The sequence below is a fragment of the Helianthus annuus genome, chromosome 17, assembly GCF_002127325.2.
Source record: "Helianthus annuus cultivar XRQ/B chromosome 17, HanXRQr2.0-SUNRISE, whole genome shotgun sequence".
NCBI lineage: Eukaryota > Viridiplantae > Streptophyta > Magnoliopsida > Asterales > Asteraceae > Helianthus > Helianthus annuus.
Window position 1 is genome coordinate 78373027 of NC_035449.2, and position 72089 is coordinate 78445115.

Below are 72089 nucleotides of genomic sequence, written 5' to 3' on the forward strand. Positions count from 1 at the left end.
GAAATGTCTATCTGACGAATCCTTGGTAGTACCTCTTCAAGACATAAAGGTAAATGAAAAGCTAAAATTTGTTGAGAAACCACTCCAAATAGAAGACAGAAAGGTCAAGTTTCTCAAGCACAAAAGACTAGTATTGGTCAAGGTTAAGTGGGATTCAAAAAGAGGACCTGAGAATACCTGGGAACTGGAATCAGAAATGAAGCGAAAGTATCCTCACTTATTTCAGTAAATCTCGAGGACGAGATTTTAAATAAGGTGGGGAGGATGTAAGGACCTGCAAAAATGTCCCAAAACCACTCGTAAGTAAAAACCAGGACCCCTGAAACCCTAATGTACATGAAAAACCAAGAAAACAAGATTTCTGGGTTTCACGCGGGCCGCGTAAGAGTAAGCTTAGGCTTACGCGGGCCGCGTCAACTTAAAGTTGACCGGATAAGTGTTCCGGGCTACGTGTCGCATACGTGGCGGACCTACCGATGACACGCTAGCCCTACACGTAGACTAGGGGGCCCTCGCGGGCCGCGTAAGCTCTTGTTAAGGTTTACGCGGGCCGCGTAAAACCTAAAATCTGGCTATAAATGAGTTGGACATGAGCAGTTCATCTGTGCTCGAAAAACTTTTTAAAAGACGAAGTATACTGCTCAAAATCATAATTCTAAGTAGGGAAACGTTGCCGCGGATACAGGGTATTAACTCGATCACTGCTACGATACAATGTCCGATCGATTGAAACCAATCCGATGGATGATTAAGTGCTGCCCGAATTAGGGCTATACTTTGTCATTCGTCGTGAGGGTTTTAATCTCGTGAGCTTATCGTAAATGTTCTATTAAGTTACTTACCTAGTTTCGTGTGCATTGTTGTTTAAATTAGGTTATCAGGCTTATCAGTAGGCTAAACTCTGCCTAACTAAATTTGCAGTGTGAGTCATTCTCTTTTTACCAAATTATTTCTAAAACCCTATTTATGTTTAAAGTTATAATTACAGTGATTAAGTCTTTGTAATCTTCAATTACTGCCGGTATGTGGGGTTTTGTATACATTACTTGATAACCGTCACCATTGGACAACGGGTTAGCCAATGGGTGATCTGACCATAGTCACATATACTGTCAAGTGACAAATACCGATTTGGGGTAATTGGTTGATAAAAACATTGTAATCTCCCTTAATATTGTATATTATAACAATGTGTCGTTTTGTGCAATTTGAATGACTCGCCAGTATTTCCCCGCTGATAAAATCTTTTTAAAACATGTTTCAGGTAACTTACTGTGAATCAAGAAAAAGTGCTACGGAGCACTAACAAGCTTGAAGTAGCGGCTCAGTAAAATAAATAAACATGTTTTGTAAAACAGGGGTTTCCCAGTGAAATTACCCTTATTGTAAATTACGGGGTTTATCCCGAAATAGGGAAATAAAATAATTGGGCATTTTCAGTTTAAAAAGATCCTGTTAAAATTTCCGCTGCCAAAATAAATAATACCACGGGTTTCTGTCCCGCGGCTCCTGAAACAGGTAAAACCGGGTCGGGGGTTGTGACAACCCGTCACCCCGTTCAACACGTTTTGATAGATAAGTTAAGTTGTTGTATTGGAGGTACATTATTTTTAATGTGTGTGGATTAGGTTTGGAGTTAGTTTGATTTAATACGGTAAAAATGACATATTTTTAGGCTTTTTTTTTTCAAGGAAAAAAAAATTGTTCCACGGTCCTATATTTCTACGTTTTTTTCTATTCTTGGAAAATAAATATTTTTTTTTTGTCAAAAATAGAGAGCAAAATCGAGTTTAACTCTATTTATATATTTAATTGCTTTTCTATTTTTTTTTTCTATTCAAAATAACCAACGAAAAGAAAATTATTATATTAAGTAAATGGTATCTAAATAGCAATCATAAATTAAATTTCTCTTCAGACTAAAAATAGGAGTTTTTTCCCATAGTGGTGTTGGTGGGAAAAGTATTTACCAAAATAGTGTTGATACAAAAATATTTACCAAAATAGTGTTTTTAAGGTTTGTTTCTTTTTCACTCCTAACCTTATTGGATAAATCCAATTCTTTAAATAATTATTGATTTAATCATGGTATTGGATCTCTCACTAACTTATTTATTATCAAGTATCTTACCAAAAAAAAATTAATTTTTTTAAATATTTTTTATAAAACCTTCATTTAAAAAAAAAAACTTATTCTAAAAATCTTTATTTAATACTTTAGAAATCTAAAAGTCTATATTTAATACAATAACCGTAATCCTAAGAACTATACACTAAAATTGTGTATTTGATTAAAAGAACTGAAAATCGCTCAAATCTATATACGTATATTGTTGAAACTTCTTTCGATTATGTTATTTTTATACATAACACAGTGTAGTAACTTACTTTTTTTATACCTTAGTTTATATTTTTTAATAATCCATTCTGTTGTATGCATATTTTTTTAAATATAGTTCTCAAATAAACAAATGAATTGGAAGGTTCAGATTTAATCCTTACCTCATTCGTTAATACATGTGATAAAGAAAACAATGCTTTTTTTCATAAAAAAATTTAATAGGGTATAACTGAGATTTTTTAAAACAAACAGTAAATACAAATTTTTAAAACAAATTCTATTTTTTCCAAGTAGGTTTTAGTAAAAAAAAAGGTTTTTTTTAAGTGGGTTATTCGAACCTACTAACTCTTAGGTGTGTTGTGACACGAAATACATATATTTAACTAATGCATTTAGTTTGAGAGAAAAATATATATATATATCCAAGTATCATTTTATTTATATAAAGAGAATATAAGCTAGGGGAACTATAAAAATGGTCCGTTATTTTAAGTTTTTAGATTTAGTATATTTTCGGTTTTTTAATAAATATTTAATTATCGGGGTATAACTAAAGTTAGTCGAACCATACGAAGGCTTTTTATCAACTACATAAATTTAGAATTTTAAAACAAGTGTTTTTAAGTAGATTTTATTAAAAAAATAGTTTTCTTTAAGATTCTTAAAAAAAAAAAACTTATGAGAGAGATCAAATACTAGGGTAAATCAATAATTGTTTTAATGAATTGGATTAATCCAATGAGATTAGGAGTGAGAAACAAATAAATCTTTGAAAACACCATTTTGGTAAATATTTTTCTAACAACACTATTTTGGTAAATACTTTTTCCACCAACACTAATATGGGAAAAAAACTCCTAAAAATAGTCGTATCAAGTTTGTATATAGGTATCTGAGTTCTTGTAATAGTTAAAAACAGTATTGCAAAATTGTGCCTAGGCGGCGATTATTCACTCATTGTAGCTTTGCCGCCTGGATTTAGCCACATTTGTCAAGTTTGGACAAAATGAAAAATCGGTCACAAATTCTCCAAAATCAAACAATATCAGAATGGGCCTGGACTAAACTGGTCAAGTGGAACGAGTTCTTACCTTAATTCGAGCCAAAATTGGGGTTTATGTGTTGTTTCCTGGTTTTGTCTGATAACGAAGGGGAGGGGCGGATGAAGCGTCGAAAGATGAATTGTGGTGGGTAGTAGGTTTAACTAAGTTTAGGTTTTTTAACATATAACTCCTCCCATTTTCACTAGTTTTTATTTGGTCTATAAACTTATAAATTTATACTTTTAAAATAAACATTATATGTGTGTGTGTGTAAAATTATACATAATTTTTTTGTTTGTTATTGTTTATTACTATTGTTGTTTGTAAATTTACTAGGGTTTAGTGTTTAGATAAGTTAAATTTTACAAAAAGTTATAGTTTTCTAGTTTTCTTGTTAAAGTAGGTACTTTAATTCTTTGAAGTTGAAGGTTGATTCCTTTAGGTGAAGATCAAATCACAATCTAAAAAACAATCTCACATGTGCACGAAATATTTGAACGATGATATGGTTTGTGTAGTCGAAAAAAAAAAAACTTTTAATAAAGTAAAAGAGGACGATGTGATGGAACGATATTAAAGCTATGAAAACAATTAGAGGACGCATATATTAGGTATTTATTTTACTTTATTTATTATCGTTTTTTTATTAGTATTATATGATTGCACAATAAAAAAAATTGGGATACCCCTAAGTTAACGGGCTAGATCCGCCACCAAAATAATGGCCATGTGTGATGCTAAAACAAGTAGGATCTATTTTAAGTTAACCCATTCATTAATTGTCATAAACCGTAATATAAATTAACCTAAAAAAATTAATCCATAAGTGATTTTTTTACCCAAATCACCTCATTACTTAAAAAAATAAAAACGGTCCATAAGAATGATTGGGTCCAAAATCATTTTCGATATTCTCGCCCTTTAATATAAAGAACAAAAGCATCTCCTATATAGTAAGCAACGTTAATTCTTGTATGAAATCAGCAACAACAACAATCACATTATATTAATTTCCTTCTATTTTTCGCCGGCCAAGCACACAACAATGGACACCTGTGCAATCCCACGTATATATATATTATTATATATAACTAATTAAACGCTGATTCACCCCTGTTTTCTTTCCATATCACTTTACTCTGCCAATATCATCACGATGAATGATCTGCTCAGTGTAAGTTCAATTTTACACCTTAATTTTATTAAGTTTTTGCTTTCTTTTACGTCTTCATGATGTGGGTTTTCTTTGATTGCTTGATCAGTAGTCAGTAATTATAAATTTGAAGTGATTGTTCGTAACGGTTTTGTTTAATTGTTTTGATTATTAACATAAATCCTGTTGTTGATCAAAACTGAAGTGGGGTTTTACTATTTTCCACTTTTGTGTCGGAATATAACTTTTTAAGATTCTTTTCTTCTGGTGTTCATGTTCTTCGGTCATTGATTCATGTTCATGTTCATGTTCTTTACTCTGATTGATTACATATTCTTGGTTTGTTAGTGATTGAGATAGAATTAAAATTAAAAATTGTTTTAATTTTGTTTTTATATATGTTTTATATCTTATGAACTTGTGTTCTAATCTCTTGGGTATGATTGCTTCCTGTTTGCGAAACTCGTGTAAATGCATGCATGGTTGTAAAAATCCTGACTAGCCATCGATTAGTGGTTGATAAATCACGAGTCAGAGGTTCATAGGTTAATTTTTATCTAATTGGCCAATTAATTAGTTGGCTGTCAACAATAGTCAAATTCAGTTCAAATTGGCCAAAAATCGGTGGTACTCTAGCGATTCGGGCAGGGCCGTCTCCGAAAATGTTTGAAAATTTTTAGGCCCTGTGCGAACAGAAAATACGGGCCCTTAAATATTTTTTTTGAAGGATGACTTTCTATGTACAGGACCTAGTGGTCACTGAGTTCATTTGCATTTAATAAATAGATAAGAAAAACAAAATGAAAAACAAAACTGAGGACGCCGAGAGTAGAACCCGTGTCTTCTTATTATTAAAGTGACAAGGGTCGTCTCCGAGAATCCAACAGCCTTCTAGGGGCCTGTGCAAGTAGAGAAGAAGAGGGCCTATTTATAAACTTATAAAACATAAATAATATGACGATATATAGGGCCCAAAATAAACCAAAACTAAACATGTTTAAGATCTTAGTGCATTATAATACGCTTTTTAGACAAAAAGTTACTAAATTAATATTGTATATATAAAACTTAAAAGTATATTACATATCTAGTTATATAAAACATCTAAAAGAGAACAATTATGTGTTTAACTAAAAATAGTGGGTGACATTTACTGAAAGAAAATTAAAAATAAGTGGCATATAGAAAATAAAAAATAAAAGAAAGCTATTGGGATAACTAAAAACAATGGGTGACATTTACTAAAGGGAATAAAAACAAGAGCCATAAAGAAAAAAAATAAAAGAAAGCGGGTGGAAATAGAAAAGAGATTAAAACCTAAAGAATAGGTTGATGAAAACAAAAAAAAAAAGGGTAAAGAACAAGTTTCGAACTTCAGCCTCTTCTGTGCAATAATTGGGGAAAACCACCAGACCATTAATCCATTGATGTTTAAGATTCTGCTAAAAACTATATATACACAAAATCTATATATAATCAAAATTATGGGCCCCTTGAGAGTTTGGGCCCTGTTCGGTGGCCCACTCTGCACTTGGCCCAAGCCGGCCCTGGATTCGGGCAAGATTCTTGACCAAAACTTGTAAATTTCAGCAATTAATCTTATATACTTGAAAATATGGGTTGAAGAAAGTGTTGAAACATGTCTATTTAAAAGAATACATAAAAATGTGTGTGTATACATATAAAACTAAAAATTACCTATAAAATCTCATTCCGATTAATCCCGATTAATTGCTAGTCAGTACCCCACCGGCCGACTAACACCTAGCGATTCTTACAACACTAAATGCATGATAAGTGGGTTTTTTATGAATATTTCCGGCTTAATATATTTTGGGGCTCTTGCAAAATTTTAATTTCGGACCTTTTTTTCATAAAAAGAACTAGATGAAATCAAAAAAATTTACATGAGAGGACTTGGTTCAAACCTTGATATCTAAGACAAATATATTTTCTTCTGATTATATGGTATTCATTTATCAAATTTTATTACAATCCTAAAACATTCATCGTATAGGAATCCTTTGCGAGTGATGCCCGAGAGCATCCTCCAAGAGATCATGATGTTCAAATGACTTCAAGACTTCCAAGAAGTAGTTCCGACATGGGAATGGAATCGTTTAACAAACAGGTTTACTTTCGTTACTATCCACACGTTAGAGGACACTTTATGGTATAATTTGTCTTTGTTCTTCGAATGTAGATACAAGATATCGAGAAACAAGTGGATAAGCTTGCGAGTTTATTGAAAAAACTTAAGGTATGAAAAAAATACATTTATCGACTTGCATACGACATTTGAGTAGATGAAATGGAGTTCATGAAATCTTGATGACGATCGGTTTCTCAGGATTCTAACGAGGAATCAAAATCCGTGACAAAAGCATCTTCCATGAAAGGTTGGTTTTTGTCCTTTTGATTTTTGTGAATGATTTTGAGTTTGTGATCTTTAGCCATTTGATTATTTATTTGTGAATACTACTTGGATTTCAGCTATTAGGAAACGAATGGATAAAGATGTTGATGAAGTAGGGAAGATTGCACGTACCGTAAAAGGGAAAATACAAGCAATCAATAAAGAGGTATTACTCTTTTCTAAAGTGTAGCCGAGCTAAGCTACTGAAGATTGGCTTGTTATAAACTCGAATCAAGTCAATCTTAAACGAGTAAAGAGTCGGACCTCAAGCTTAAGTTGGAGCTCATTAATTAATGATCTCGAAGAAAAGCTTCACATACCGAGTTTGAATAGACTGGGAAGCTATACGACTATCTTAGTTATATAATATAATAATTTTTATATTTTATAATAAATATATTATATTTGATTATAGTAAAAGTAATTAAATGATATATTTTGGTTATTTATATAAAACAATCAATCATAGTTACATACAAAAAAAAAAAAAAACTTACATATGTGTATAATAAAATAAATTAATATTTTTAAATAGTTAAAGTGTTTCGTACTATCACAAAAATCTAACAGATGCGTTAAATGGGTAGTTGATGTTCATTATATCATTAGGATAATAATTTAAGTTTCTGATCATAGTGTTATAGGTCATTGTATATAGAAATAACCTTTGGTCGATGTTTGAACAATTTGACATGTTTTCTTTACACATTATCTTTATATTTGACATAAGACATAGTTATTTATACGCATTCATCAGTAAATGGATTGAAATTGTCACATGTCTTTTTGTTTCGTTTACTTATTTTCTAACTCACTGCCCGCAGAACTTAGCCAACCGACAAAAACCGGGTTGTGGGCCCGGGACTGGCGTTGACCGCTCTAGGTCAAATATGACAAAGTAAGTTTTAGTTATCATTGCTATCATTATTTGTTTCATAAGTAAATAAATAAAAAATTACATCGAGATAGAAGGTAAACGGGCAACAAGCTACGCATCTACCCATTTTTAAATAGCCAAACTAAGTCATTTTAAAAACTAAATCAATAGATCTCGGGGTCATAACATTAGATGGCATGACTCAACCATAAGTTGATCATCAACTTTGTTTAGTCGGTAAACTTGAATCCGACTGTAAAATCGTTATTAAACTTTTTATTAACTATTTTACATTCTAAATTTGCAGCGCTTTGACCAAGAGGTTCCGGGACATAATGATCGAATTTCAGGTATAAAATAAATGTACTATTTTTAGTTAAGTATTCACCGATTTTATGAAAATTGTATACTTCATCATTTTCAGACCTTAAGACGAAAGATCGATGACGAATACCGTGAGGTTGTTGAAAGAAGAGTCATTACAGGTTTGATTTTACACTATAGTCAACATTTTATATTTTAGAGTCAAACATTTGACTTTTTAGTCTCAAACTAGGAGTGTAAGCTTTTGATATGACATGAACCTAACACGAAATTCATGGTTTTCTATAAGTTAAAATTCTGGCTCTTTTTGAGTTTGACCGATCAACCCGTGAACATATATATGGGTTTTCTACGACTTTAGTCTAATTAAATTTGAATAATTTTGCAGTTACTGGAACCCGGCCCGATGAAGAGGTAAGCCCGAATTCGGAACCAAAATTTATGATATATAATGCATTTTTCTTTTTTAACTTTATGGTTCATTTTTTGCGGTGCAGACTATCAACAACCTTATAGAAACCGGAAACAGTGAGCAAATCTTCCAGAATGCAATGAAAGAAATGGGTCGAGGACAGGTAAGCCCAACCCAACCCAAACTGGCCCGTTAACTTTAAATTCACCCATTTGACTTCAATAGCCTCCCATTACCAAGTAAATGGGTAGAAATTGCCACTCTAGATGAGTGGATTAAGTAGTTTTCAGTTAAATTTTTATTAAACTCGATTTTCAATAAAGGTTCTAAACACGCTGGAAGAAATTCAAGAAAGACATGATGCTGTTAGGGAAATCGAAAAAAAACTTCTCGACCTACATCAGGTATGTAACTTATTCAACTTAGGCCGATAGTTGACAGCCTTGGCTCGGGGCTTATTTTGGTGATAAAACTTGTTGACGTTGCCAGATATACCTCGATATGGCGGTTCTTGTAGAGGCTCAAGGAGACCTATTGGATAACATCGAAAGCCAGGTACGTTTTCGCTCTAAAAAACATTTTTTGAGCAATAAATTGCAAATCCGAGTCAACCACGCTTCGTTGACTTGTACATTGTGCAACGGCATTTGTACACTGCTTCGGATTTGTCGGATTAAGTTCCAATAAAAAAAGGTCTAAACATCATTTTTATTAGCAATAATGTAACATAAAACTTGACCCTCTACTTAGTCATTTGTACCTTGTGCAACAAAACTTGTACCTCATTGTCGGGCCATTTATGCCCCGCGAACGTTGATTCAGGTAACGAACACAGTCGATCATGTCCAATCGGGGACAAGTGCGTTACAAACAGCAAAGAAACTACAGATCAAAAGTCGAAAATGCATGTGTATCGCAATTGTTTTGCTGTTGGTTATAATAGCAATAGTTGTGGTTGGTGTTATTCAGCCATGGAAGAGTGGCAAGGGAGCTTGACACTTTTTTAACACATTTTCAGACCAGTTTGCAATTTTTTTGTTTTGTTTTCATTTACTTTTATAAATGATGATGTATCAGTATAATTACAAAAACCACAACACTATATTAATACTGGTCATATAATGTTAGGGTTTTGGTAATCAGGCTATATATTTAAGAGTGGGATAGCTTATAATTAATTATTAATAAATATTACGGTATTAGGTGGTATGCGCCAGGTGGTCATTCATTTTGGATTTAGATATTTTGACACTTGTGTGTAAACGAGTCAGGTCGAGTTGTCTAAGCTTGAGCTCCTGGTCATTTAACAAAGGTTAAGTTGGGCTTGTTTTGTGTTATTGTATCTAGAGCTCAAGCTTTGCCTGCTAGTATATTTCAAGCTTTAGTTTGGCTCGTTTAGTAGAGCTCAAGCTCAGCTTGTGAGTCATTTTATGTGTTATTTATTAGTTATTTTATTTCTATACATTTACGATAATTTACAGGGTACGATTTAAGAGAGAAACACACGTTTACGAGAAACCCGAGATAAATACCATCAATTAATCAAACTTTATTATTTAATTAGTATTATGAATAGAAAAAGTGTTAAAAAAATATGTAGCCCGTGAGTACATATATGTAGCCAACAATGGTACATATACGTAGCTTATGAGGTACATATAATAAATAGCTCATATGATGTACGCTAACATTTTAATTAGAAAAAATGATTGTTTATTAGTAGTTCTCTCATGTTATCAAATATCTTTATAATTATAGATTCTTTTATATATGTTCATAAGTGTGCGTGTATGTATATTTGTGTGTAACAAGATTTATTAAATTAAATAAAAGTTATTACATATACTATATTTAATATAGGTTCGTTTAGGCTTGTGATCACAGTCAAGCTCTGTATGTAAAGTTTAGGTTTGATCTCACTTATCTAACGAAGTTTAATTTATGTTTGAAGTTCCGGTCTCAAATAATTTACAAATGATTTTCAATTTTGTTTTGATTGTGTTGTTTAGAAAATGCTTGGTATGGGTATATCTTATTTGGTATAGACATGTCTCTTAGTGAGGAAGTTCTAGATTCAAATCTATGCAAAGATATAATTTAAAATTATTGGTGTAGAGTAGTAGTAATATTTTTCGTTAAAAAAAAACAATTTTAGGGGATATGTAAGTTACCTTTAATAGATCTGTGTGGTTATTTTAAAATGATGTTTTATAAAAACAAACCATAAAATTACTTGCATAAGAGCATTCATAATCTTTCCCTTATATATTTGTGAGTGTGTCACGTATACTATAAGGCATGTTTATCAATGAGAGCGGATGATAGAGAAAATGAAACTGTTCATTTGTAAATATAGAGAAACACTCTTCACCATTATTATTTTTTTAATATTTTTTAAAAGTGGTTGTGAGTGGAAGAAGGAAAAAGGTAATAATAAATATATAAAAAATATTATTTAATTGAAAAGTAGAAACTAAAGAAAAAATAGTTATTTTTAATGTAAATTTAGATAAAAAACAAGAGAAAGATAAGAGATTGAATGTGAATGCTCTAAATACTGTGAGATATGATGGTTAACTATGGCCTTAGCCATTGTGACTAGTATTCTTTGTAAATTGTACATTTTCGATTGTTTATTAGTTTTTCTATTTATACCTTTGACATCTTTTTATATACAAATAGCAAGTGGGGCTGTAATTAACAATCATATTTTTTATAACTTTTATTGGACTATATTTTAGTTTAGGTTTAGTTGATTGTTAACTATGGTCACATGATTGAAGTTTGATTCAGTGTGTTAATAGTTAGACCATCCGTAGTCATAAAGCTCCTTTGTGGGCGTTATGCGACACGTGTCGTGCCATGTCACACATGGGCTTTATGGGGCGTTATGTCACTGGAGCCCGTAGTCATAAAGCCTCTACCCATCATTACCTAATTATTAATTTTCAATTTTATTAATTAATTATAAAAACCTTAACTAATATTGATTGGTCCATTTTTGAAAAGAAACCTCCATACCGGCGCCATATCCATAGCGCTGCACCTTTTTTCTGCCCCATAACGCCGCCCGTCGTGATGTTCGGGGCGTTATGGGGCGCTATGGGAGAAAAAAACCCAATCATCACGCCCCACTACAGATACTCTTAGGGGGTGTTTGGGATTTATTCTCAAAACCAACTTATTAACTTATATAAGTTATTAGTTACAAATACTAACTTATCATTTTTAACTTTTCATCATATAAAAAACAACTTAAATAAGCTAACCCAAACACTATAAAAACAACTTATTAACTTTTATAAGTCAATAAGTTATAAGTTCTTCTAAAATAAGCTAACCCAAACACCCTCTTAACATGGTCTTTATTTTTCCTTTTTATGTTTTTATTTATATGGGCTAGGTATTCATTCAAGTTTTTAGTTATCTTTGCAAATAGAAAGAGTAAATTAGGGCCCTACTATACATAATTACATACATCAAATATACTCGTATATATGTACATATACAAATTGTATATGCTTTGTTGGGTGAGGTGCCTATATACGACTAGTATATTTGTATACAAGTCATATAATTTATGTAAAAAAGATTTACAACTCGTATAGTTTATATAAAAAAAGATATAAGAGTCGTATATCTGGCAGGGTGCTAAAGATCCAATAGGGGGCATTATCTGGATCCTTAAATTAACCTAAGAGCATAGCATCCATTCAGAGCCTTTATTCACAACCACTTTTATAAAAAAATTAAAAATTATAAAGGGTGAACATCGCTTACCAAATTTCCTAGTAAACAATTACTTTTTATTTACAATCACAACCACTACATAAAATATATAGAACACACTCACATAAATTTGGAGGATCGACGTTCAATTTTTTTCAAATCAATGGATAAAATAAAAGTGTAAGGAAAAAAGAGAGCGTAAAGGTACTTTAAAAACAACTACACATGTTAGACTATTTTTCAAATTCCCCCGCCCCTTATTCTTTAAATGTATAATTTTTATATGACATTTTAAAAGAAAATTAATCATTAAAAAATCAAGCATATTTTTATTTTTAATTGACCACCATATTGCTATATAAAAATAATATCTAAAAACCCAAAAACTGTGTTTTATTTCTATGTTTATAAAATTTTTGTGCTTAATTTTTTGTACTAAATTTTTGTGTTGGATAATTTGTGCTGTTTTTTTTGTATTGGATGTTTTGTGCTAGATTTTTTATACTAGATTGTTGTGTTGTATTTTAAGAAAACAAAAGACGATTATATAGTATTTAAATGTATAATAAGATGTTAATAATACTAATTAAATACAACTTATAAACTCTTTTATAATTTAAACAAATCCATTTACGGTTTTATTTTAACCAAACACATTTCTAATCAAATGTAACGTACTAGAATGCTAGTATATATTCATTTGAAAGAGTAATTACAAAAAAAAAAAATAATAATAAATTACAATTTTGGCTCACGTGGTTTAACCAGTTTAATATATTCAGTCTAAAAATGAATCTTTTAACATATAAGACCCTATGATTGCCTTTTATATTGGTTTTGGTCCCTCACACTAACTCTCTTACTTTTTTCCAGTTAATTGTTAATTGTAAGGGTGTTATGATCTTTTTACACCTTAGGGGCTGTTTATGTCAGTTATAAATTTCTTTTAATATTTTTATTTGTCTTATTTCACGATTATTATTTAACAAAATAAGTTTTAAATATACAAGTATATACATATTTTCTTTAACAATTTGTTTTTTTTACCTTTTTAAATCCGTTATCATTTTTAAAATCGTTTCTTTTTAGGCCATTTGTTTTTAAAACCGATCTTTTCAAAGTCGTTTGTTTTTTTTAAATTTCAACAATTCAATTTTTACCATTATTTTTAAAATCATATGTTTTTAAACTTTTTTAAACATTTCATTTTTTTAAGTCGTTCATTTTTAAAACCTTTTATTTCTAAAGGATTCATTTTAGAACAGTTTTTGTAAACCGTTATTTGAATTGCTTATCTTTTTTAAAAACTTTCAATTTTTGGACTGTTTTTTTTTCAAAATTCGTTCATTTTTAACTATTTTGTTTATTAAAATCATTCACTTTTTAAAAGCTTATAATTTTAACATAATTTTTAAATACCTTTAGTTGTTTTATATATACCTTTTTTAATAATCTTCGAAAAACCGTTCATTTGTTTAAAGTTCATTTATAAATTCATTTGATTTTTAAAATCGTTCATTTTTTTTTAAGTTTATTTTTGCTAACGGCTATAAGTAAATTATAGAACACAAAGTTTAAAAAACCAAACTATTTTAAAAAAGATTATTTTAAAATACACAATTTAAAAAAAAACGAATTGTTTAAAAGAAGCTTAATAAACAAACGATTTTAAAAAGAAAGCTAAAAAATGAACTGTTAAAAAACACTTTAAGAATAGTTTAAAAATACACGATTTAAAAAAAGCGAGTTGCTTTGAAAAAGTTTTAATAAACGAATGATTTTAAAAAGAACAATAAAAGTGAATTGTAAAAATACGAACGGTTTTAAAAGAGTGATTTTTAAAAAATAAACAATTTAAAATTGAACGATCTTAAAAAAGATGGACGGTTTAAAAAAATGATTTTAAAAACAACGTTTATAAAAAACAAATCTGTATATTTAAAACGTATTCTATTAAATAATAATCTTAAAAATTAATAAAAAAACTTAAGTAATTACACAAATAGTCTCTTAATTATTAAAAGAACTTTATAACTTACATACACAGCCCCTAAGGTGAAAAAGGAACATAATACCCTACACTTAACTAGAAAAAAAAGTAACTAAGTTAGTATTAAGGGCCAAAACCATTACAATATGCAATTTGATATGTCAAAATATTCCTTTTCGAACTGAATACGTTAAACTGGTTAAACCACAACATGCATATATGGTTCAACATTTGTACGTGTGTGGTTCAACATTTGGTTTTTGTGATTATTTACTTAAATTAATAATGTGCGTGTGTGATTCAACATTTTTACATTTCGTTCTAAATTTTGCGAGTTAACACGACACAACATGCATATATGGTTCAACATTTGTACGTCTGTCCCCCTCTATCTCAGTTCCCTCCCTCCTCTCTCTCAAAAACCAACCCCCATCTCCCATCACCACCACCGCCACTATTGTGACAGCAGCCACCCCCACTAGATCCACCACAACACACCACCGCCTCCATCAAGATCCACCACACTATCACAAAGCCTCCATCCAGATCTGCCACACCACACCACCACCTCCGTCCATCCAAATCACCACAGCGCAAAGTATGAATCCGTTTGAACGACGACGACAAAGTCTCTAAATCCGTTTCGCCAGATTAGGGCCACCTCCATCCATTCAAACCGCCACCCCTGAACAACACCAACTTCATCATCCGACCAATAACACCACCAACAACAACCAATCCCTCCAAATTTTAATGATTATAGCAGCTCTTGTGATGTTCGTAAGGTAGAGAGTAGAGACGATAGAAAGAGTGGAGAAGAAGTGAGCGGCGGCAGTGGATTTTGAATGTTAAGGTTTTCCTACTTTTTCTTTTATTGTCAAAGGACTTTAACATGGGCCAAAATAAGACTTTTTTAAAAAAAAATCAAGATCTGGATTTCATTGATCTAAGATTTGAAAAGTAAAATGCAATTTTTAATTGTTTTGAAGTATAAAATGTCATGGGGATTATAAGATGATTGTGGTATACTTTGGGAAGTGGAATCTTTAAACGAAAATAGGTTGTAGGGTTTCTACGGTGGGAGATGGTGCACTTAGGTTAGTTGGTGGTGGTAGATGAGAGAAAGAGAAATAGATATATTAAAATGTTATTTTTTTTCTTATTTATTAAGAAACATTTTAATTAAAAGCGTGTAATGTCCAGAATACCCTTAAGTGAATAAACTTAACTGAAAATTTTAATCTTGTTAGTGTTAAAGGACTAATGATGTAATAAGTTTTACAAAAAAAGACTGTAACTATAATTATTAAGTTAAAGGTCATCCATTACAATTACAATCTGACTGAAACATAAAGGATGAAAAGTGTAATTTACCCTTAATTATTTTTCCTAGATTTTTACAATATAATAACAACAAGCACATCATGTACATCATGTTAGACACCCTTAAGTCCTTAACCAACACCAAACACATGAAATCATGGCTCCACTTTCATCCCAAATCACCCATGTCTTTTGGGTAGCCATACAATTCCGCGAAAGTGAAGAAGTCTGCATTTCCCTTAACTCCCCTATGCTTTCTAATGTCCTTAATGCATTAACTTCTTCTCCTAACTCAAAACTTATTCACGTGACCTTGCAAACAGGCTCAAAACAGTATGTAGGTCCTTTTCTTGATCCTGTTTGCAAGGTCACGTGAATAACTCAAAACTTATTCACGTAACATCTTCTCATACCCTTAAAACCAAGAACTAAACAAACCGAAAAAGTAAAATCAAAACCGCAAACCAAAAACCTCAAAAGGTTTAATCCAAACATGCAAAAGCAAATGTAAACCAAAACCCCAAATAAACAAAAACACGCAATGGTTGATAATCAAACCACGACTAACATAAAAAGGACAAGCACAAACAAATCCTTCACAGGAATAGAAAACCCCAACATAAAACGCTAAACAGAAAGACTGTCGCGTAGGCCGCCATCTTTAAGGACGATAAAATTATTTAAAAAAAATCAAGGTCAAGATGACAACAGCAAGAGTCTATCTCGAAACAAAGAAGAAGCAAAGAATCGAAGCATTTCAGGCGGTCACACACAGAGGAAGCAAGACCACAGACGGTGGCGGTAGGTAGGTGGTAGAGAGAGAAGTTGAAAGCTTAAAATGAAGCATAACCCCAACAAAAAAACCCTTAAATACCTACAAACAAAACAACTTCCAAAGCCAAAAGTACAAACAAGCGATGCACAACAAAAGAAGCAAGACCACAAGTGGTGGCGGTAGGTAGGTGGTAGAGAGAGAAGCTGAAAGCTTAAAATGAAGCATAACCCCACAAAAAAAACCCTCAAATACCTACAAACAAAACAACTTCCAAAGCCAAAAGTACAAACAAACGATACACAATAAAACAATAAAGCAGAGAGTACAAGACAACATAGCTGTGCTATGTTACAAATTGATAATATATAAATATATAAATGATTTTTATTGAGCTTTAGAAAACGACTCAAATCTATAATGAAAAATTCAATAAAACCTCATAAAATAAAATAAGTTCTAAACTATAACTGTTGTTTATAAAATTTTATTTTAAAACCATGATAATCTTTTATTTGAAAAACTACAGTGAGAAAAATTTGTTATGAGATTTGTTGTTTATGTAGGTTGCAAATGCAGTGGATCACGTACACATGGGTACAGATGCCCTAACTACAGCTAAAAGCTTACAAAGAAGATCAAGAAAGTGTATGATGATCGCCATCACTTTGCTCCTCGTCATAGCCATTGTCATCATTCTCTCGATACTTAAACCATGGAAGAAGAACTAATTTATGATCATCAACTTGGTTTAAGTTTATATTTTAAAGGGATTAGTTAGTAACTCAAATTCATTTTCCACTATTTAAATAAGTTTTTCAACTTAGTTATTTTTAAAACTTCTGTAGAGTTATTTGCTTAATTATACTCTATATATTTGTATTTTCAATAAATGAAATAATGAAATTTGCAATTTACATTCTTGAATCTTGTTTGTATTATTCAATAGACGGAAGAGTATTGAATTTTACAAATTCTTGAATTTCACAAGTTTGTTATGTTACACAATGTTGTGGTGGAACCAACCAAAACTTTGTATGGCCATAAGATAAGACTAGTATTTTGCCCGTCGCGCGTTGTGGCGATGCGCGGTGGGAGGAAACGTGTAGTGAGACAACACACAATTCGTAAAATGCGATGTGTAAAAGACAATTACAAAAAACGTGTAAAACATAATGCGTAAAAGATAATTACAAAAAAAAAGTGTAAAACACAAAGGTAAACATGAAGTGTAAAACCCAATGCCTAAGACAATTTGTAAAACACAATGCATTAGCATTTGTAAAAGTAGGAGTAGCAGTCTAGGGGTTATAATTGCAACTTTCTAAAATTGAGTGAGTGTAAAAATGGAGTAATAGTGCAAGGGGTAAAAGTGCAAAGTCTAAAACTTGAGGTAAAGTAAAAGTAGTATGGTAAAGACGAAAAGTATGAAAGTAGAGGGATGGTGGCGGAAATGTGTAAAAGTTGAGGGGGTGGTGGCGAAAATGCGTAAAAGATGAGGGGGTGGTGATGGAAATGTAAAATTAGAGGGGTGGTGGTGTAAGTGTGTAAAAGCTGAGGGAGTAATGGTAGAAAAGCAAAATAGAGGGATGGTTATAGTAAAGTTTGAAAGATGAAGATATGGTTGTGGAAATTCAAAGTAGAGGGGGTGGTTATGATAAAGTTAGAAAGTTGGAGTGTCGGAGGTGTAAATACCAAACAATATTCATATTTTTAGAGTAAACTGCAATTTTACCCCCTGTGATTTGGGGTGATTGGCACCCTTACTCCCCCTAACGAAATAATTGCAATTTTACCCCCAACGTTTGCTGTTATGTCGCAACCTTACCCCCGGCCTCAATCAACAGTAGTTTGACCCTTATAGGTAAGGGTATTTTGGTAATCTTACCCTATATTTATTATTATTATTATTTTTATTATTATTATTATTATTTATAAAATCAAATTATCATCATCATCTTCAAATAACAGATCTGATCCTCCATCATCATCATCATCTTCAAATTATCATCATCATCTTCAAGTAACAGATCTGAACCTCCATCTGCGTTTTACCGCTCCTCCACCACTAGCCGCCGCTCCTCCCCACCGCAACCACCCACCCCTTTCTTCCTTCAACCCACAAGAACAGATCTGAACCTCCATCGGCGTTACTTAACCAAATCGCTAGCCGGAGAAATATTAACACTTCGATTGGTCTCCGGAGAAGTTAACCATCGGCGTCGGATAATCGTAGTCACGTTAACCATCGGCGTCTTTCAGTGCCTTGTGTTTGTCAATATCATGTTTTTAAGGAAAATGAATTGATTAAAGAAAAACAATTTGCTGCTGAAAATCAAATCTAAACTAAGGCTACACGGTATGGGGGTCGGCCCCGGCCCGTCGCGGGTCGGCGACGGTCCAAACACCGTGCCGCCCCCATCCGTCCCCGTCCTCTCCGTCCCATTCTAGCCGTTTGCGACGAAGCGTTTATGGTGGGCCCCCCACCTTTTTGACCGTTATAAATAAATTTTTTTTTCAAACGGCTATATTTTAAAAACCACCCCATTTCACTTCCATTTTTATAAATACTCACATCTTTAACCCCTTTTTTCACAACTTTTCACCCACTACCACCCCATCTCTCTCACATTTTATAAACCACTCTTCCCTTTTTATAAAAAATCATCATATTTTGTACCATTTTTTACCCGCTACCACCCCATCTCTCGCTAAAAAATTATCATCGCTTCACCCGTTTCTTCCATTTCTTCAATTTCTTCTATGTCTTCATCGTCTTCGTCCGAGTGGTATTCATCATCTTCGGAAGAGGATGCTATTATGCACAACATGATTATGAACGCGGCTCAGGTGTTCATGGCGGCCGATGAAGGGTCGTCCCAACGGCTAACTAGACGAGCAAAATATAACCGAGACCAAGAAGGTATTTTATTTTTTTTCCTTATGTTTTATATAGTTTTTAAAATGTATTTTATAATTAATTTCATTTATGTTTTGTTCTAAATTTATAGCCGGCCACGATAAACTAATAGCCGATTATTTTGCCGACGAACCCGTGTACCCAGCCGAGATTTTTCGACGTCGTTTCCGCATGAGTCGTCCACTGTTCTTACGTATTGCAGGCGACATGGCGCTGTCTGATCCGTTTTTTACATTGCGAAACGATGCTAGGGGGCAAAGGGGTTTCAGTAATTTACAAAAATGTACGTCGGCCATTCGCCAACTTGCATACGGTTTCGCACCCGATGCATTAGACGAGTACATTCGGATGTCTGAAAGAACCGCACGTCGATGCTTGCACAAGTTTTGCCAATGGGTTGTCAAATTGTATAGTAAGCGATACCTGCGGAAACCGAACGCAAACGACGTTCAAAAATTATATCAAGCACACGAACAGAGACATGGTTTCCCAGGAATGCTCGGGAGCATTGATTGCATGCACTGGCAGTGGCAGAACTGCCCAGTTGCATGGCAAGGTCAGTATACGAGGGGAGATCAGGGACATCCGACTATCATTCTAGAGGCTGTTGCGTCACAGGATCTCTGGATATGGCATGCTTTTTTTGGTCTACCTGGTTCGCTCAATGACCTCAACATCATATACCAGTCACAGATTTTTGATGATGTAGTGGCGGGTACAGGTCCAGACACAAGCTTTACGGTTTCAGGGGTGGAGTACAGGCGAGGTTACTACCTAGCCGATGGGATATACCCAACGTACTCGACAATCGTTAAAACTATCCCGCACCCGACCGACGACAAAAGAAAAAAGTTTGCAAAGTTTCAAGAGGGCGCAAGAAAAGATATTGAACGGGCTTTTGGTGTTCTACAAAAAAAATGGCACATCATTTCTATTCCAGCACGTTCGCAAACACCAAGGAGGTTACGACACATTATGTACGCTTGTATCATCCTTCATAACATGATCATTGAAGACGAAGGGAGAGCGATATGCGACTACGATGAAAACGCGTCTACTGGAAATTCTGTTCCAGTTAGTGAGGAACAACAAGATTTGAACGCCTTCGCTCTACGTAACGAGTACACACATCACAACCTACAAGCGGACTTGGTGGAGTACATTTGGAACAACGCTCAAAACGAACCCGCCCACCACATGGAAGACGAAGACTAGTAGCTTATTTTAATATGTTAGGATATTTTTAAGTTTTTTTTTTTAACTTTAGGCTTTTAAGTTTATGTTTTTTTTAATATTAGGATATTTTAATATTTATTTTTTTTAAGTTTTCGTAATGTTTTTTAATATTAATGAAAATATTTTGTTACTTTATTTGTTAAATGTTTAAAAAAACTTGAAGATTAAAAAAAATAAAAAAAAAATATAAAAGTGGTGGAGGATGATGACTAGGACCATCCTCCCATGCCCCCTAGTTTTGGAGGATGATCCATCCTTGGGAGGACTATGACGTGTCGCCTACGTGGCGGATCATCCTCCCTTGGAGGACCATCACCATACCTTGTAGTCTAAAGCAACGAAGTTGGAAGTCACGTCCATCTTGGAAACCTTGTAACAATCTTCAGAATTCTCAAGCAGGTTTGCACTTCTTGATCCACAATAAAGTCCACCACTTTGATTCTAATCCAGTACCTACTGTGTTCATCTCCAGAACAGTCAAAATCAAATGGTTTCCTCATAATTGAAGCGAATGGCGGGCTGAACCAACAACGATTACCAGTACTTGTTCTAGGAAACGCCTAAAATTTATACACTCATCTTGAGTTATGGACCTTATTTAGTTAGTATTACAGATATGTGATGCAGTTGCAGTTGCAGGCTTACTGAATGCCACGCTCGTGAATCATGATTCCAATATTTCATTTGAACAGTGTGTGGCGTGATTCAAGGTAGGTCTTTTTCTTTGTGAATGCAATCTATAATCTTTCTTTTTTTTCCTTTTCCTATCCACTCTAATTTGATGGTAAACATTATGCGCTGTTTAAATCTTCTTTCAAGTGACTTCAATCGTATTTAGAAAGGCATTAACAAATATATAATCCACATATTTGATGAAAATTGGAGTAAAATGAATGCATAAGGGGACTGGGGGTGGTTGAGGGTGGTGGCTGGAGGTGGCAGTGGTGGTTGTGGTGGTGAATGGCGGTGACAGTGGTGGCAGGGGGTAATATTACAGAGTAGAACAAAACATAGGGGGTAATATGAAAGGGCATTATAGTAATTTACCCGTGGGGGGTAATTATGCAACATAACAGGAATGTTGGGGGGTAAAATAAAAGGGTAAAATAGTCATTTCACCACCAAGTCAACAGATCAGTCAACAAATTTGAGGCCGGGGGGTAAGGTTGCGACATAACAGCAAACGTTGGGGGGTAAAATTGCAATTATTTCGTTAGGAGGGAGCGGGGGGGTAAAGGTGCCAATCACCCCAAACCACAACGGTTAAAATTGCAGTTTACTCTTTCTTATCTCATCTATTCATCAGCTCTCTCTACTCCATGGTAGTGTCCTATCAGATTTTTCCATTCCAAAATAGGAGGTAACCAACTTTTTCATCCCATGACTAATTTTTATTTATCAACCTAAATAACATTTTTTATATAAACTAGATTTTTCCCCGCCGCGAGTTGCGTTGGCGGCGAGACATAGCATGCATCAAATTCGGTTTTCCCCTACACGTTGCGGTGGGAGACCCATTACTTCAGGTCAATATATAACTCTTTACTAGTGCTCTGCGACTACGTCCAACTTCTTTTACTGTACCAAAATCCTTTAGTTTCAACTCCCCCTACAATAAGAGTCATCAGAAAATGTTACATTGCATTCATTTCTAGAATTGATTGAATAAAAAATAACCAGCTTTGACTCGATTTCTAGTTAGGCGACCACCTCTTCATTAGCCAGAAAAAACCTTTACTCTCTTCATTAGCAAGAAAAAACCTTTACTCCTACAGTTTAAAATAAATTCTTTAGGTAACCAACTTCAAACCAAACCAACCAGACTCGGTGATTCATACAACGATGAAAACAAACTATTAAGAAGCTACATTTCAAACATGCAAGTCATATAGCCTAATAAAAAATATATTCACATGTATCTTATACAAAGCATAAGAGGAAGCCTTGAGAGCAAGGACTATAGCGAGCAAGATTAACAACAAAGAGAAAGAAATGGAACCAAAGCTGCACCATAGACAAAATTAGTAATGCACGTTTCTGTTAAAAAAAGCATATAATTAATGGCAGCCTTTGAAAAAAAAAACCTCTGAATATAAGCATAATTATGAATAGGATTGAGTCTATAATTCATTGCTAAAACAAACTCTAATAATTATCTAAATTCTCAAATAATAGACGACTTGTAGTTCTACAAGAAATAACAAACAACCAAATCAATAATCAAGCATCATATATAAAAAAAGGCAAACACCATCAACGACCTAGACACAATAACTAAGAATTCAACAACCACATCGGTAATACTAGACAAATGGACACAACAACACATTAAACATATAGTCTACAGACGCCCCAAAAAAAGCATATAACCTTTCTATGATATGGGTGTGGTTCTAAGTAAACATCTAACAAAAAGACATAGCAAATGAGACATACATACTTTGTATGGCAAGCAAGCTTCCATAACTCATATTAACGAAACGTGGACTTTGTAAGATAAACTTGGTGGACCATACTCACCAGAACTAAGACATAGCCGAAACAGCAGAATACCCATTTCGAACAGTAATAAATCGTACCCAGAAACGCTAGAACATGAGAAAATGAAGTTTAAACAAAACACAACAAAGTAAACATCAACCAGTTAATAAGTTGAGCAACAAATCTGAGTTGTTGTTTCCCCCACTGTTAGTTGAAATCATCATGCCAGAAGAACATAAGTTCTCTTCAATTAAAGAGTCAAGTGGTCCTTCACATGTTGCACACCAACAGTAGCATAGTTATATAGGCTCAGACCTGCTGAAGAAACAAAAATTGCGCGTGTTGGTTGCACTAAGAGGTTAAAGACCTCATATGCCACGCCAATAAACACTAAAATCTCAGTTTCTTCAAACTAAAACAGATCATCAAAGACCAGAAGTAGATACAATAATGACATCACATGCCCACTTCCAAAAAAGGGTTACCGAGATGTGAATGTGTTTGTGCATTGAAACTTTGAAAGCTCAAATATGTATTCGAGGGTTGGACACATATAAGAACGGGTTACGCCATGGCTGCAAACACACAGTTGCAATGTAAGCACTATGCCATCTGGATGTTGCCTCGCCAACATGCTACCCAAATGCTCGATGTACCCTAAAAGTACAATGATCATCACAACTCTAAAACAAATCATAAAGTCTAAAATTGTCGGCTAAAAAGATACAACTGTAAAAACCCAAACCGATGGTTAAGTAAAAGGGTGGAAGAAAAGGTATGCTCTACTTCACACGCCCAAGGGACACGCGTTAAAACCTAGCCAAGACTTTCCATATACAAAACTTTAAGCAGTGGGTACAACCACTAAAGCAACCCAATGTTGCTAATTGATAATGTTAAAATACATACCTAAAACACAATCCTTTGTTTATCAAAACAACCTTAAAAAGCTCAGATATGTAATCGAGGGATGAACACATATAAGACCCTGGTAACAACATGGCTGCAAATACACAGTTGCACAATGAAAACTATGCCATCTGGATCTTGCCCCGCCAAGATGCTACCTGGATCTTTGATATACCCTCAAAATACAATGATCATCACAGCTTTAAAGCATTCCATCAAGCACCTCATATACAGAGTTTCTATGCTAACTACAGAGGCTCAAGCAACCATCATAGCCTTTCATCTCAGCTTACGCATCATAACTCCAACATTTTCAAATCAAATTGGCTAGAGAAAACAAAGCCTGGTGTGTACACATTCGGTACAAATCACATTTTCATATGGATCAAGATAACCCCTGGTTCTTCCTTTGATGGTTCATAAATGAACAATACCTAAGTTCATCATCATAAAATAATATCTGCATATGACATAAAATCATCAAATCAAACATCTACCAGCATCAAATCAAACAAAGCATCTCAGATCGAAATGAAACGTGAAATCAGATAAAACTATATAAGAAAGTTAAGGTTTATACCTTTAACCCTAAAGGTAAGAGCACAAACAACGGAAACACCATTTGAACAAATGAAAAACCATGAGAGCTTTGTCAAAAACAATTCAAATTCATTTTTTACATTTATCATTTTATTCGAATACAATGTTAGAAATTTAGTTTACATGTTTAACTTTACATGAATTCTTTACACATGTGTAAATTTGTTTTATGTACACATATGAAAAATATCTAATAAGAGTGATTTTGAGAGGAGAAATGAATTATCTGATATTGTAAATTCTTTTTTTTTTGTTTTTGATATTGTACTTTAATTACAATGAGATTTGTATTGGTTTTGTTTGGTTTTTTCATTCGTTTTCACGGTTCTCGCAATATTTAGGTAGCATTTGGTGTGAGCTAATGAAGGAAGGAATGGAATAACCCATTCGAGGGCAATGGAAATAGGATTGTTTGGTTGCTTAATGGAATGGAATAAAGCATTACATAGGTTATTCCATCCCCTCTAAACTAACCCAAATGCATTCATTGCTCCCCTCTATTTTTTTAATTCCCTGGTCACTGATAATGCTGGTTTTCTTTTTTTTACTCTCTCTCGTCCTATTTTCCCGCTTCTTCTGTTTGATCGCTGATATCGTATCCCACAAACAAAGAAGAGATCATAATCAATATTGGTTACATGCTCCCTCTTCAATAGCAGAAAGTCATTGACTCCTCTAAAAAGCCTATTCGTCATTCAAGGATTTTTTTTTCCATCAAACACAAAATTGGGTAAGTAGTTGATTCATAATATACCGATTGTTTTCAGTTAATTACAATTTCAATTATTTACAGTAGAATGTTCATCTTTTGAAACACCAACTTGCTATTTCATTTGTTTTCTGTCAACATCCTTCGTTGATTTTGTATGTTTGGCATCGAATGAGTGATGAACTTGAACTCTGTACATAATTTACTAAAGTTTATGTATAACTTTGATTAGCTCTATAAATATATGCGTTTTGATTATATATAGATTTACAACATTAAAGTACTTGTGTGTGGTGCTCAGAAGTATAGGGTTAGGTTATGGTTCTTGAAATGTTTGGAATTTGGTTAGCGGTTCCGGGTTGGTTCGACCCAGTTTCGGGTTGGTTTGACACAGTTTTTCGGGTAGGTAACAAGTCTAGTTTAGATGAATATAAGGGTGTTATATGTATATTTTGTTGGGTTTCCATGGTGATCAGTTAAAAACTTTTGTTTATCAAAACTCGGTTTAATAAATAATACTCAATTAATTAAGCGAGTTAATCAATAACACGTAGCAGAAAATAAACGAGTGATTAACAATAAACGAAACCCGACAGGATATGGTTACATGCAAATACGAGCACAGTGATAAGGATATCTAACTACCGATGAGAAAGATATACCTCGGTTAATAACTAACCGGTCGAGACACCGAGGTTCAGCGAACACGTGCTAGTGACACGAATTGACGGAACGCAGGTATAACCCCGGGTAGCAGCGTCGGCGGAGCGGCGGGGCGGTGGCCGACGGCGGCGGAGCGGGTGTGAGTGTTAGGGAGTTCTTGTGCAAAAACTCTAACTCCATTCTTGAACACCATGCTTGTTTATATAGAATATGAAGGTCCATGCATGTTTGCCAAGTGGCGGACATGCACATGCATGTGCGGCAAGTGGCGAAGAGGCTATGCATGCGCGGCAAGTGGCGATGCAAGTGTGCATGCACGACAAGTGACGAAGAGGCTATGCATACGCGACAAGTGGCGATGCGTGGGTGCATGTGCAACAAGTGGTGACATGAGTATACCCGTCTCACCTGGTTGTAGGATCGGTTTTGACTCCGTAACAATTGCGAACCGACTCGTGTAACGTGCGGAATCCATACACGGACGTGACCGAACACACAAGACGTAATATAATCGGTGATTCAATAAAAGATCTGAAAAGTACAAAGTCACGTGAATGACCTAGAACACTTTCTCTCTCTACTTTCTCTTTCTAAGCACCAAGCTCTCCAATCTCCAAAATGAGCAAAAAGTCTCCAAAGCTAACCCTAAGGGTTTTATTTATAGGCCAAGGGGCTTAATGAGATTTCTCATTAATTACAGAATTACCACCTTGCCTTTTCCTACATATTACAATGTAAAGCATAGAATTAAACTGTTTCTGCTACGATTTGTCTTGACGGAGGCGATAGACATAAATGCACCAACACCGGTCCATGTACTCGTCTCTCAAATAATACCCGTAACAAGTTTTTTAATTAAGATAAGCAATTATATTATTAATAATATAAACCCGCTCATGATCGTATATTTAATTATGATTCATTTTGCATATCCTTCATTACCAGTTAAACCAGTTAAGTGGATTTTAGTTTGTCGCCCACGGTGTAACTCTTACGGGTCATAACTCGGTCGGCTGCGTTAATTAATCAGACTAGTCTATTTTTCCATCAGTTTCCCATTTGGACGGTTTTTCAATTAAGTTCTTTAACGCTGACAGCTAGAGGTGCTCTAGCTACACATGGCTGTCCCCAACAAGTAATGACGCTTTAAAGTCATTAATCAAAACATCTTGGGACATCCTATTGCAAGACAACGAGCTTATGGTAATCGTTGTCATCTATCCTTTCCGTATAAGACATCAATTAAACAATGAAACATGGATCAGATTCAATCTCACATGGCGTTCAATCATTATCGTTCTCGTTCAAGAATCAAAGTGGTCCAATCAAACACACAGTAAGTTTGGGTAAGGCCTTACACTTCACCAGTTTGAATCAACGTGTAACACCTCGTAAAATTGTCTCCAATTATGTGAAGACATGTGTCCTAAACCCTAAACGTGTAATTAATTGACTTTGAAGGACTAAAGTTGACAAACAATGAAAAGATGTATGCGGAGGGACTAAGAGTGTCAACATGCTAAAACTATGCCTCTGAATGACCTTACATGATGTTCGTATTCTTAAACGAATAAATTATTGGGTGTGAGAAGCCATTTGTGAAAAAACAAGTGAAAGTTACAAGATGAAAAGGTTAAACGTGTCAACATGAAGGTCTTGCTGGATGCGGGCTTCTATAATCCTTAGCTGCATGCCCTAGTTTGTTGCACCGTTAACAATGGTTCTTATCATACTGTGCATTGTGATGCCGATTGCATTTGTTGCACTTGGGTCGGTTCCTTGGTAACCGCCCTGGTTTTGGTTGGTTAGAGCTTGCTGGTGGGGACCTTTGTTACCCTCGAACTTCCTCTGCTGAGCTTGAGCTTGTGTGGGGCTAGGATCATTGCCATGGTTACCATCCCATTTGCGCTTGTTATCACTAGAGGTATCAGTAACAGCACTGATTCGCTTGGGAAACTTGCCCTGTTCCATTGCTTGATCGATAAGACGGTGTGCCAAATGGACGACTTGCTGAATTGTTGGGAGGTTAGTTGAAGTCACCAAGCTTTAGATTTCGGGAACTAAGCCCTTGAGATAAAGCTCAATTCTTTTGTAAGAAGGTTGTGACAAGTTAGGACATAAATCAAACAGTGGTGATAAACTAACTTGGAATCTGAGATGCAATAGTGTGTGCAATAAAAGAAAGGGGATGAAGCTCCAAGAGAATGAGTGTAGGTTGCTGTTGAAATGATTGAAGAGGTGTTGTCGCCGTCAATTTTAAATAGAGAGGAGAATGTTCTAGGGTTTCCAAACAGGGGAGAATGTTTTCTAAAAGAAGTGAATGTTTTTGGAAAGTTGTTGTCGTCAAATATTCTTGGGGAAAGGTACTAGGGTTTGCAGCATATGGGTATTTATACTAATCAAAAGATACCGCACACACCTGTGCGGTTCAGGTGTGCGCCCTCAATGGGTGTGCGGTCCACTAAAGTCCAAATGGATGAAGTGTGCGGCCACTTGTGGGCCAATCACCAAAATAAAGTGTGTAGCCATAGGAGTGTGTGAGGTGATGGTGGTGTGCGGCTAAGCATTTATTAATAAATGATAAGTTCTTATATTAACTATAACTCGCACATTCACACACAAGCATACAAATATATATATATATATATATATATATATATATATATATATATATATATATATATATATAGGCGAAGTGTAGGATACAAATCCCCTAATCATACATTACATACGCGAATTTATTGGCCGTACACGTGTCCTGATTCGTTTTTCTCTGATAAGGTTAAATCAGACAATTCATCCAATCATCCGAGGGCAAATTCGTCTCTTCATTCAATCAACGAGAAGTTCGTTATACTAATATCCCAGTAATTATTATTCGAATCAGTTTCAAATTTTTCATAATTCTCAAATTGCAGTTTTCGTTCTTCTGCGTTAGGGTTTGATTCAATTGTTTTTTTCGATGGATCCACAGAGCATCACCGGACGAAACACAGATGTTGATTTTGAAGAAGCTCGATCGATCAGTGATAATGTTCAATTATCTGCGTGTCAGAGAGTTTCGAGTGAGGATGTTTTAAATCTCGAACCTGCAAATCGAAATCCAAATCGAAATGCAAGTACAAGTGGTGTAAATGAGTGTTCTAATGGTAATTATGTTAATTCGGATCTTTAAATTGTTCGTAGACTTGTTTTGTTTAATCGTAGCAATGATTTTGCATTGTTGTAACTGTTTTGAAGTTTGAATGTTGAGTATAATTGATATAAAAGCAACATGTATAAGTTCGCATGTTATGAGTCTTGCAATTCGCATGTGATGTTTATTCTAAATACTGATTTCGCATGTTATAATATAATAAATCGCATGTGTAAAACATATTTATCAAAATCATCATTTTCGCATGTTATGGTTCATACAATTCGCACGTGTTGTTGTTCTTATGATGAAATTATGGAGTTATTAATATATCGCATGTTAGGAGTCCCATAATTCGCATGTGTTTTTCTTTTTATTTTATTTGATTTATGTAGATGAAAGGGTTTACACTCCGGAGGTTGAAGCATTAGCTACACCAGTGGTTGGAATGCAATTTACCTCTATTGAACAAGCATATGTGTTTTTACCAATCATATGCTAAGTTAGCTGGTTTTTCTACTCGAAAAGGTGGTGAAGTACACAGTGGTGGTATAATCAAAACTAAGTATTTTGTTTGTACTAAAGAGGGACATAAGCCATTGTGTATTGACGATGCTTATTCGAAGTCAAAAAAGCCATTCAAATCAAGGAGCGAGGGGACCATTAGAACTGGGTGCAAAGCTCAACTTATGATTTGCACGGTGGATGGTAGATTATATACAGTAAAGAGATTTGTTGATGGCCATAATCATAAGTTTGTTTGTCCACACGATATTTATATGCTGCCAGCGTACAGACAATTGTCAGATGTCCAGGAGGAGATGATATGGGAACTAGGCACTTTAAACCTTGGCCCTGTCAAAGCTTTCCATATAATGAGAAAATGTTACGGTGGTTTCGAGAACGTCGGCGCCACGGTTGATGATTGCAAAAATTTTAGGAATCGAATTAACAACTATAGAGGAGAATATGACGCTGACATGGTGATTAATAGGTTGACCGACAAAAAACAGTATTTAGTTGATTATTCGTTTGAATATTCTGTTGATGATGACAAACGATTAACTGGTTTGCTCTGGGCCGATGGGTTATGCAAGCGTAACTTTATGGAGTTCGGGGATGTGATATCGTTCTATGCAACTTTCAAGACAAACAGGTAAGTGTTACATAAAATGGTTTTTATTTATTTTCTCATGTTATATGATTTCCTAAACTTGCAATATCGCATGTTAATATATATTGAAGAGTAGGTGTTTAATATATCACATGTTATACTGTATATTTTCGCATGTGATATTTTGTCTATTTCGCATGTTACAATGTGTATTTCGCATGTGTTTGTTCAAGTACAAGATGGTGTTTGTTCCGTTCACTAGGATTGACAACCACTGTCGAAATGTAACCCTTGGAGCTGGGTTGTTGGCATCGGAGAGCATTGAATCCTATAAATGGCTTCTGAATTCATTCGTAAAGTCATTTGGTCGGCAGCCACAGGTTATAGTGATGGACCAAGACCCTGCTATGAAACAGGCTATTGAGGAGGTTTTTTCTACCAGCAGACATAGATTGTGCATGTGGCACACAATGAAAAAAGTGACAGATAAGGTATAGCATGCTATATTGTCTTTCGTTAGCGTTTTTTTATAATATAGATTTTGTTATAGGCTGATATAAAAATCACTTTTTATAGGTTGGACACGAGTTGTGTAATAATGATTAGTTTAAAAGGAGGATGTGCGATATTGTATGGACTGATTCCATTGATCCTCAAGAATTTGAGAGATAGTGGAAGTTGGTAATGATTGAGTACGGTCTTACACAAAATAAATGGATTGATGATATGTTTGCGATGAGATCCATGTGGATTCCAGCTTTTTACCGGCACGAGCCAATGTCTAGACTTAAGAGAACAATATCGAGATCAGAGAGTGAGAACCATTTTTTTTGCCAGGTGGCTAATTCACAACTCACTCTTGTAGAGTTTATGAATCATTTTGATGGTGTAATGGATGTCCAAAGGTTCAATTATAGAAAGAATGATCACATTTCAAGATATACTGAGCCTAATGATTGGAGCCAAACTACTTTGGAAAAAGATGTTGCTAAGATATACACCAGGTCTATATTCTTTGATCAGCAAATAGAGATATATGGAACTATTACCAAATGTCTGCCGATGGACACCAAAATCGAGGGTCCACAGATAAGGATATCGTTGAAAGACTTTAAAGCTCATGGAGATGGGTTATTAGAGGTATTATAGCATATATATTTAAAACATGCGATTTTGAAAACCTACATGCGAATTTCATACAGAACATGATTTTGCAATATGCGACTTTGATGTACGCATGCGATTTTAAATTAATACAATTACATGATTTTATAGACATGCAAAATTGTTCATTTACACCTGAGATTTTAATTTTTAATATATTTTTTTTGGTTTTCTCAGGTGTGTTTCAAGAATCTTGAAAATGATATAACTGCACAGTGTAGCTGTTTGCGTTTTGAACAGTATGAGCTGCTATGTAAACACATCTATTTTCTTTTCAAGATGTTTGGTGTTAAAGAAATACCAAAGAAATACGTTATGAAGAGATGGACAAAGGATGTGGTTCCGAATGAATTAAATGCCACGTTAGATGTAAAGGTGAATGATAAGGATGAGCAACAGAAGGCTAAACAGATTGCTCGTGAAATCATCTACACAGGGGAGTATTTGGTTAGCAATTTGATTTCCAACCTTGATCAACTTGTTTTAGTGAGGGATCAAATGAAGCAGATTAAAGAGAAAGTTGATCAGAGTCGTATAACCAAGCAACTTGATCCAAAGTTTGACCGGTTTTCAAAGTTGATTGGTTACCAACAACTAGTAACTAATGCACTTCCTACTATCTGTGTGCCGGCTGGTATAAGAAACAAAGGACGTGGCTCGCATAAAAGGATTAAATCAAAGAAGGAACAAATGATTAGCCGCAAAGGAAAAAGGTCAAGGACATGTAGTGTATGCAACGAAAAAGGTTATGATATTCGGACTTGCGAGATACTGAAAGGCAAACAACAAAAGAAGATGAAGGGAGTCCAGATTGAAAAAGATCCCAGACACAAAGCCAACGAGGTCGAAGACGATGAAGAGGAAGATGAGTTTAAAGATTACAGTGGAAGTGGTGATGATGGCACTGTAGTAGAAGTTCAGTGAAAGGAGGTTTCAGATGAGGAAGATTAATTTTTTTTAATGTACATGCGATTTTACAAGACAAACAAGCGATTTCATACATATGAGTTTATATCATACAATCATGCGATTTAGTATGTAAACATGCGATTTCATATGCATCAGTATATAAGTAGGTTACATGCAATTTCACTTTGTTTTCATTTTAGTACATGCGATTTTGAGTTATCTTGTTTTTTTTTTTTTTTTTTTTTTTGTGACAAAGATGTCTAAATCATTCATGCGATTTATATTATAATGAAGCAAAAGTTGTCTTCAAAACTTGTACCAAAAACATAAATATAAAGTAGTTGTTATTGTCTAACATAAATAAAACCATAAAACCATTAAACAGAAATCTAGTTACTTGAAGCAAATATTTTGTCACATTCAATCGAGCTGAACTTCATCTTCTCTTTCACAGTGTTTAGAGCGTCTTTCAGGAAAGAGAATGCTAAGTCATCAGCTCGAGAATGTTCCTTCATGTGATTCAAAGCTGCGTCCTTGAAGCTTGATGGTTGTTCATTAAGTAGTCTCTCCCACATCTCTTGATTTCACCACAGGAATTATGCAACATAACAGGAATGTTGGGGAGTAAAATAAAAGGGTAAAATAGTCATTTCACCACCAAGTCAACAGATCAGTCAACAAATTTGACGCCGACGGGTAAGGTTGCGACATAACAGCAAACGTTGGGGGTAAAATTGCAATTATTTCGTTAGGGGGGGGGGGGGTAAGGGTGCCAATCACCCCAAACCACAACGGTTAAAATTGCAGTTTACTCTTTTTTATCTCATCTATTCATCAGCTCTCTCTACTCCATGGTAGTGTCCTATCAGATTTTCCATTCCAAAATAGGCGGTAACCAACTTTTTCATCCCATGACTAATTTTTATTTATCAACCTAAATAACATTTTTTATATAAACTAGATTTTCCCCGCCGCGCGTTGCGTTGGCGGCGAGACATAGCATGCATCAAATTCGGTTTTCCCCTACACGTTGCGGTGGGAGACCCATTACTTCAGGTCAATATATAACTCTTTACCAGTGCTCTGCGACCACGTCCAACTTCTTTTAATGTACCAAAATCCTTTAGTTTCAACTCCCCCTACAATAAGAGTCATCAGAAGATGTTACATTGCATTCATTTCTAGAATTGATTGAATAAAAAATAACCAGCTTTGACTCGATTTCTAGTTAGGCGACCACCTCTTCATTAGCCAGAAAAAACCTTTACTCTCTTCATTAGCAAGAAAAAACCTTTACTCCTACAGTTTAAAATAAATTCTTTAGATAACCAACTTCAAACCAAACCAACCAGACTCGGTGATTCATACAACGATGAAAACAAACTATTAAGAAGCTACATTTCAAACATGCAAGTCATATAGCCTAATAAAAAATATATTCACATGTATCTTATACAAAGCATAAGAGCAAGCCTTGAGAGCAAGGACTATAGCGAGCAAGATTAACAACAAAGAGAAAGAAATGGAACCAAAGCTGCACCATAGACAAAATTAGTAATGCACGTTTCTGTTAAAAAAGCATATAATTAATGGCAGCCTTTGAAAAAAAAACCTCTGAATATAAGCATAATTATGAATAGGATTGAGTCTATAATTCATTGCTAAAACAAACTCTAATAATTATCTAAATTCTCAAATAATAGACGACTTGTAGTTCTACAAGAAATAACAAACAACCAAATCAACAATCAAGCATCATATATAAAAAAAAGGCAAACACCATCAACGACCTAGACACAATAACTAAGAATTCAACAACCACATCTGTAATACTAGACAAATGGACACAACAACACATTAAACATACAGTCTACAGACGCCCCAAAAAAAAGCATATAACCTTTCTATGATATGGGTGTGGTTCTAAGTAAACATCTAACAAAAAGACATAGCAAATGAGACATACATACTTTGTATGCCAAGCAAGCTTCCATAACTCATATTAACTAAACGTGGACTTTGTAAGATAAACTTGGTGGACCATACTCACCAGAACTAAGACATAGCCGAAACAGCAGAATACCCATTTCGAACAGTAATAAATCGTACCCAGAAACGCTAGAACATGAGAAAATGAAGTTTAAACAAAACACAACAAAGTAAACATCAACCAGTTAATAAGTTGAGCAAAAAATCTGAGTTGTTGTTTCCCCCACTGTTAGTTGAAATCATCATGCCAGAAGAACATAAGTTCTCTTCAATTAAAGAGTCAAGTGGTCCTTCACATGTTGCACACTAGCAGTAGCATAGTTATATAGGCTCAGACCTGCTGAAGAAACAGAAATTGCGCGTGTTGGTTGCACTAAGAGGTTAAAGACCTCATATGCCACGCCAATAAACACTAAAATCTCAGTTTCTTCAAACTAAAACACATCATCAAAGACCAGAAGTAGATACAATAATGACATCACATGCCCACTTCCAAAAAAGGGTAACCGAGATGTGAATGTGTTTGTGCATTGAAACTTTGAAAGCTTAAATATGTATTTGAGGGTTGGACACATATAAGAACGGGTTACGCCATGGCTACAAACACACAGTTGTAATGTAAGCAATATGCCATCTGGATGTTGCCTCGCCAACATGCTACCCGGATGCTCGATGTACCCTAAAAGTACAATGATCATCACAACTCTAAAACAAATCATAAAGTCTAAAATTGTCGGCTAAAAAGATACAACTGTAAAAACCCAAACCGATGGTTAAGTAAAAGGGTGGAAGAAAAGGTATGCTCTACTTCACACGCCCAAGGGACACGCGTTAAAACCTAGCCAAGACTTTCCATATACAAAACTTTAAGTAGTAGGTACAACCACTAAAGCAGCCCAATGTTGCTAATTGATAATGTTAAAATACATACCTAAAACACAATCCTTTGTTTATCAAAACAACCTTAAAAAGCTCAGATATGTAATCGAGGGATGAACACATATAATACCCTGGTAACAACATGGCTGCAAATACACAGTTACACAATGAAAACTATGCCATTTGGATCTTGCCCCGCCAAGATGCTACCTGGATCTTTGATAGACCCTCAAAATACAATGATCATCACAGCTTTAAAGCATTCCATCAAGCACCTCATATACAGAGTTTCTATGCTAACTACAGAGGCTCAAGCAACCATCATAGCCTTTCATCTCAGCTTACGCATCATAACTCCAACATTTTCAAATCAAATTGGCTAGAGAAAACAAAGCCTGGTGTGTACACATTCGGTACAAATCACATTTTCATATGGATCAAGATAACCCCTGGTTCTTCCTTTGATGGTTCATAAATGAACAATACCTAAGTTCATCATCATAAAATAATATCTGCATATGACATAAAATCATCAAATCAAACATCTACCAGCATCAAATCAAACAAAGCATCTCATATCGAAATGAAACGTGAATTCAGATAAAACTATATAAGAAAGTTAAGGTTTATACCTTTAACCCTAAACGTAAGAGCACAAACAACGGAAACACCATTTGAACAGATGAAAAACCATGAGAGCATTGTCAAAAACAATTCAAATTCATTTTTTACATTTATCATTTTATTCGAATACAATGTTTGAAATTTAGTTTACATGTTTAACTTTATGTGAATTCTTTACACATGTGTAAATTTGTTTTATGTACACATATGAAAAATATCTAATAAGAGTGATTTTGAGAGGAGAAATGAATTATTTGATATTGTAAATTCTTTTTTTTTTGTTTTTGATATTGTACTTTAATTACAATGAGATTTGTATTGGTTTTGTTTGGTTTTTTCATTCGTTCTCACGGTTCTCGCAATATTTAGGTAGCTTTTGGTGTGAGGTAATGAAAGAAGGAATGGAATAACCCATTCGAGGGCAATGAAAATAGGATTGTTTGGTTGCTTAATGGAATGGAATAAAGCATTACATAGGTTATTCCATCCCCTCTAAACTAACCCAAATGCATTCATTGTTCCCCTCTATTATTTTCATTCCGTTGTCACTGATAATGCTGGTTTTCTTTTTTTACCCTCTCTCGTCCTATTTTCCCACTTCTTCTGTTTGATCGATGATATCGTATCCCACAAACAAAGAAGAGCTTATGATCAATATTGGTTACATGCTCCCTCTTCAATAGCAGAACGTCATTGACTCCTCTAAAAAGCCTATTCGTTATTCAAGGATTTTTTTTTCCATCAAACACAAAGTTGGGTAAGTAGTTGATTCATAATATGCCGATTGTTTTCATTTAATTACAATTTCAATTATTTACAGTAGAATGTTCATCTTTTGTGTAACACCTCGAAATTTTTGTATCCAATATATAAACGACACATGTCACTTACGACAAAAGTAAAGTAAACCCGGATTTAATTAAAGATGTATGGTAGGATTTTTGAACACATCGACATGTTAACTTACACCTCTGAGCGACTCCATTACAAATCCCGAGACCCTAACATGATTAATAAACATCTAATATACCTTAATCCGGTGATTACTAATAATGATGGATGCCGACTTTGCAAGAAATGGATCCTATGAAAATATTGCACATTAAATCTCCATTCATGAATCCTATCATTGTTCAATTCAACTACATTGCATAATGGGGTAGACAACTGTTCAAGCATGGGTTAAAGGCATGGTGCTGATAATTCATGGCCAGAAATAATTCATATCAAGTTGTCTGTTCAAATGCATGAAAGGTTATTTTTTTGCTTCTGACAAGGGCTTACGGACCGCAAGGGTCCTGCCTTACGGACCGTAAGGTGTGAAAGGTTAAAACGTTTTCTCTGTCAAAGGCTTACGGACCGCAAGAGCCCTGCCTTACGGTCCGTAAGGGGTGCCCAGCGACAGTAAGTTGGCTGTTGGCTGTTATAACGGTTAAACCGACTTACCAAGATATTTTTGGGGACATGGGCGACTCCTAACACTTCCTAGGCACTAGGATACACTTGTAAATGATCTGGATCACCCCATAGACTTAGTTGTCACCATCTTGGAGGATGTTGAACACTATAAAAGGCCATTCATGTTGTAACAATTGTTCACACCTTCTTTCAATACTTCTGCTCATTTCTGGAACTCAAGCTTTCTCTCTAGGCTTCACAAGTCGTGCATAGGACTCTTGTAAGTATGTTTAACCCTTTGTGGTTTAGTTTTTGCTTAAGTATAGCTTAAAAGTTAATCCGTCGTAATTAACGATTGACTTAGCGGTTAATCACAAATGGTCCAGTGATTAATCGAAACAAAGGTAGTCATATGTTGGTAATCACGTGGGCTTTAAACCCTCAAAAGGGCACCCTCTGATTCCCACTCTAACTAGTCCGAATGTCAAGTCAAACTTGCTTAGAAAAAGTCAACAGAATGCTAATTTGCGATATTATGCATAATCAGTAATGTAGATAGTGTGTAACCTGTTTTAACACTCACATAACATGATAATAGGTATACTAACTAGTCTAAGCTTGTTTGATCCGACCGTTTGCTATTTTGACCCGGTTCGGAACCGAAAGTCGCAAAACTTTGACTTTTGCTTTGACTTCAGTTCTGACCCGTTATGGTATGTTTTAGATATGCCTTAGGACTCTCTTAGGACCAGGTTACATGATGGTATAACCCTCTGTGACCGGTTCGTTGTTTGTCCGAGTCTTTTACACATTTCTGTTAAACGCCTAAAAGTTGACCATAACGCCCTTTTTACTTTAAAATGAGAATTTTGGACATGTGAAAGGACAATGACCTTAGTTACTGATTTCTAAGCATGTCCCTAAAATTTCACATCAATCCAAGGTCTAGAATGGGAGTTATGCTAAATAGCGCAATTACGGAAACTTTAGTAATTAAATAGCGCAATTAGCATAAAGCCTATCTAAACCCAAATTTCGACACCAAACCTTTTACACACTGATGTAAATTAATATTTTAGGATTTTTAAAGATTTTTAATCATTTTTAGCCTGCTCATAACCTACGGTTATGGCATCGGTTCGGTAAATACCGAATATACCCTTTTTGGACATAACTTGAGTTCTACAAGGTATTTTGACCCGATTCTAGTTGCTACTGATTTTAAATAATAAATAGAGTATTTTAGACTTTACAAACTATTCGGAAAACTCAGATTTCCTGTAGAACTCAGAAACCTCTTTTATAATCTTTAAAATGCCCGAAATACCCTTACGGGGCATATAATGGATTTAAACTCGTTACGGGCATTATGAAAGGTATCCCACTGATACCACAACCTCTTTAAAGCATATTGACTTAAGAAACCTGTGTAGGACTCTTACGGTTACCCGTTACCCCTTTTGCGCGCACGGTTCGGTTTATGTAACTAGTTTACATAAACTAGCCGAAACGGGTCAAACCTCATCGTTTATACCTCAAAATCCAGAGTGTGGTTATATTACCCATATAAAACAAGTCTTCATACTTGTTGGGTCAAAACCACATTCCATTCCCGGTTTTCGCCTTTCACGCGATTAAACCGTAATTATCCTTTGAAACTGACCGGTCTAAGCTAAGGCTAAATTAAAGACCCATTAGGATTCTAATAGGTTGTTTAAACCTTCGTTCCAGAATAGGAGACCAGTAAAAGAAACTTGCATTGTTTATTAAGGATATTACTTGCTCAGGTAAATACTTTTAACTTATTTTCCGTTATACGGGCTTGGGTTACGGTATTTAAAATACCGCTTGGTCGGGCAATTGACCCCAACTCATTAGTAGTTGGGTATTATCAATATGACCCATTTAAAAATTGTTTTGTTGGCTTTACGCCTTTGGGAGCTTAATGACCATGTCCCGGATATCCTTGGCAGCATTTTACGAAATGGCCACGACCTAGACACGCGGGTGTAGGCGTACACCCGTCAATGTGTCCATAACTATAAAGGTATAACCGTTGGTTTTCCCGCCACGACTTTATGCTTTGTGGCGTGTCTATTAACCTTAAACCCGGCACGACCCGGGCGACCGAACGCATAGTGAACATGTAATTCTTTTACAAGATTTAAATTGATAAATTATCCCAAGTTATAAAGAGTTTATGCGTTGTGCATTCAAATCAATTTTATTAAAACATTTTACAAAAGTTTCGGTTGAATGTATTTACCAGTGTAAACTGACGTATTTTCCCCAACAAGATTAATGCAGGTTCTACACGTAATAGGCTGGCCACTCCTTAGCATCGTTAGAGTCTCGCAAGCTTGGGATGCCAATATCTGTTGAACAATTATTTTTCTATCTTATTTTGATCCCCCGTGGATTATATTTTTACGATTGGTGATACTTGGATATTACATTCGATTGTTGAAATATATTTATCTTTATGCTTCCGCTGTGCATTTATATATTGTGTGGTTTGACTATATTGTTGCCAACTACGTCACGGTAATCCCCCACCGAGCCCACCGGTGATACACGTGGAAATCGGGGTGTGACATTTTGAAACACCAACTTGCTATTTCATTTGTTTTCTGTCAACATCCTTCGTTGATTTTGTATGTTTGGCATCGAATGAGTGATGAACTTGAACTCTGTACATAATTTACTAAAGTTTATGTATAACTTTGATTAGCTCTATAAATATCTGCGTTTTGATTATATATAGATTTACAACATTAAAGTACTTGTGTGTAGTGCTCTGATGTATAGGGTTAGGTTATGGTTCTTGAAATGTTTGGAATTTGGTTAGCGGTTTCGGGTTGGTTCGACCTAGTTTCAGGTTGGTTTGACACAGTTTTCCGGGTAGGTAACAAGTCTAGTTTAGATGAATATAAGGGTGTTATATGTATATTTTGTTGGGTTTCCATGGTGACCAGTTAAAAACTTTTGTTTATCAAAACTTGGTTCAATAAATAATACTCAATTAATTAAGCGAGTTAATCAATAACACGTAGCAGAAAATAAACGAGTGATTAACAATAAACGAAACCCGACAGGATACGATTACATGCAAATACGAGCACAGTGATAAGGATATCTAACTACCGATGAGAAAGATATACCTCGGTTAATAACTAACCGGTCGAGACACCGAGGTTCAGCAAACACGTGCTAGTGACACGAATTGACGGAACACGGGTATAACCCTAGGTAGTGGCGTCGGCGGAGCAGCGGGATGGTGGCCGACGGCGGCGGAGTGGGTGTGAGTGTTAGGGAGTTCTTGTGCAAAAACTCTAACTCCATTCTTGAACACCATGCTTGTTTATATAGAATATGAAGGTCCATGCATGTTTGCCAAGTGGCAGACATGCACATGCATATGCGGTAAGTGGCGAAGAGGCTATGCATGTGCAGCAAGTGGCGATGCAAGTGTGCATGCGCGACAAGTGACGAAGAGGCTATGCATGCGTGACAAGTGGCGATGCGTGGGTGCATGTGCAACAAGTGGTGACATGAGTATACCCGTCTCACCTGGTTGTAGGATCGGTTTTGACTCCGTAACGATTGCGAACCGACTCGTGTAACGTGCGGAATCCGTACACGAACGTGACCGAACACACAAGATGTAGTATAATCGGTGATTCGATAAAATATCTGAAAAGTACAAAGTCACGTGAATCACCTAGAACACTTTCTCTCTCTAAGCACCAAGCTCTCCAATCTCCAAAATGAGCAAAAAGTCTCCAAAGCTAACCCTAAGGGTTTTATTTATAGGCCAAGGGGCTTAATGAGATTTCTCATTAATTACAGAATTACCACCTTGCCTTTTCCTACATATTACAATGTAAATCCTAGAATTAATCTATTTCTGCTACGATTTGTCTTGACAGAGGCGATAGACATAAATGCACCAACACCGGTCCATGTACTCGTCTCTCAAATAATACCCGTAACAAGTTTTTTAATTAAGATAAGCAATTATATTATTAATAATATAAACCCGCTCATGTTCATATATTTAATTATAATTCGTTTTGCATATCCTTCATTACCAGTTAAAGCAGTTAAGTGGATTTTAGTTTGTTGCCCACGGTGTAACTCTTACTGGTCATAACTCGGTCGGCTGCGTTAATTAATCGGACTGGTCTATTTTTCCATCAGTTTCCCATTTGGATGGTTTTTCGATTAAGTTCTTTAACACTGACAGCTAGAGGTGCTTTAGCTATACATGGCTGTCCCCAACAAGTTATGACGCTTTAAAGTCATTAACTAAAACATCTTGGAACATCCTATTGCAAGACAACGAGCTTATGGTAATCGTTGTCATCTATCCTTTCTGTATAAGACATCAATTAAACAATGAAACATGGATCAGATTCAATCTCACATGGCGTTCAATCATTATCGTTCTCGTTCAAGAATCAAAGTGGTCCAATCAAACACACAGTAAGTTTGGGTAAGGCCTTACACTTCACCAGTTTGAATCAACGTGTAACACCTCGTAAAATTGTCTTCAATTATGTGAAGACATGTGTCCTAAACCCTAAACGTGTAATTAATTGACTTTGAAGGACTAATGTTGACAAACAGTGAAAAGATGTACGCGGAGGGACTAAAAGTGTCAACATGCTAAAACTATGCCTCTGAATGACCTTACATGATGTTCGTATTCTTAAACGAATAAATTATTGGGCGTGAGAAGCCATTTGTGAAAAACAAGTGAAAGTTACAAGATGAAAGGGTTAAACGTGTCAACATGAAGGTCTTGCTGGATGTGGGCTTCTACAATCCTTAGCTGCATGCCCTAGTTTGTTGCACCGTTAACAACGGTTCTTATCACACTGTGCGTTGTGATTCCGATTGCATTTGTTGCACTTGGGTCGGTTTCCTTGGTAACCGCCCTGGTTTTGGTTGGTTAGAGCTTGCTGGTGGGGACCCTTGTTACCCTCGAACTTCCTCTGCTGAGCTTGAGCTTGTGTGGGGCTAGGATCATTGCCATGGTAACCATCCCATTTGCGCTTGTTATCACTAGAGGTATCAGTAACAACACTGATTCGCTTGGGAAACTTGCCTTATTCCACTGCTTGATCGGTAAGACGGTGTGCCAAATGGACGACTTGCTGAATTGTTGGGAGGTTAGTTGAAGTCACCAAGCTTTAGATTTTGGGAACTAAGCCCTTGAGATAAAGCTCAATTCTTTTGTAAGCAGGTTGTGACAAGTTGGGACATAAATCAAATAGTGGTGATATACTAACCTGGAATCTGAGATGCAATTGTGTGTGCAATAAAAGAAAGGGGATGAAGCTCCAAGAGAATGAGTGTAGGCTGCTGTTGAAATGATTGAGGAGGTGTTGTCGCCGTCAATTTTAAATAGAGAGGAGAATGTTCTAGGGTTTCCAAACAGGGGAGAATGTTTTCTAAAAGAAGAGAATGTTTTTGGAAAGTTGTTGTCGTCAAATATTCTTGGGGAAAGTTACTAGGGTTTGCAGCATATGGGTATTTATACTAATCAAAAGATACTGCACACACATGTGCGGTTCAGGTGTGCGCCCTCAATGGGTGTGCGGTCCACTAAAGACTAAATGGATGAACTGTGCAGCCACTTGTGGGCCAATCACCAAAATAAAGTGTGTAGCCATAGGAGTGTGTGAGGTGATGGTGGTGTGCGGCTAAGCATTTATTAATAAATGATAAGTTCTTATACTAACTATAACTTGCACATTCACACACACATACAAATATATATATATATATATATATATATATATATATATATATATATATATATATATATATATATATATATATATATATATAGGCAAAGTGTAGGATACAAATCCCCTAATCGTACATTACATACGCGAATTTATTGGCCGTACACGTGTCCTGATTAGTTTTTCTCTGATAAGGTTAAATCAGACAATTCATTCAATCATATGAGGGCAAATTCGTCTCTTCATTCAATCAGCGAGAAGTTCGTTACACTAATATCCCGGTAATTATTATTCGAATCAGTTTCAAATTTTTCATAATTCTCAAATTGCAGTTTTCGTTCTTCTACTTTAGGGTTTGATTCAATTGTTTTTTTCGATGGATCTATAGAGCAGCACCGGACGAAACACAGATGTTGATTTTGAAGAAGCTCGATCGATCGGTGATCATGTTCAATTATCTGCGTATCAGAGAGTTTCGATTGAGGATGTTTTAAATCCCGAACCTGCAAATCGAAATCCAAATCGAAATGCAAGTACAAGTGGTGTAAATGAGTGTTCTAATGGTAATTATGTTAATTCAGATCTTTAAATTGTTCGTAGACTTGTTTTGTTTAATCGTAGCAATGATTTTGCATTGTTGTAACTGTTTTGAAGTTTGAATGTTGAGTATAATTGATATGAAAGCAACATGTATAAGTTCGCATGTTATGAGTCTTGCAATTCGCATGTGATGTTTATTCTAAATATTGATTTCGCATGTTATGATATAATAAATCGCATGTGTAAAACATATTTATCAAAATCATCATTTTCACATGTTATGGTTCATACAATTCGCACATGTTGTTCTTATGATGAAATTATGGAGTTATTAATATATCGCATGTTAGGAGTCCGATAATTCGCATGTGTTTTTCTTTTTTTTTATTTGATTTATGTAGATGAAAGGGTTTACACTCCGGAGGTTGAAGCATCAGCTACACCTGTGGTTGGAATGCAATTTACCTCTATTGAACAAGCATATGTGTTTTACCAATCATATGCTAAGTTAGCTGGTTTTTCTACTCGAAAAGGTGGTGAAGTACACAGTGGTGGTATAATCAAAACTTAGTATTTTGTTTGTTCTAAAGAGGGACATAAGCCATTGTGTATTGACGATGTTTATTCGAAGTCAAAAAAGCCATTCAAATCAAGGAGCAAGGGGACCATTAGAACTGGGTGCAAAGCTCAACTTATGATTTGCACGGTGGATGGTAGATTATATACAGTAAAGAGATTTGTTGATGGCCATAATCATAAGTTTGTATGTCCACACGATATTTATATGCTGCTAGCGTACAGACAATTGTCAGATGTCCAAGAAGAGATGATACGGGAACTAGGCACTTTAAACCTTGGCCCTGTCAAAGCTTTCCATATAATGAGAAAACGTTACGGTTGTTTCGAGAACGTTGGTGCCACGGTTGATGATTGCAAAAATTTTAGGAATCGAATTAACAGCTATATAGGAGAATATGACGCTGACATGGTGATTAATATGTTGACCGACAAAAAACAGTATTTAGTTGATTATTCGTTTGAATATTCTGTTGATGATGACAAACGTTTAACTAGTTTGTTCTGGGCCGATGGGTTATGCAAGTGTAACTTTATGGAGTTCGGGGATGTGATATCGTTCTATGCAACTTTCAAGACAAACAGGTAAGTGTTACATAAAATGGTTTTTATTTATTTTCTCATGTTATATGATTTCCTAAACTTGCAATATCGCATGTTAATATACATTGAAGAGTAGGTGTTTAATATATCACATGTTATACTGTATATTTTCGCATGTGATATTTTGTCTATTTCGCATGTTACAATGTGTATTTCGCATGTGTTTGTTCAAGTACAAGATGGTGTTTGTTCCGTTCACTGGGATTGACAACCACTGTCGAAATGTAACCCTTGGAGCTGGGTTGTTGGCATCGGATAGCATTGAATCCTATAAATGGCTTCTGAATTCATTCATAAAGTCATTTGGTCGGCAGCCAAAGGTTGTAGTGACGGACCAAGACCCTGCTATGAAACAGGATATTGAGGAGGTTTTTTCTACCAGCAGACATAGATTGTGCATGTGGCACATAATGAAAAAAGTGACAGATAAGGTATAGCATGCTATATTGTCTTTCGTTAGCGTTTTTTTTATAATATAGATTTTGTTATAGGCTGATATAAAAATCATTTTTTTTGTATAGGATGGACACGAGTTGTGTAATAATGATGAGTTTAAAAGGAGGATGTGCGATATTGTATAGACTGATTCCATTGATCCTAAAGAATTTGAGAGACAGTGGAAGTTGTTAATTATTGAGTACGGTCTTACACAAAATAAATGGATTGATGATATGTTTGCGATGAGATCCATGTGGATTCCAACTTTTTACTGGCACGAGCCAATGTCTAGACTTATGAGAACAATATCGAGATCAGAGAGTGAGAACCATTTTTTTTGCCAGGTGGCTAATTCATAACTCACTCTTGTAGAGTTTATGAATCATTTTGATGGTGTAATGGATGTCCAATGGTTCAATCATAGAAAGAATGATCACATTTCAAGATATACTGAGCCTAATGATTGGAGCCAAACTACTTTGGAAAAAGATGTTGCTAAGACATACACCAGGTCTATATTCTTTGATCAGCAAATAGAGATATATGGAACTATTACCGAATGTCTGCCGATGGACACCAAAATCGAGGGTCCACAGATAAGGATATCGTTGAAAGACTTTAAACCTCATGGAGATGGGTTATTAGAGGTATTATAGCATATATATTTAAAACATGCGATTTTGAAAACCTACATGCGAATTTCATACAGATCATGATTTTGCAATATGCGAATTTGATGTACGCATGCGATTTTAAATTAATACAATTACATGATTTTTTAGACATGCGAAATTGTTCATTTACACATGCGATTTTAATTTTTAATATATTTTTTTTGGTTTTCTTAGGTGTGTTTCAAGAATCTTGAAAATGATATAACTGCACAGTGTAGCTGTTTGCGTTTTGAACAGTATGGGCTGCAATGTAAACACATCTATTTTCTTTTCAAGATGTTTGGTATTAATGAAATACCAAACAAATACGTTATGAAGAGATGGACAAAGGATGTGGTTCCAAATGAATTAAATGCCACGTTCGATGTAAAGGTGAATGATAAGGATGAGCAACAGAAGGCTAAACAGATTACTCGTGAAATCATCTACACAGGGGAGTATTTGGTTAGCAATTTGATTTCCGACCTTGATCAACTTGTTTTAGTGAGGGATCAGATGAAGCAGATTAAAGAGAAAGTTGATTAGAGTCGTATAACCAAGCAGCTTGATCCAAAGTTTGACCGGTTTTCAAAGTTGATTGGTTACCAACAACTAGTAACTAATGCACCTCCTACTATCCGTGTGCCGGCTGGTATAAGAAAAAAAGGACATGGCTCGCATAAAAGGATTAAATCGAAGAAGGAACAAATGATTAGCCGCAAAGGAAAAAAGTCAAGGACATGTAGTGTATGCAATGAAAAAGGTTATAATATATTCGGACTTGCGAGATACTGAAAGGCAAACAAAAAAAGAAGATGAAGGGAGTCCATATTGAAAACGATTCCAGACACAAAGCCAACGAGGTCGAAGACGATGAAGAGGAAGATGAGTTCGAAGATTATAGTGGAAGTAGTGATGATGGCACTGTAGAAGAAGATCAGTGGGAGGAGGTTTCAGATGAGGAAGATTAATTTTTTTTAATGTACATGCGATTTTACAAGACAAACATGCGATTTCATACATATGAGTTTATATCATACAATCATGCGATTTAGTATGTAAACATGCGATTTCATATGCATCACTATATAAGTAGGTTACATGCGATTTCACTTTGTTTTCATTTTAGTACATGCGATTTTGAGTTATCTTGTTTTTTTTTTTTGTGACAAAGATGTCTAAATCATTCATGCAATTTATATTATAATGAAGTAGAAGTTGTCTTCAAAACTTGTACCAAAAACATAAATATAAAGAAGTTGTTATTGTCTAACACAAATAAAACCATAAAACCATTAAACAGAAATCTAGTTACTTGAAGCAAATATTTGGTCACGTTCAATCGAGCTGAACTCCATCTTCTCTTTCACAGTGTTTAGAGCGTCTTTCAGGAAAGAGAATGTTAAGTCATCAGCTCGAGACTGTTCCTTCATGTGATTCAAAGCTGCGTCCTTGAAGCTTGATGGTTGTTCATTAAGTAGTCTCTCCCACATCTCTTGATTTTTCTTGATTTCTTCATGAATCTTCCCCTGCACATCAGAATCAAATGAGAAGAGGTGACATCGGTGCTTATTTCTGTCAACGTGCGAGTTGACAATAGTTCCTTTATTGCAATGTTTTTTATCTGTTGTGAATCTTCAGATGACATTTTTGTTGGTGTGTTTCGTGTGTTTTTGTGTTCAGTATCTTAACATGGAAGGTAGTTATCTTTGGGTGTTTTATATTAAAATAGTAAATTTATTATGTAGGTAGGGTGGTAAGTTCAGTAGTATTTATGGTAAAATTGATCATAACAAGTCACATTTCAGTCACATCAGTTATAAATTCATTTTTTTATATATAAAATAGTTAGTTTTTAATTTTTTTAATTATCAATTCATAATTTTTTGTTTTTGCATTTTAGGACAAAGTTGCATGAAATCATCAACTGCATTTTTTTTTCAAAATCGCATATGATTCGAAAACAAATTCGCACACTTTAAGAAACCACAGACAACTTCACTTTCTAAATCTCTAAATCGCATGTGTTTTAAAATAGAATTTGCACACTATAAGTAATCTCAAACATTATTAACTTTTTTTAGAATCGCATGTGTAAAAACAAGAATTCGCACAAGATAAGAAATCTTCAACATGATTTCCATTTTTTAAAATCGCATGTTATAAAAAATGATTTCGCACACTATAAAAAAACAAAACCTTTCTTTTTGTATTGAATGGTTTTTCGCACGTTCAATATGTATTTCACATATTTATAATTTTCAACCTGCATCATCTTCTTCGATAGACGGTCTATCGATTTGTTTATGTTCTGAACTTCCAAAATCATCATATATGAAATCGCAAAAGGAGGTTGGTTAATAAGAATCTTACACTGTTGTATTTGATTTTATGGATCGAATTTTGATTAATGGTTGAATTTTCGAATACGATTTTGAAATTAAGATTCAATTCTCCGGCGGTTACAGGGATTAAGATATCGTAATGACGATTTTAACCTTTTTTCAATATTTGAATAGATTAGTTTGGCTAATTTAATGACTTAAATTGTTTTGATGGATTGAAGATCCAATGGTTGAGAATATCGCGTACGTAATGTAGGATAAGTGGTATTGTACGTTAACCGGCCTCTATATATATATATATATATATATATATATATATATATGACAACTCAATATATTAAATAACATTTATTAATTTCACGTAATTACAGCGTAGGGTGGAACGTGAAGGGAAAGCTCAAGTTGTAACATTATCCCAAAGTTGAAAGAAATTTTGTCCCGAAATTTAGTGTGCAGTTACTGAAAAAACTAGTGTAGTTAGGTGTTTTCTTGGGATGTTACAGAAAGCCCCCCAGAAACCATTCCCGACATGGAGGGAAAATGGCGAAAGTGTCACCCTGCTTCAAACCCCATACAGGGGCATGGACCTCGTTGGTGCGACTTTCAGTGTAAGACCTATAATAATAGTCCCCCAAAGTATCCTCAGGCCAGATTGGTGAAGGTTCTCTATGTTGGGCTGGGAAAGAGCTAATACCTTCACCACCCGCGCCAGCAGCACCCTTTTGCTGTGTTTCAGACTGAACTCCCTTATGGGCTGCATCACCCTCTTCATGAACCTCTTGAGCAGGATCTTTGACCGTTTTCATAGGTTTTTCAACCTCAATTGTCGCATCTTGCTCAACTTCAGCTTCAACCGGTTTCTCAACCTCTGCAGCTTTCTCACCTGTTGTGACACCCGACAATTTAGGCCAGTACCGTACTATAATGACACGTGTAGTGACTGAATAATAATAAGATCTTACTAGATATATTGTTATTTAATAATAACAAAATTTTGGTCAATCCAAACTAAATTAGAAAGTCAGTTGGCAATGAAAAGATAAGTGCTTATCGCGTAACGAACAAAATGCGAAACGAACGTCGGTGACCGCCCGGATAATATTAAAATCCTAAAAATATTCAGTTATGATTGAAATCCTGTTTCCAATCATAATCGTGAAGAAAAATTAATTAAAGCGCTTAAAATTCTTATTTTGCGAATTTAAGCACATATCGCGCGATACCGCGTATATACTGCGAAACGTGAATAACGCAGTCAATCTGGAATGACAAAATATTATTCAGTAATATTTTAGTAGGATTTATAATTTAATAAAATAATTTTTAAAAGCATTAAAGTGCGATAAAATGTCAGATAAAATACCCGGTAAACAGTAAAATACCTGCTTTTTACTTGCATTATGTGTATATATTATATGTATATGTGTGATATGTGAGAGAGGTGATAGGTGGCGGCATTGGTGATGCCCACCTCTCTCTTGTTTTGTGCAATTTGACAAGTGTAATGCATGCAACCAAATCTAATCTTTTCAAATCAAAGCAAATCACCTAAAATCTTCTCAAGACCATCAAACAAATTTCATATCTTCCTTCCTTCATCACTCACGGCCGAAACCACCTACACACTTCCACTTTTCAAAATTTCAACTCATTTTCATGAAGATCATGGCCATTTCAAGCAAGTCTTGATTCCCTTTGAAGATCAAAAGGTGATTCCAAGGAGATTTCAAAGAGGAACAAGCTCATTATCATAAAAAACCTCATCATCATTCCATTTTCATAGTTGAAAGGTTTAAAAGAGGAACAAGCTCTTTTAAAGAGGAACAAGCTCTCACACACACACACACACATATATATATAGGGTCAGGATTTAGAGAGAACGATGAAAAGTGTGAGAACGGTGAGAACGATTTTGGTGGTGACATGTGGCATTGATGCTAAATTACACTAAGGTGTAATATTGTCAAAAACCCACTCATATGAACTGGGTTTTCAAATAAAACGCCATAAAAACACCCAATTCAGAAAAACGCCATTAAAATACCTAGTTAGAAACGCCATAAAACACCCAGTTCAAAAAAACGCCATGAAAAAACTAAGTTGAAAATGCCATAAAACACTCAGTTCAGAAAAACACTATGAAAATACCTAGTTAAAATGCCATAAAAACACTTAGTTCAGAAAAACGCCATGAAAAAACGCCTCATGAAACCCAGTTAATTTTTTTCGAAAAGTATTTCAATAGTATACTCGTTGGAAAGATAAAAAACGCTGAGTTTTATGGTGTAATTTTTTCGAAAAATAATTACGTATAAAAAAGTTATTGTCGTTTAAATATGATGGGGGAAAATGGCATGTGATTAGCATGTGAACCTTTGTTTGGATCTTCCTATTTTACCTGTTTTGGTCAAAAATTACAGAAGCAATTTAGTGATCAAATTAGTTAAGTGAGGTAGTGTGCTAGAAATATGCGTTGTAAATATGCTGATTAAGTTATTTGTAAAAACAGTTGGAGGATACGGCTCAGGATATAGAGCTGTATCAATGATCAAACAATGAGCAAAAAAGGTAAAGGGTGACACCGGATATACGCGGAAAGCCCTTGATCAATCTAGATCGCCGGCACAAAACCTCGGGAGCTGACAATCGCAGCTGCCTTGTTCTTCAATTGATTCAAATATCAGGATACAGTGCAGGATGTGATGCGGATCAACTAGGTGTTATAAGATAATTCGAGTACAAGTGTTTATGTGTAGTGATTGCTAGCAGCTAGAGTGTAAATTATGCGAATGAAAGTGAGTGCCTTAACTTGATCCGATCCATCTATTTATAGTAAAAGAAATTTAACAAACTACCCTATTAAACCGGGATTCGGCGGATATTCCCCATTCGAACGTTGTAGACCTGGTCTTTCGGGTTCAACGTCTCCATTCCAACTGATTTGCCCGAGTCTTAAGGGGAAGAAGTCTTCTTGAATGTTGGCGACTTGTAACTCTTAATCTGCACGTGGTTAATTCACTTAATACCAGGATATCGCACCAGGATGTTACCAATATCCTGATCCGGTATCCTGATCACAAGTATACAATCAAAAGCAGAATATTGGTCAGGATATAAGCTCAGAAAATGACCCAAAACAATTGTCCCTAAAGTATATCTGTTGGTATACCGATCCAGCGGATATATTTTAAAACTCTATCTCCTGGATCGAGGCAATTTAAAACGGAATGACGATCAAGATAGCAATGTGTAACTTCCAGCGCGGTTTTCACTCGATGGATATCTATTATGCACCTATATCTTCTCTCTTTTTGTTTGAAAACCAGATATCATCAACGGAGTCTCCAGGTAATTCCTTACTTCTTCTTCATTTCCTGTTAATTTCTTTTCCCTTACTTGCAATGGCCACTAGAACTTTTTCTCAAACCGGCGAATCGTCCGAGACCTTTATCCAGCAAAATCTTCTCAAAAATCCTGAGAAGGAGATTTGTGCTTTCGATAACGCAGGCATTGCAGCGCTGAGAGCCTCCGGCGCTTTCCCCGATGGCACGGTCTTTAGACCATTTGACCGATCAATTCGATCGGACGTCTCTTCTTCTGATTGGGTCTGCTTTCCGGCATAACCTTTCTCGCTAGGTCTTCGATACCCATTTCCCGAGTTTATGATGCAATTTTTTCGAACCACTGGTATTTCCTTTGCACAGACCATGCCCATGGTTTGGAGAGTACTGATTGTACACAACCAAATCAAAAATCTTCATTGTCCTGACCTCTGCATCGAGGATATCCCAATCGCCTACCGCCTCCGGTCACATGGTTCTAGTCGATTCTTGCTTTTTTCAACTTCCAGTAAACCCCTCATCCTTAAAGCCACCAAAAACGAAGATGGATGGCAACGCAAATTCTTTTTCGTCATGCGAGATTCCATCTACGAGGGTGCTAGTCTTCCGGTGGAGTGGTTAACCACCGGTAGGGTTTAGGGCTTCAGACACATCCATAGACACTTTCAAGCTTTTGTTCCGTGCTAATATTTTTTCATTTGGGCTTCTTCGCAGTGAACTTTAAGGAAGTAGCTCCCCCTCCTGCAGAATCTGAGAAAAGGATCAAAACAATTTACCAGCTACGAGAAGGTCATAGGAGTTTCTCTACACACATCCCAAGTTCCAGCCAGTATTCATCATCTGAAATGTCTGGTAAGAGTCATTGTGTTATATAATTAATTAACGCAATATAACGAAAGAGTAATAAGGATTTAGAATTCCCCCTTTATGCAGCACCAGCCAAGATCCCAGAAGTTTTCGATCTTGAGTGTTATGGGTCATTTTCTGAGCGTACATATCTTGAGTAATATCCTGCTTTTGGTTCCTTGCTTGTGATCAGGATACTGGATTAGGATATTGCTAACATCCTGGGTGATATTCTGGGGTTAACTAAATTAACCACGTGCAGGTTAGATGCTGTGGGTTACTAATGGTCAGATGGACTTCTTCTCCTCAAGACTCGGGCGTATCTGTTATGTGAGAGACGTTGAACCCAAAAGACCAGGTCTACAACGTTCGAGTGGGGAATATTCGCCGGATCCCGGTTATTTAGGATAGTTTGTTGCATTTCTTTTACTATAAATAGATGGGGGCGGATCAGATTAAGGCACGCAATTTCTCACACACACTCTCGAACACTTTTGCTCTCTAGCTCACTGCAAACACTAGACACAAACACTTATATTCGAATTACCTTGTAACACCTAGTTGATCCGCACCACATCCTGCACTGTATCCTGATATTTGAAGTAATTGAAGAACAAGGCAGCTGCGATTGTCAGCTCCCGAGGTTTCGTGCCGGCGATCTAGATTGATCAAGGGCTTTCCTCGTACATCACGTGTCAACCTTTACTTTTTTGCTCATTGTTTGATCATAGATACAGCTCTATATCCTGAGCCGTATCCTGAAAGTGTTTTTGTAATTAACTCAATTAACATATTTTTCACACACATTTCTAGCACACTACCTCACTTAACTAATTTGATCACTTAATTACTTCAGTAATTTTTGACCAAAACAATTTGGCGCCCACCGTGGGGCAAGTGGTGCTGTTTCTACTAAAAACTTTTGCAAAATCATTACTTGGTTTTCTATTTTCAAAACTTTTTGCTACACTATTTTCAATGGCCTCGAGATCAAGCATGAGCTCCTCCACTATGTCTGCTAAGGCTTCTGCTACTACTGGTTCGGTGCTTCCACCACCTCCTCCGAGGATGCCCGCTCCTTCACAACCTCAGGATGTTAACCCTACTCGGAGTATCCAAGGATCTGCTCCCGTTTTAGCTTCTAATGATGAAATTCTAACATTATTCGGAAGTGTGCAGGAACAAATGAGGCAGCAACAGGAAACAAACCAAATGTTGTTAAGGGAAATACAACTCTTAAAATCTGGTTCGAGCAGATCCACTGAAGATATCGTCACTCCTCTACCGCCCAGGGCTTTGAACTTCAGTTCTGCAGTTTACACTGAGGATAACCGGGGAAATATTGTGCCTAGCCATCCCCAGAATCCTACTCCTGAGATGCCCTCTTCGGTTAGAGTGTCAACTATGAGGAGCTCAGGATATGCTTCAGGATATGGCCAAAATCCTCAGATTGGTAACGTGTCTAATAATAATAATACTCTTGCCACTAACAGTGTTGGATCTTTGCAGGATACAGGTGTGACATCGGCATTATCTAGGGAGCTTCAGAAGCTAAAGGATATGATATCCAGTGTACCTACGGTGGTTCAGCCGATCCCTGAAGTATCCCAGGATAGCCACAGGATATCTCGGTTTGTGCATCCCATTTGTGATGCTGAAATCCCGAAAAGATTCCAAACTCCCAACATGAAGCTTTATGATGGAACCACGGATCTTGAGGAGCATATCAACCCTATCCCTCCAGAACTTAAGGAAGCATGCTTATGCAAGGGTTTCGACTCTACCCTAACAGGATCAGCCTTAAAATGGCTGTTAAACGTTCCTCCTCACTCAATACTTCTTTTGCTCATTTGGTTAACTTATTTAATAGTCAATTTTCTTGCAGCCGGAGTTTTGAGAAATTAACCAGTGATCTTTACAGGATAACTCAAGGACCTCAGGAATCCTTGAGGGACTATGTGAATAAGTTTAGCCGGGAATCCTTGGATATCCCACACCTTGATGTCGCAACAGCAGTGCAGGCTTTCAAAATGGGATTGCAGAAAGATTCCTAGTTTTACCAGGATCTTGTTATGAATCCCTGCAGAAACCTGGATGAAGCTCGTAACAGGGCATTGAGATATATTAGGCTGGAGGATGATAAGAAAATGCAAGAGAGGATGAATGCATCCTCAACATATGAGTCAACTAACAGGAAGTCAGAATCCTCGTACAAACCATACCGCTCTAAGCCGTATGGTAGAAATGATAACAAGAAAGTGAATACTGTTGAAGACGAGGATCCTGAGGAGTATCCTGAGTTATCTGAATATTGTTTTTCTGTTAATATACCTGAACTAATGTACGCTATGCAGGGTTTAGGAGACAAAGCCAGGTGGCCTCGGAAGAATCAACAAAAGGCTGATTGGAAGGATAAGTCCAAATGGTGTGCCTTCCATGAAGATTTCGGACATGTTACGGAGAATTGCATTGCTCTAAGGAAGGAAATAAGCTATCTCTTGAGTAAAGGTTATCTGAAGGATCTCCTGGGATGAAAGAAAAACAAGGGTCAGGATACTGAGAAGGATCCTGAACGTGCAGCACCACCTCCTGCGGATGCCAAGATAATCAACTTTATTTCAGGAGGATCCGACATTTGTGGAACTTCATATTTGGCGGCCAAGAGGCATGCAAAGGAGGCTAAAGCCGAAAGAGGGGAGAGACCAACCAGGATGATAACCCTCACAGCTGATAAAGTGATCACTTTTGATAGCGATGACAGGGATACTGTCCAGGATCCTCACCATGATACTCTGGTAATAACATTATATGTGGCTAACCATTTTGTACGCAGGATATTGGTGGACAATGAAAGCTCCGTCAACATAGTCCAATTAGAGACGTTGAAGAGGATGAATGTATCCCCAATGGATATCACTTCAAAATCCACTGTACTCGTTGGCTTCAGTGGAGAAGCTAGGAATACCGTAGGAGAGATTAAATTACCAGTATATGTTGAAGGGGTCAATTCGATACAACACTTCTGTGTGATGGACTCCCTATCCTGCTATAATATTATATTGGGCAAGCCATGGATCCATGATATGAAAGTTGTGCCATCGACTTATCATCAATGCATCAAAATCCCTACACCTTGGGGGGTTGTCAAAGTAGACAGTGATCATCAGAAAGCAAAGGAGTGTTACTCATCCTCCATGAAATCCTCTACCAAGCCTAATGCAGCATAGCAATTAAAGATACGGGCCTAGTATATCGCGGAAGCTTCGGAGCAGGATGTGAAAAAAGTTATCCTGGATCAGGATAATCCGGATATCTCGGTGCTCGTAGGGACCAATATCCCTCAGGATATTGAGCATCACTTGACTAACTTTTTGAAATGCAGGATGTCAACATTCGCGTGGAAGCACGAGGATATGACAGGTATTTCCAAGGATGTTATAACACACAAGCTTGGTATTGACAGGTCATTTAAGCCTGTCCAGCAGAAAATAAGGAAATTTGCTCCAGAACGAAATGCAATTATTCAAGAAGAAGTAGACAGATTATTGAAGTCGAAAATGATCAGAGAAGTCAAATTCCCAAGATGGCTGGCAAATGTAGTCGTGGTACAGAAGAAAAATGGGAAATGGAGAGTTTGTGTAGACTACACGGACTTGAACAAGGCTTGTCCTAAAGACCCATTTCCTCTTCCTCATATTGATGCAATGGTAGATGCTATCGCCGGCCACGAGATGTTAACCTTCATGGATGCATCCTCAGGATTTCAGCAGATTCAAATGGAGCCTTCGGACCAGGAGGATACTGCCTTCATGACACCAACAGGTATTTATTGCTATACTGCTATGCCTTTCGGTTTGAAAAATGCAGGTGCAACATACCAAAGATTGGTGAACATGATGTTCAAAGATAAGCTGGGGGACACAATGGAGGTATACATCAATGATATGGTGGTGAAATCTAAAAAAGCTGAGGATCACCTCCAGGATATTAAGAGAGCATTTGATATCCTGGATCAGTATAACATGAAGCTGAATCCTGCTAAATGCCATTTCTGAGTGGGGGCAGGAAAGTTTCTAGGATATATGGTAACCAAAAGAGGAATAGATGCGAGCCCGGAGCAGATCAAAGCCATCTTGGATATCAAATCACCTTCAAATATGAAGGATGTTCAACGATTGACAGGCCGAGTAGCAGCATTGAATAGATTTATCTCAAGATCCTCAGAAAAATGCAAGGAGTTTTATGATATCCTGAAGAAAAATAAGAAGTTTGAATGGGGGAAGAAGCATGAAGCAGCCTTGCAGGATTTGAAGCAGTATCTTTCAACCGCACCTCTACTGATGAAGCCTGAGGATGGTGAACCATTATCCCTGTATCTTGCAGTATCAGGGAATGCAGTAAGTGCTGTCCTTGTAAAGGATCATGAAGGTCAGTAGTATCCTGTTTATTATGTTAGTAAAAGTTTGTTAGACGCTGAAACTAGGTATTCTCACCTAGAAAAGTTAATATTAGCCCTAGTTATGGCATCAACAAAGCTTAGACATTACTTTGAGACACATAGGATTCATGTTAAAACTAATTATCCTGTTAAAAATGTGCTTAGGAAACCAGAAATGTCCGGTAGAATGGCTAAATGGTCAGTGATGGTGCATCTAATGTAAGAGGTACAGCATTAGGAATACTACTGGGATCATCGCTAAATGGTAGAATGGCTAAATGGTCAGTGATGGTACAACAGCTAGGAGAAAACTTAGAATGCTGGACATTGTATACTGATGGTGCATCTAATGTAAGAGGTGTAGGTCTAGGAATACTACTAAAATCGCCACAGGGGGACATATTACCCCAGGCTATTAGGTGTGAATTTCCTGCCACTAATAATGAGGCAGAATATGAAGCTTTGATTACAGGATTAGAGTTGGCTAAAAATATGAGTATCAAGAATTTGCAAGTATATGTTGACTCTTTGTTGATCACTAATCATTTTAATGGAACCTATGCAGTTAAAGGAGAGAAGTTAATCGAGTATCTTGAGATTCTCAAAAAATTAGCAGGATATTTCGATATTTTTACACTTGAACAGGTACCAAGAGAGGATAATGCTGAAGCTGATGCCTTGGTAAATCTGGGATCATCGCTCAGGATACCGGAAGGAACCTGAATACCAATATTACATATCCTGTATCCTGCGACGAATCCTCAGGATAAGGAAGTAATAAGTATTCAGGATCCTGAGGATAAGTATCCCGACAGGGATCCTAAGTCCTGGACGGCTCCAATCACAAGATATCTAAAGGATGGACATATCCCCAAAGATGAGAATCCTAAGGCCTTTAGGATGAAGGTTTCACGATTTACTATTATAAATAACGTTTTGTACAAGAAATCTCTTGCAGGTCCGTATCTGGGGTGCCTGGAAGATCCCGAGACCAAAGAGGTACTCCAGGATATACATGAAGGGGATTGTGGTAACCATACTGGGGGCAGGTCATTATTTTCGAAAGTATTAAGAACAGGATACTATTGGCCGACAATGAAGAAAGATGCTGTGGAATATGCTCGAAGATGTGACGCATGTTAGAGGCATAGCAACATTCTGCACCAACCAGCTGAACCGTGTATCCTATAGTCTCCCCTTGGCCATTCATGAAATGGGGGATGGACATAGTAGGGAAATTACCAAAAGCCCCAGGAGGAAAAGTCTTTATGTTGGCAATGACTGATTATTTCTCTAAGTGGGTGGAAGCTGAAGCATTTGTGCAAGTCAGAGACCAGGAAGTAGTATCCTTTATAAAGAGAAATATCCTGACCAGGTTTGGAGTACCAGCTGAAATCATTTGTGATAATGGATCCCAGTTTATAAGCAAGAGAACTACTGACTTTTGCAAAAGTTGGGGAATCAAAATGATCACGTCTACCCCGGTACATCCTCAAGCAAATCGGCAAGCTGAATCCTCAAATAAGATAATTGTCAACAATTTGAAGAAGAGATTAGGAGCCAAAAAAGGAAGATGGGCAGAAGAACTACCCTTTGTTTTGTGGGCTGATAGAACAACGGTGAAAAATGCAACGGGCCAAACCCCATTTTCTTTGGTATTTGGAACAGAGGCAATGATTCGAATAGAGATGGTGATACCTACGGCAAGATCCAACCTTCAGGATCCTGAGCAGAATCCTGAAGCTCTGTGCCATGAGTTAGACACTGTGGATGAAACAAGGGATGCAGCAAAGCTAAGGATGGCGGCATATCAACAGAGGATATCCAGAGCATACAACAAAAATATAAGAACTAGGAGGTTTCAAGTTGGAGACTGGGTGTTGAGAAAAGCTTTTCAGAATACTACCAATCCTGCCGATGGAAAATTAGCTCCAAAATGGGAAGGACCCTATGAGATTGAATCAGAATCAGGGAAAGGAGAGTACCTTCTTAAGAATATGGAGGGGGATATGCTACCAAGATCCTGGAATGCTATACATCTCAAAGCATATTTTAAGTGAGTTTAGAACTTAAATTCTAACTCAAGATGGTATGAATTCTGTCTCTTTTAAATATAATTTATTTTATTTGAACTCAATACTAACTTAAGCATCGGACGGGTGTTAGCCAAGCTAACACCCACCTTAGTTTAAAGTTGTTTTGCAGAATATGATTCAGGATGTAGCTCCAGGATACACACGAAGGATACTTCGAAAGATTAGAGGATTGGCCCCCTCTCTCACGTTTAAGGGATCCAGATCCCTTCACAGGTTTAAAGGTATTCACCTTTCTCACGAATTGGGTTTAGACACCCCGCCTGGAGCGTAAGTTATCCAGGGATAGTTCAAGGTGGCGGGACCAGTTCATGTAAAAGTGGCTGACAATTTCGTTACTGTTGGCTATGCCCTGGATCCTTAAGGTATATGAGGATTGATCACCCTCTCTCGCGAAAGGGTATTTTCATACTCTCTAAGGTTTAAAGGTTTTCACCTTTCTAAGTCTTGGAGTTTATACACTCCCGCCTGTAGCGCATAAAAATTCGGGATTTTCCCCAGGATACCAAGGATTTATCCCCAGTATATCTTTGGGTTTTACCCCTGTAATACAAGAATTGTTTATACAGTTGGGACTAATGTTCTAAATTATTCTAAGTGTGTAAAGACTTCATGCACAGGGGACATTCCTTCTAGAGCAATTATGTGAAGCTCAAAAGATCAAGGTTGGGCTAAGTGTCTCGGACTGGGGACATCTTAGTGGGAAAAGTTGCAAAAGGGGTAGGAGTTTGATACTAAGGTTACACTCAATTCCTGGTATGATCTTTCCTTTGTGAATCTTACACAATTTGTTTGATCTTTTGAAACCATGTTTAAAGATTAAGTATCCTGATTGGGATATATTTTAGGGTATATTCTCGAGATATATCCTCGAAATATGATTCAGGATATTTGGTTGGAATGTTCGGGATACGGTACTTGGGTTTGAAAATCAGAGTTGAATTTATTTATAAAGTCTAAGTAGATTATCTTTTTCCTTTAAAAATTCTATTTAAATTATTGGAGATTTTGAAAAATGAACTATTTTTTCTTAGAAACTTTGTCTAAATTGTTTGGATTTTGAGAAGTCCTATTTGACGGAAGTCTTCGTAGGATACCACTGAGTATATTGATCAGGATATTTTCAAGGAAATGGTAAGACTAATTTTGCAAGATCTAAACTAAGTAAGGCATGACAGGAATTAAAAGGCAACAACAGATAAGTCAAAAGATGGTTATATTATTAACAGGTCAAAAGTTGTGCTTTTGGTTTCACCTCAAACCGAGGCCCATCCGCCAAAAGCACAGTTAAGTTTTTACCATATTTACGCAATGGTTGAAGGTTTCATCTCAAAATGAGACCCATCCGCCTCCAACCATTGCATCGTACTAACTGATGACCAAGGGCTTCATCCTGAAACCCAGGACCCATCCACCTTTGGTCATCATATTGTTCTAATGCAGGAAATATAAAGTGTTCAAAGGCAGGAAATGTAAATTGTTTAAACAAACCACAATAACCAAATCTAAAAAAGTGGGCTCCAGCCTCGGCACATATATCCATCATCGCCCACATTGCTGCGCTTAGGGGGCAGCTCCCTCTTCCATCGTGTCCTCTCCAGCAGCATCCTCTCCAGCATTCATCCCAGCCTCATCAGCAGCATCTCCACCAGCATCCTTTGTAGCACCAGCATCATCTACCTTCTCGGTCACCTTAGCGGATTTCTCTGCAGCAGGTTTTGAGGGGGGCTCCACTAGATTGCCACCAAGATCCTTCAATTTCATTTCCCAGGCTTTGATATTCCATGAAGGGCATTCAAAGCCCAAAGCCCTCGTAAGCCATTTTCAGCCTGGCCTGGAGGAGGGAGATGATAACTGAATTCTTAAGGCTCTCCCGGTACGAAGCCATATCTTGCTCATGTTGAATCTCGGCCGCGTCGGACTTAGCTTGAGCCTCTTGGGTGATCTTCTGGATGGTAGACTGGTGGTCTTGGGTCATGGCCTTGTACTTGGCTTCATAATGTTCCGATTTGGCGGTGGCGATTGCTGCTTGATCTGCGATGGTAGCCTCAGTCTTCTTCAGTTTGCTCTCCAACATGACATTCGAGCCACATGCGTCCTCGTAGAGGAATACCAGGCGTTCAAGGCCCTGTAAGGTAGGTAAACAGGTATCAGCCTAAACTAACATTTGTAATTAGCATATGGTGCAAGATATAGGCTAGAATACTAACATGGTTAAGGAAACCTGTCATGAATTTGCTGGAATCCGTGAACCCATGATTCTGAAATGGGAATACATGGGGAGTAGTAGGATGATCTGCTTCCTTCCTCTTCTGGGAGCTGGAGGCCGGGGTCCTGGATGCTGGAGGAGCTTTGGGAGCGGTGGTAGTCTTTGAGTTGTTGGGCTTTGGGGTATCAGCTGGCTTCGGATTAATCTCTTGTTTGATGGGTGCAAGGCTAGAATAACTATCCAACTCATCAAGTTGGAAGCCTTCAAGGTTGATGACCGGCACTGTGTCAAGGGAGAAGTGTTTAATTTATGTCATTTATATCCTATAGTCAATTTGCTCACCTATACTTACCAGACATTTCTGAACTAGATTTCTGACTTGAGTTTGTGAGAGACAGGGAGAAAGTTCTTTCGGTGGCAGGAAGTCGGTAAATCTCTTTGATCCTGGGTTGTGATTCTGCACTTGGGGATGCTAGGTCTTTGAAATTCGCTGCACAAATATTAGGATATCAGTCAGAATACAGTCAAGAATATATTTGGGAATGTTCCTAAAACCCTAAATCTTACCCTTGGTTAGCCATCTAACTGGCAGATCAAAACCCCTATCAATGGAGTCCCTTTTTACGAAAAGAACTTTCGTTGCCACTGATCTTCGTTCTTGGTGGCTTTAAGGATTAGGGGATTTTTGGAAGTGGAAAACAAGAGGAAACGGCTATTTCCATGAGATCTCAATCGATATGCTATGGGAAGGTCTTCAATACACAAGTCAGGGCAATGACGAGATTTGATTTGGTCAAGCACCATCAAAACTCGCCAGACCATTGGCATGGTTTGGGCATAACTAAGGCCGGTGAGCTCGAAGAAACGAGAAATGAAGGGTGGAAATGGGTACCGGAATCCTAAAGAAAAGGGGTAGGCAAAAAAGCAAACCCACTCGTCTGATGACGCATCTAATCGGACCTCCCGATCAAAAGGGCGAATGACTGTTCCGGTGGGAAAGGCGTCGGAATCCTTCAGAGTAGCGATATCGGCATTGTTGAAGGAGCAGGTCTTTTTTTCTGGTTCTCGTATGAGGTTTTGACTCACGAGGGTTGGGAGCGGTTCATTCGAGTGAGATCTTGTCCGTGATGCCATGAGAAGAATCAAGCAAATTACAAGAAATTCAAAGAAAACAGAGGATGAGAGAGAGGGCGAATACCTGAAAATTGCTTGGAGAGAAGTGATAATAACGTGAGATATCTTAGCTAATTATAGGCTGGATATAGGGGGTGAAGAGTAAAAGAAGCATGGGAAGTTGCTCAAAGTCATCTCAAATGTCACTTCGTTTTAATTACCTCGGTTTACGGGATAGAATATTTAAAATATATCCGTTGGATTGGTATACCAACAGATATATTTGGGGACAATTGTTATGGGTCATTTTCTGAGCGTACATATCCTGACTAATATCCTGCTTTTGGTTCTTTGCTTTTGATCAGGATACTGGATTAGGATATTGCTAACATCCTGGGCGATATTCTGGGGTTAACTAAATTAACCACGTGCAGGTTAGATGATGTGGGTTACTAACGGTCAGATGGACTTCTTCTCCTCAAGACTCGGGCGTATCTGTTATGTGAGAGACGTTGAACCCGAAAGACCAGGTCTACAACGTTCGAGGGGGGAATATTCGCCGGATCCCGGTTATTTAGGATAGTTTGTTGCATTTCTTTTACTATAAATAGATGGGGGCGGATCAGATTAAGGCACGCAATTTCTAACACACACTCTCGAACACTTTTGCTCTCTAGCTCACTGCAAACACTATACACAAACACTTGTATTCGAATTACCTTGTAACACCTAGTTGATCTGCACCACATCCTGCACTGTATCCTGATATTTGAAGTAATTGAAGAACAAGGCAACTGCGATTGTCAGCTCCCGAGGTTTTGTGCCGGCGATCTAGATTGATCAAGGGCTTTCCTCGTACATCACGTGTCAACCTTTACTTTTTTGCTCATTGTTTGATCATTGATACAGCTCTATATCCGGAGCCGTATCCTGAAACTGTTTGTGTAATTAACTCAATTAACATATTTTTCACACACATTTCTAGCACACTACCTCACTTAACTAATTTGATCACTTAATTACTTCGGTAATTTTTGACCAAAACATTGAGGACCTGGATAGTTATTCTGACCACGTCCAAGTCAAGAAGGAACCCAGCCCCAAGGCTATGGCTTCATCTAAGCCCAGCAGCTCCAAAGCCATCATTATACCCAAACCTTCGCCAGCCATAAAGCCCCGGGGTTCGAATTCTCGCAAGAGGAAAGAGACCGATTCACCCACCATCTCTGACACATTCCCTTATGAGAATCATGGGTTCATTGAGGCAAGCGGGTTTATGACCTCCTTTCTTAATCAGGTACAAATTCCCATTCCACATCCTGCACATATACGTCAAACCTATATCCTAGTTTTCATTATACCTGTGTTTCTGGATATAAGGCCTTGAGCGTTTAGTTCATTTGTATCAAGAATCCCGTGGGCTCATCAAAACACTTGAGTCCAAGTAGAAGAAAGCTGAGGCTACCATTTCCGATCAAGGCATGATTGCTGCGGCCAAAACTCAACATTACGAAGACAAGTTCAAGGCCATGTCTCAGGAGCACCAAGCTGCTCTCAAAAAAGCCACTCGCGAAGACCAAACCCAACTGGATGCTGTACAGGCCCAACATGAGCAGGATATGGCTACTTACCGGGAAAGCCTCAAAGGTTCTGTTGTTATCTCTCTCCTACAGGCTCGGCTAAAAATGGCTCACGTGGCCAAAGCCCTGGGCTTCGAATGTCCTTCTTGGAACGTCGATGCCTGGGAGACCAAGCTAAAAACTCTTGGAGGCCATCCCATAGAGCATCCCGTTAAGTCTGCAGCTGCAGACTCTCCAAAGGCGATGGAAAAATTACCAAGTACCGGCGACAAGAGTGAGAAGGATATTCAGGCCAATCCTGAGGCGAATGCTGGTGAAGACGTGATGATTGAAGAAGGCGTTGCCCCCTAAAATTCATTTCTTTTAAATTTGATGATTATGTTTCAACAATTTTACTTTTGTTCTATGAACAATTTCTATTCCTGCATTAAAACGACTTGATAGCCGAAGGTGGATAGGTCCTAGATTTTAGGATGAAGCCTTCGGTTATTGTTTTGGTCAAAAATTACCGAAGCAATTAAGTGATCAAATCAGTTAAGTGAGGTAGTGTGCTAAAAAGTGTGTTGAAAATATGTTGGTTAAGTTGTTTAGAAAAACAGTATTCAGGATACGGCTCAGGATATAGAGCTGTATCTGTGATCAAACAATGAGCAGAAAAGTAAAGGTTGACACGTGATGTATGAGGAAAGCCCTTGATCAATCTAGATCGCCGGCAAAAAACCTCGGGAGCTGTCGCAACTGCCTTGTTCTTCTTATTGCTTCAAACTTCAGGATACAGTGCAGGATATGATACGGATCAACTAAGTGTTACAATGAGATTTGAGTACAAGTGTTCGTGTGTAATGATTGCTAGAAACTAGAGAGCGAAGTGTGTGAATGAGTGTATGTGACTTAATCTGATCCGATCAATCTATTTATAGTAAAAAGAAAACAACCAACTATCCTATTATTCCGGGATCCGGCGAATATTCCACATGTGAACGTTGTAATCCACATCTTCCGGCTTCAACGTCTTTCTCCCAACTATTTTTCCCGCGTCTCAAGGAGAAGAAGTCCATCTGACCGTTAGCAAACCCCAGCAATTAACCTGCACGTGGTTAATTCAATCATCCTCAGGATATCGCCCAGGATGTTAGCAATATCCCCGTCCAGTATCCTGGTCACAAATAAACAATTAGAAGCAGGATATTGATCAAGATATGTATGCTCAGGAAATGACCCATAACAATTGTCCCCAAATATATCTGTTGGTATACCAATCCAACGGATATATTTTAAAAATTTTATCTCATAAATTAAAGCAATTAAACCTAGACGACGGTCAAAATCACATCATAACCTCCAACGCGCTTTTAACTCGATGGAGATCCGTAATGCCCCTATATGTTCTCTCTTCTTGTTTGAAAAGCAGATATCTTCAACAGAGTCTCCAGGTAATCCCTACTTCTTTTTCATCTTTTGTCAATTTTTCTTTCATCTGCCATGGCCACCAGGACTCACTCCCAAATCGGTGAATCATCCGAGACTTTTACCCAACAGAATCTTCTCAAAAATCCCGAGAAACAAGTCTGTGCCTTTGATAATGCGGACATTGCGATTTTGAGAGCCTCCGATGCTTTTCCCGATAACACAGTCTTTAGACCATTCGATCGGTTAATTCGATCAGATGTTTCTTCCACAGATTGGATTTGCTTTCGAGCATACCCTTTTTCACTGGGTCTTCGATACCCCTTTCCCGAGTTCACAATGCAATTCTTTCGGACCACCGGCATCTCTTTTGCTCAAACCATGCCCATGGTTTGGAGAGTATTAATCATACTTAACCAAATCAAAAACCTTCACTGTCCCGACCTTTGCATCGAGGACCTGCCAATCTCTTATCGCCTCCGGTCTCACGGTTCTAGCCGATCTTTGCTTTTTTCGACTTCCAACAAACCCCTTATTCTTAAAGCTACTAAAAATGAGGATGGATGGCAACGCAAGTTCTTTTTCGTCAAACGAGACTCCATTGCTGAGGGTGCCAGCCTTCCAGTGGAGTGGTTAACTACCGGTAGGGTCATAAATGTTCTCATGTACCCTTAGATTTTTATCCTTTGCTAATATCCTTCTTTTTGATTCTTATGCAGTAAACTTCAAGGAAGTAGCTCCCCCTACCGCTGAATCAGAGAAAAGAATCAATACTATTTATCGATTACCTGCAATAGATAGGAGTTTCACCACACACATCCCAAGTTCCAGTCCATACTCGTCATCTGAAATGTCTGGTATGGACTACTTTTAGAATAGTTAGTTAGTATAGTATAATAGAATGAAGAGTAATAATAATGTAAAACTTTTTCCTTTATGCAGCACCGGCTAAGATCCCGGAAGTCTTTGATCTCGAGGAGTTGGACATCTATTCTGACCAGGTTCAGATCAAGAAGGAACCCAATCCTAAGGCCACAGCCTCATCCAAACCCAGTGGTTCCAAAGCCATTGTCATCACCAAACCTTCGTCAACTACCAAGCCCCGGAGTTCCAGTTCTCGTAAAAGGAAAGAGCCCGATTCCCCCGTCACCTCTGACACTTTTCCCTATGAAAAGCACGGGTTCATCGAAGCTAGCGGGTTTATGACTTCCTTTCTTAACCAGGTTAGTATTCTCAAACCACATCCTGCAGCTTATATCATTTATAAAGATTTATCAAAATCAATACCTCTGCTCTTACTTTCGCAGGGTCTTGAACGCCTGGTTCACCTATATCAAGAATCCTGCGAGCTTAACAAGACGCTTGAGTCCAAGTTGAAGGAAGCAGAAGTCACTATCTCCGATCAAGGCATGATTGCAGCCGCCAAATCTCGTCACTACGAGGAGAAGTTCAAGGCTATGAATCAAGAACACCAGACTGCTCTCAACAAAGCTAATCTTCAAGCCCAAGCCGATCTTGAAGCTGCCCACGCGCAACATGAACAGAATATGGTCAGCTACCGAGATAGCCTTAAGAGTTCCGCCGTCACTACTCTTCTCCAGGCCAGGCTGAAGATGGCCCATGAAGCCAAGACATTAGGTTTTGAATGCCCTTCTTGGGACGTTGGTGCCTGGGAAACGAAGTTAAAGAATCTCGGCGGCATTTCTACCACACCTACTGCCGAAGGATCTTCCAAAATAGCTGAAAAAGCTAATGATGCTGAAAGGGATGTTGAGGCGGATCCTGAGACGGGTGCTGCTGAAATTACAGCTAACGCATATGGCATTGCCCCCTAAAACTCATTTCCTTTTGTTTGAACAATATTATGTTTTATGAACAATTTTCATTTCCGTATTAAAACAATTTGATAGCCGAAGGTGGATGGGTCCTAGGTTTCAGGACGAAGCCTTTGGTTATCAACTAATAATTTCCAATAATTTCATCTTTCCTTTTCTTGCTATCATTTCCTGTCTTTCTTATTACAGACCTTAGTTTTGCAAAATATATTTAGTGATTCAATCACATTTAAAGAAAATTAAAAACATAGTCTATTTTTAAAACCTGTTTTGATGATACTTGTTTGATCAAAGTTTCAAACCAGTACCAGCTTCAAATATCTTAATCAAATATCCTGAAAAGTATTTCGAAAATGTATATTTTGAAGATATATTCCGACAAGTTATCCTAATCAGGATGTTTAATCTTTTGTCAAACATAGTATTGTCAAAAATTAGCATTTACAAAGGAAAGATCATACCAGGAATAGAGTGTAACCCTAGTTCCAAACTTAAAATCCTTTTTGCAATTCCTTGTACCAAGATGTTCCCTGTTTGAGATACTTAGTGTATTAGGTCCGAGCCTTATCCTTTGAGCTTTACATCGTTGCCTCAGTAGGAATGTCCCCTATATACAACGTCTTCAAATACTTAGAAATCATCTGGATATCAGTTCAAATTATAGACAATTTTTCGCGTTACAGGGGTAAAATCCAAGAATGTACTGGAGATAAATCCTTAGTATCCTGAGGATAATCCCAAATTTTCATGCACTACAGGCGCGAGTGTATAAACTCCAAGACTTAGAAAGGTGAAAACCTTTAAACCTTAGAGAGTATGAAAATACCCTTTCGTGAGAGAGGGTGATCAATCCTCATATACCTATAGGATTCAGGATATAGCCAACAGTAACGAAATTGTCAGCCACTTTTACATGGACTGGTCCCGCCACCTTGAACTATTCCCGAATAACTTGCGCTCCAGGCGGGGTGTTTAAACCCAATTCGGATGAAAGGTGAATACCTTTAAACCTGTGAAGGGATCAGGATCCCTTATACGTGAGAGAGGGGGCCAATCCTCTAATCTTCCGAAGCATCCTAAGTGTGTATCCTGGAGCTACATCCCGAAGCATATACTGCAAAACATTTCCAAAACTAAGGTGGGTGTTAGCTTGGCTAACACCCCTCCGATGCTTAAGTCAGTATTGGGTTTCAAAGAATAAATTAAACCAAACACAATTAAAAGAGATAGAATTCATACCCTCCTAAGTTAGAAATTAAATTCTAAACTCACTTGAAATAAAGCTTAAGGTGTATAGCATTCCAAGATCTCGGCAGCATATTCCCCTCCATATCCTTGAGTCGGTATGCACCTTTTCCTGATTATGATTCAATCTTATATGGTCCTTCCCATTTCGGAGCCAGCTTTCCATCAGCAGGATTGGTAGTATTCTGAAAAGCTTTTCTTAACACCCAATCTCCAACTTTGAACCTTCTAATCCTTATATTCTTGTTGTATGTTCTGGATACCCTTTGTTGATATGCCGCCATTCTTAGTCGTGCTACATTTCTTGTCTCATCAATAGTATCCAGCTCTTGGCATAGAACTTCAGTATTCTGCTCAGGATTCCGGAGGTTGGATCTTGCTGTGGGTATCACCATTTCTGTCGGGATCACTGCTTCTACTCCAAATACTAAGGTAAACGGGGTTTGACCAGTTGCATTTTTTACCGTCGTTCTATCAGCCCACAAAACAAAGGGTAATTCTTCTGCCCATCTTCCTTTCTTGGCCCCTAATCTTTTCTTCAAGTTGTTGACAATTATCTTGTTTGAGGATTCTGCTTGTCCATTCGCCTGAGGATGCACCGGAGTAGACGTAATCATTTTGATTCCCCAACTCTTGCAAAAGTCAGTAGTCCTCTTGATAATAAACTGGGACCCATTATCACAAATGATTTCAGCTGGTACCCCAAACCTGGTCAGGATATTCCTCTTTATGAAGGATACTACTTCTTGGTCTCTAACTTGGACAAATGTCTTTGACGTGCATCACACCTTCGAGCATATTCTGCTGCATCCTTTCTCATCGTTGGCCAATAATATCATGTCCTTAATACTTTGGAGAACAATGACCTGCCCCCAGTGTGGTTAGCACAATCCCCTTTGTGTATATCCTGAAGCACTTCCATGGCCTCAGGATCCTTCAAGCATCTTAGGTATGGACCTGCAAGAGATTTCTTATACAAAATATTATTTATAATGGTGAATCGTGATACCTTCATCCTAAATGCCTTAGGATTTTCGTCTTCAGGAATTTATCCTTCCTTGAGATATCTTATGATTGGAGTCATCCAGGATCCAGTATCCTTCTCAGGATCATGACCAGAATCCAGAATGCTTGTTACCTCTTTATGCTGAGCTTTGAAGGGATCCATAGCAGGATACAGGATATGAAGTATCGGTATTTGGGTTCCCTCCGGTATCCTGACTGATGATCCGAAGTTTGCTAAGGCATCTACTTCAGCATTATCCTCCCTTGGTTCCTGTTCAAGTGTAAAAATATCGAAATATCCTGCTAATTTTTTGAGAATACCGAGGTATTCGATTAGTTTCTCACCCTTGACTGCATAGGATCCATTAAAATGATTAGTAATTAACAAGGAGTCAACATATACTTGCAAATTCTTGATACTCATATTCTTAGCCAATTCTAATCCTGCAATCAAAGCTTCATATTCTGCCTCATTATTAGTAGCAGGAAATTCACACCTAATGGCCTGGGGTATTATGTGCCCCTGTGGCGATTTTAGTAGTATACCTGTGTCACACCCCCAAAATCCACATGTGGAGTACAACCGCTTGGAGGCGTGACTGACCAGGATCCTAACCACCAATCACATTGAACATCATAAGTATATTTAAATAAACTTTCATTTATTAACAATAGTGTACAATATTTCCCAGTTTGCAGCGGAAGCATATTCAACTCATTAAGTGTTTATAAAATCACATGTAAGCTCTTAGTCTTGTGTCGCGTTTCTTTGTGTCCCGACCCATGACCACTCCAGCTTCCCAGGCAGCAAGTTCCTTTGACATGCACCTAAAGGCCTGCAAGGCATGTAACAACTAGTCAACAACAATGTTGAGCGAGTTCACAGTTGGGTGTACGTTTTAAGTGTTTTACGAAAGCGTAGTTTGTCTTTAGCTGGCTCACTTACTTGCCGTGGGGGTTTCCCATGTTGAAAATATGTTTAACCAATTTATCTTGTTTCCCAAAACGTATCCATAGATGGTGGGGGTTTCCCATAGTTAAAAACATGATTAATCCGTTTACCCTGTTTCGCAAACCTTTTTACGATATTAGTGGGGGCTTCCCATGTTTGTATGTACTAGACTAGTGGTAACCATAAGTGTTCTTCTTAACCCGAGAACAGTAGTACGTACGAGCTTTACGTAGGTTTTACATAAGTGTCCTTCTTTACTCGAGGACAGTGGTACGCGTGAGGTTTACGTAGGTTTTACGTAAGTGTCCTTCCTGACTCCGGAAGACAGTAGCATGTGTGAGTTTACGTAGGTTTTACGTAAGTGTCCTTCCTGACTCCGGAAGACAGTAGTATGTACATGTTTACGTAGGTTTTACGTAAGTGTCCTGCTTAACCCGAGGACCATGGTAGATAGTCTAGTAGCCGTGTAAGTATGAGTAATCGTTCAATCCCATCATTCAATCCATTCCCAATCCCCAGGAATCCCATGCCTTGGTAAGAGTGTGAACTCACCTTGGGTTGCTCGGTATGCTAAATTATGTGCTCGCAAGTAATCAGTCAAATCCTATAGATATGCACGTATTCTCAATCAGTACATGTTGATAAAGTTTCACATTCAATTAATACCACAAGGTGCGTTTAGCAGTTAACATCATGCCTTACACAAGAGCTAATCACATGCATACAATTCATGTTTCACATAACGGTCATTAATGGTTTATTCTAACATAACTATTCAATCGTACACTTAACAGAGTTGCATACTTTTAACAGAGTCAAATGAAGTTAACAGAGTTAATTGGCTAACAAGGTTAATTAACTAACAGTGTTAATTAACTTGGCTTAACAGAGTTAACAGAGAGTTTCCTCCACAACAGAGTCGACATGTTTTAACAGTGTCAATAACTTAATAAGGTTACAAGCTTAAAAGAGATTCATATACTTTACATACTTAACACAGTCGACATGTTTAACTGAATTATTTGACTTACCAGATATGACAGAAATTCGGATCATGAATCATGTTACCAAAACCCGGACCAAATCATTTCCCTTATAAAAATTCGGACTAGACATTCCTCTAATGATAATTCAGACCAAGCATACTTGTCAAGAGTTCGGACTATATATACATATCATTATAAAGTCGGACTATGCTTTCACCCTACAAAAATTCGGACCTTATGCATGCTTTAATAAAATTTGGACCTTGCATCAAATTCGGACTTTATATCATTCATTCAAAATTCGGAACTCATAACATTCCTTCAAAGAGTTTGGACTAGACACAAAGCATGAAACTCGGACCAAGAAGTCTTATGAACTTCAGACCATGATGAGCATTAAAAGGTCGGATCCCACATTATCCTATAAAACTCGGACCCCAAGGATTCCCTTACAACAAATTCGGACATATATAAACAAACAAAAAGTCGGACATTGCCTCATGTGCATCTCATGAATTCGGACCCCCCTTATATCACACAAAAAGTTCGGATCCCCCTTATAACTTTATAAAAGTCGGACTCCCCTTGTAGTATTATAAAAGTCGGACCCTTGTGTGAGATATATATAAGTTCGGACATATCATGCATGATACAATATTCGGACATGTGAAGCATAACATTCAAAGGTCGGACTAGGGTAAAACTCGGACATATTATGTTCATTTATATAATTCGGACTCAAACCCTAATCGCACAGAAACATAAGATAAGCAATGTAACAGTTACGTTCTTACGATCAAGAACCCTAATTTCATATTCGCAGTGCAGTAATCAAATCCAAAATCAAACATTCTATCATAACAGGCATCTTAACATTCAGCAAGTGATTTCACAACTAACCATAACCATTTCACAACACTCAGAATTGATCAATAAACACAGAACCATTACATGTAGAACTAGGGTTTTTGCATGAATCAAACAATCAATGATTAACAACAAATAACCATTGAACAATTA

General features: G+C 36.9%; 2 protein-coding genes across 3 annotated transcripts; both read left to right on the forward strand.

Moving 5' to 3' along the window:
- Positions 1-4354: 4354 nt before the first annotated feature.
- On the forward strand, positions 4355-17307 carry LOC110891058 (syntaxin-132). 2 transcript variants are annotated; one of them, XM_022138719.2, is made up of 13 exons: positions 4355-4558; positions 6555-6668; positions 6741-6797; positions 6888-6936; positions 7031-7119; positions 7778-7851; positions 8138-8180; positions 8255-8315; positions 8543-8568; positions 8652-8729; positions 8890-8970; positions 9056-9121; positions 9389-9688. In XM_022138719.2, exons 1-13 carry the CDS (start codon positions 4541-4543, stop codon positions 9560-9562), a joined length of 930 nt encoding a protein of 309 aa, XP_021994411.1. In that variant the 5' UTR covers positions 4355-4540; the 3' UTR covers positions 9563-9688. The 2 variants fall into 2 exon arrangements, with proteins under 2 accessions (XP_021994411.1, XP_021994412.1); XM_022138720.2 differs by lacking the exon at positions 9389-9688 and adding an exon at positions 16947-17307 and having other exon boundaries at positions 4495-4558.
- A 13525-nt stretch (positions 17308-30832) lies between these two features.
- On the forward strand, positions 30833-32236 carry LOC110888756 (protein FAR1-RELATED SEQUENCE 7-like). Its single transcript, XM_035986259.1, has 2 exons — positions 30833-31288; positions 31490-32236. Exons 1-2 carry the CDS (start codon positions 30833-30835, stop codon positions 32234-32236), a joined length of 1203 nt encoding a protein of 400 aa, XP_035842152.1.
- The last annotated feature ends 39853 nt before the right edge of the window (positions 32237-72089 follow it).

Bases quoted from the DNA above. Each gene is read 5' to 3' on its own strand.
- LOC110891058 (XM_022138719.2), top strand. The intron at 8,181-8,254 runs GTATAAAATAAA...CATCATTTTCAG, and splicing joins ACATAATGATCGAATTTCAG to ACCTTAAGACGAAAGATCGA. The intron at 8,730-8,889 runs GTAAGCCCAACC...TTTTCAATAAAG, and splicing joins AAGAAATGGGTCGAGGACAG to GTTCTAAACACGCTGGAAGA.
- LOC110888756 (XM_035986259.1), top strand. From the start codon at position 30,833: ATGATTGAGTACGGTCTTACACAAAATAAATGGATTGATGATATGTTT. The intron at 31,289-31,489 runs GTATTATAGCAT...TGGTTTTCTCAG, and splicing joins ATGGAGATGGGTTATTAGAG to GTGTGTTTCAAGAATCTTGA.